This window comes from Diadema setosum, chromosome 9 (genome assembly GCF_964275005.1).
Source record: "Diadema setosum chromosome 9, eeDiaSeto1, whole genome shotgun sequence".
Lineage (NCBI taxonomy): Eukaryota > Metazoa > Echinodermata > Echinoidea > Diadematoida > Diadematidae > Diadema > Diadema setosum.
The window spans coordinates 20,536,483-20,596,762 of record NC_092693.1 but is presented as its reverse complement, the minus strand read 5'-3'; the positions used below and the strand labels follow the sequence as shown (position 1 = coordinate 20,596,762).

The following is a 60,280-nucleotide window of genomic DNA, read 5'->3' as shown; positions in this document are numbered from 1 at the left end:
CCTTCATTGGGATGTCACTGTTGTGGGGTAAAAAAAGAAAAAGAAAAAGAAAAATATATTTACTTACTGCTACATACTTTAATTTGCTGAAATTGGCAGAACGTATTGCTTGTATCACACATATATATCCACCAGACACACTGTTATGTACACTGTCAATACACTTACTTGTATTTTCCAATTGTGTGTGTGTGTGTGTGTGTGTGTGTGTGTGTGTGTGTGTGTGTGTGTGCGCGTGTGCGCGCGCGCGTGTGTGTGTGTGTGTGTGTGTGTGTGTGTTTACCTCTGCACTACAACTTCAGAACAGGTGGACATACAAATTCATGAAATTCTGTTGAGTTGTTTTCATTGCAACTGATGAACAAATTACCCTACATCGACTTTAATAAGCACTGAATTGATCAGTGTTTTTGTAGTAGCCATGACAAAAGAAATCATGGGCATACATATTCGATCCCCAGACAGACATCTTATCCACTAGACCACTGAGCTTCCGCCCGACAGCCAAGTCCTTGTAGTTTGCAGCGGGTACTGCAAAATTCAAATTCATGAAATTCTTCAGTCGAGTTGTTTTAATTGCAACTGATTATTACCCTACATTGACTTAAATAAGCACTGAATTGATCAATTGATCTTGAAAATTTTATCAAAAGCTGTGAATGTCTTTTCAGCTTATTCAGTATTCACCAGCAGACAAACAAACAGACAAATCATATTCAGGGCAAACATAATCACCTTAACAGAAGATGAGATGGTGTGGAGTGTGTACCACTTTTGAATTTGCTTAGGTGTAGTGTGGTGAAAGTTGACAAAATGTGTGTTTTTTTATGGTTTTGTTTTTTCTTCTTCTTCTTCTTCTTCTTCTTCTTTGCGCTGGTGTATGGGCAATTTTGGAAACTTCCAAAGTACATGAATATGCAAAAAAAAAAAAAATGTTTTTCATGGAATTTATCTGAAGTTATCATTCCAACTTCAAAAGTTGAAGTTTGAAAATATGAATAGACCACATCTGGTGTGTTTGTTTATCTGATATGTTTGCATGTGAGCCTTCTGGTGGGCTAGCTTTGATCCATGAAGTGTTAGTTGGGGCAACACTGGTAGGTTTTTGGGTTGTTTTTTTTTTTTTTTTGTCATTGATGTTGGAATGCACTGTATTTCTATTATCATTGTTTTATAGGGATCTTTAATATTTTCAAGTAAGTTAAATCTAAGCAAGTTTATGAAACTTATTTATCATTTAATAGGAAAGAGGGTAAATCATTGGTCGATTGTGATTCTGATATGCTTTGCCAAAACATGCAAATTTGATATGTTCACAAAGTAATGGAAGTATACTGTAATAAGTATTGATCTTCAAATGGTGCTTAAATATGTGTGGGTTTTTTTTTTTTGTGACAGTAACTCTTCCTTGTTTGCAGTTCTTGCAAACACTTTGTGGGGATGTTCATGAGGTACACAGGACTCGACATTACCAGTGGTCCGGTGACCCAGGGCCACTAAAAATTGATGTCGGGCCACCAACTTTAAAAAAAAAAAGCTATTTTATGGTGGCCTGATCGGGCACTTCAGATTCTAAATGGATTGTCATATTTCCATTTACTTTGGGTCACTTCATTTCTTTTTCTGGCCACCAAAATTTTTGGTTTAAAAAGTAGAGTGCCCCAAATGGGCCACCAGAGGAAAAAATTAGTGTTTAGCCCTGGGTACAATATCATCTTGGATACCATCTTGGATACAGACACAGTCAAACTGATGTAGATCAAATTCTTTCAGAAACCCAGTACTGTAATTGCTGTTTACGCCATATATTTAGCAAGTAGTTAAATTAGCGATTGTGGGTCTATACCGTAGTACTGCATGCCATATTCCTGTTGGGATAAAAGGAAATATCTTTACATGTCTTTTGATTTGTCAATAGCACCTGACTTGCGAAATTCGTGAAAAATAAAAAAAGTTGAATTATCCTTCGGGTTTATGCCAGGTTCAAGTGTGTGCGTGTGTGTCACACACAAACATACTGCTATAGCTTCTGACCACCCGAGCATTGAGAATTAAGGGTTTCTGGGATGAACACTGTACTAGGGCTTTCTATAGCTCAGTCGGTAGAGCACCGGTCTAGCAATCCGGAGGTCTCGGGTTCAACTCCCGATGGAATCCCATTTTCTTTGCTCACTTTTCCACTAATAAAAAATAAAAAAACTTTGCAAAATATTTGGCGCATACAGTATTCAGCTCCAGACCAAGGTTCCGTTTGCAGTTTCAGTCAGTGATTCTGCCAGCCAAATGTTGCATGAGAAAAAAAACTTTCTCTGATGGCAACGAACTTTACACAGGCGAGTTTATTCTATTTTGTGTGTGTGTGTGTGTGTGTATGTACTTCTGTCGGAAATGTAAATATTTCCAGACGTTTTGTGTTGATAAGAATATGGTCGTTGCAAGACAATGCTGTTACAAGAGAGTTTATGATATATATATATATATTTTTTTTTTTCCCTTTACAAATCTATCATTGCAGTAAAGCTGCAGTGTAAAGGAGAAAGATTTGGAAGTGTGTTCAGTAGAAGTGTGTAGTTCTGGCTGAATTACATCAGTACTGCAAGGCTGATTGGGAACTTGATGTCAATGTATCAGGGCTTGTACCTTTTGGCCAAATTGTGATGAGCTTCATTCCAATACACATGAAATATCTGATGTACTGTGTGTCCCAACAAGAATTACAACGGGACCCTCTGCAACAATAACTTTGAAAATAGTGAATCAATCCAATACAATGTCAGGGTATGAAACTATAACTTATTACCCACATCTTACAGAAAACCCCATCTGATTTGCTTCAATGGTCAAAGAGAAATTAGGATTTTTGTAGAGCATGTCAGAAATTCCATCCAAGTTCTGTCCATTGTGTTCAGTTTCCAAAGCATCCAAGTGCTAAACTTGGAAGAATCAGACCCATGACATGCTTTACAATGATCCACATATCTATGTGACCACCTAACCAAATTGAATGGGGGTTTCTGCAAGTTATAGGTAAGATGTTATATTTTCAGACCCTGAAATAGCATTCATACAGTTTAATCATATTGGAAAGTTATCAATGCGGAAATCCAATGGTAATTTTTTCTTTTAACATACTGTATGTTGTTTTGGTGATAATGAGGTCGCTATTATCGTTTCTTTCTACAGTTCATTCAACTTCACCTTAGACTATACATACATATTTGTGATGAGGGCAGATGGTTGGATTATCCAGCGTATCCCTAACTTTGATACAAACCACATTATTTCATGTTTGAAGGAAGTATGTTTCTATGTCTTCTGTGTTAATGGAAAAGGATGTTTCTTTTGAAGGCACTCAGATGGGTTGGCTCCTAACTTGCATGAACTCTACAAAGCAAAGAGTGCCTCGATCATTTGATGGTATCATCAGCTGAAAAGCTGTATTTTTTTTTCTTTTTTGTTAATATTTATGATTCTGCAATTAGTGTTTGTGTGTATATCTCAACACCTGTATTTGACTACTGGTAAATGTTGCTTGATCTTTAATTTATCATCGGGTATGTGTCACAAAATTCAACACTCCTGTTTCTATGTCAATGAAATTGATTATAGGTGAAATGATTATATACTCTCACCAATAAATTATACTTTTGATAAACTGTTAATTGAGCTGATATGTATGGAATTTTTGTTATGTGAACTCCTTGGTCATGATTGTTTGCATATTGTAGAAAATATGTGTGCCATATTTTGTCCTAATAGATGGAATATGATGACTGCTGTGTGATAATCAGGGAGATGGAAATGAGATTGCTTAGTACCCAATTTCACAGTATCTAGGTCATTTTAGCATTGCCAGAAGGGTAGAAACACCGTGATCTCTCAACCCGGCCCTGATTAAGTCACCAATAACAATACAATGTATAGCCTAGTAGTGTATTGTTCCTCTCCTTGTCATCAAGTATTCTTCCCGTCTAACTTTGAAATATGTCTGTTACACAGTTAATACCCTATAAGCCAGTTCAGGGTTCCACTTTGAGCATGAGCAGAAAAAGGTCATTTGTACCAGCAGAGCATGTTGGTTTTTAAATTCACTGAGATATAAGCATCTGTGATGCAATGATTATTCAAGTAATCCTTGTATTAAAGTGGTGCTTGCCATCATGCATCCACCTGGCAGCAAAAGCAGTATTATTTGGCGATATCAATAGAAGAAGATTGTCATTACATTCAATGCAAAATAAAGAGATGTTTTAAGTGTCAATTGATGGATCATTCTGATCACCTGGTCTAGGCGAGTACATCCTTTGTTTGAACATGACTGATGGCGGATCCCATGAATTGTTATGTCGGGCAAGCTAATGCATTCTGTTGCTTGAAGACTAGTGGAGTGCCTAATCAACTGAGAAAGAAAAAAGGTCGTTTGTACCCATCTGTACATGAGCTAACCCCGAACTGGCTTATAAGTTGTTCATAAGTGGCATAATCCCATGTCTGTCAAACTTGCCTGTAGCGGCCACCTGCTGGATACAACCACTAAAAAAAAAAAAAAAAAACCTCCAAGAGAAAAGCTATGCTGAAGACCTTATCTAATAGCTTTTTGGTTTATCTAGGATGGCCGCTATAGACTGGATGGCCTTTATGTACATGTAATTATGTAAGTGGATGTATGATATGTATAAGGTATATATAGTGCATATACATATATTCATAATTATGTATGCATGTATGTGTGTATGTATGTATGTTTAATAGGTAGATAGATACATGTAGGTAGATAGATAGATTGATAGATAGCGAGAGAGAGAGGGAGAGAGATAAATAGATAATCTACAAGCACACGCAAAGAACGAACTAACGAAAACTCAAGTTGAGTTGGATGGCATGTTACAAAGTGCTGCTTATTTCAGTTTCCAATCTGCATGCACAGAACATAACATTCACATTTTCTTCATGATGTCATGTTTTTATATTTGAATTACGGGCACCTCGAACCTTGGGCTGGCTGATTGAACAGTGGATCAATACTGGGCCTTGAATGGGCAGCTGAGTGGATGACAGCCAGGATGCGATGATAATACGATTGTATCAATATGAATTATGTGTGTGTGTGTGTGTGTGTGTGTGTGTGTGTGCACGTGGGCTAATTAGGTATATTAGTAGCATTAATTGCCTTTTTATTTTGTATTTATTTTGTATTTTTTGAAAAACAAAAAAGTGTGTGTGTGTATGTGTGTGTGTGTGTGTGCACGTGGGCTAATTAGGTATATTAGTATTAGTATATAGCATTAGGCCTTTTTATTTTGTAGTAGCTGTATATACTAAATATTCAGGTTGTTTGTAGTGTAGATTATATTTTGTGTTTGCTGTGTAACTTACAGTTCCATGGGCTAGAAACAATTTAAGAAAGAGGGAATTTTTTGTGAATTTTGAAAAGATACGCTAGATGATGGGGCATACACAGATAAGCATGCACTTGTCTTTTTTATTTTATCATTATTATTATTTTTTATTCTTTACCTACTTATTTCTTATTTTATTTTATTTATCTATTTATTTATTCATTATTTTTATTTTTATTTATTTATTTATTTTTTTTTTTTTTGGGGGGGGGGTACACCTTTTACTGGTAAATTCGCCTCGCGCGAGCAATTGTCATTGGGCAATTATATTCAGTAGTAAGAGTTCACTACAACGCGTCGTACCCGGGAACTCTACGACGGTTGGTAAAACGCGAACGATAATACGAATGTACTGGACTGGTGAGATCAGTGAACGTAACGGGCGGGACTGTGATGGCGCCATCATCGCGCTATCAACAGCCACATACTTATACTAGTACATCGTCCATGATCCATGCAGTCAAATGGTGGTCCATGATCCAGTCTCGAGCGAGCTCAATGTCTATGAGAAAAGAATCATGATTCGGCAAGGGTTTGCTTCAGGCAGGAAGTTATCATGAATAAAAATCCTAAGGTAAGTAGTTCCGTCAATTTCCACGTTTTAGACACCATAGCGTCTGAATACAAAGGGCAAAAGTGAGCTGTGGTACCGCTCCGGTCGGTACGGGGCGCTCGCTCCTTGTACACACACAGTACAATAGCTTCGCGTTCGGGTCGGAGCGGCGTCTCGTTGCCAAGGCGAGCAACCTGTCTCGTCTGACCGCGTCCGTCCCCAACCACCAAGCCATGCCAAGTTGAAACAATTTAACGCAGTGCATTTAATACAATGAGTCTATGAGCACTATCAAACGCTTGTAACAACAAATTTGACAAAAAGTTATTCTACCGGTAATTCATCGAAACTTTGTCTTTGATTTAGATTACAGTACACTGATCATGATCATGGCATGGAATGCTGATCTGGTTGTTCTCGTGTATCATGTGCATGTGTATGGTGGAAGCTCGAAGGTAACCCCGGGCCCGACTCTGCTCTGCGGGTTGGGGTCACTGGTGCGGTATAGGTGGAAGGTAGAACCCTTCTAACCATAATCCATAGATAGGGCTTACACTGCCATCCACAATTGCAATTGTCTGGACAGGCTAACGTGTTTCTGTGTGCAGTAGTAACAAGTTGGTGGTTCTGAATTCTACTTTCAATTCATGCATGCTTCCTGAATTAGTTTAATAATAATGGGCAACCGATAATATAGGGCCGTATTAAGTGCACAATTGCTTATAGAATCTAACGTTAGGCCTATATATAGACTAACGTTAGACTTCTATCTAACATTAGATATCTAACTTTGTACTGCTAAGTGCTAGGCGTATTACCGGTACTCAACTTTCTTGTAATGTGGTATTGTCATTGTATGAGCATCAGGCAGAGACTGCATGGTTAAAAAAAAAAAAAAGAAAAAGAAAAAAAAAAAAAGAAAAAAAAAAAGAATAAATACGGTACATATACATGTGATGATATAGATCTACCACGTCTAAATTATATTTGTAATGTTAAATAATTACGGGACTTCTTGCTCTCATCTATGCTCTGGTGCTAGGGCCTACTGTATACTGATTAATATGGGTATCTGCTCAGATTAATTTTGCCACTGCATGTAATGTGATTGTCACCATCTTTATCACTTTGTGCTGCATGCGCATGTAATGATGTACAGTACAGTGGAGGCCCATCCAATTGTATAAATGCAGGTGTAATGTTGACTTTAGTTTTTGTTTTATGTTTGTATTAAACGTTCTTTATTTGTGGTTGAATAAATGATGACGATGATGATGATGATGATGATGATGATGATTATAATAATAATAATAATAATAATAATAATAATAATAATAATAATAGACAATAATGATAATTTATTAATAGCTTTATAGTTTCAATCATAGCTAATTGATGCAGAATATACCCCTTGCATCAAGTTGCAATTTGGTTACACATGTATTTCCATTTTTGCAGAGCCTGCATATTTTATGTACAACATTGTACATATGTAACAGTGTACATTTTAGTCTACTAGTGCCACAGTATCATTTTTATCATTATTAGGCTCTTGCTTCAGGGAAGATGAAGAACCATATCAACATGCACATGTACATGTATACTGAATCTTATTAAAATTCTCTGCATGTACATATAGGCCTACAATTTATGGACCAATCAATGTGAAACAACTCTTGAGGAACTGTTCACAGGTAGCTATGGAGATATATGAGCAGACAATTTCTCATGTGATCTCTGTTTTTTTTTTTGTTTTTTTTTTTACATCTTTTGCACATTGCACAGCTGTGTGTATACATATTTCAATTAATAGTCACCTTATTAAAAGTGGTATGATTACTTTGATTTGTTCCATGTAGCTAAAAGAATAAACATGCGCTGTTATCTAAGATTTTTTTTTTCTTTTCTAGACCACACAGCAGTACCGGTTTTCAAGCCAGCGGCCTAGGGGCATTGGGTAAGAATATGTTTTATACATAGAATGAAATCTACAGTGTGCATTTGTACTTTTTCCACTAGGACCCTATGTACTGAACTTTTTACTGTAGCTCAAAATATTTGAATACAGTATCCTCCTGTATGAGCTTATATGTGATGAATTTAGAAAGTATGTAGACTGTACATTTGTACAAGTAAATGACATGAAATCAGCAAACAGTAAAAGATGGCATTTTGTTGCAATTTTTTTGTTTGTTTGTTTGTTTTTTTGTCAGTGCAGTTTTATCAGTTTTCCATCCAAATATAAGATATGTTCAGAGTTTGGGAGTTTTTTTTTTTTTTTTTTTTTTTTAAGTAAGGCTGTTCTCATGCAGATTTTATTTTAAAATATGATGTAATTATGTAAAAGTACACATTTTAAAATGGGCTTTGAGAATCAGAAGTTACGCTCTTGCATACGCTCTTACATTTGGTATTATTTATATTCCCATTATTGAGATTCAGAATCTCATTGAGGGATTCTGAAGCAGTAATGCCGTACCTCCTAGCTATTCTCTTTGTACTTCTGTAATGAATTATAGAAGAAAAAAAAAGACAACACAATTAGATCTTCCTAACAGTGACATGTGGTTTGTAATATTGCTATTGAGGCGTCATGGTCCTTTTCTTGTCTTGTTTTTCCTTTCAGTGACAGGGCCATTCGTTTCAAGTGCTCCCTCCAGAACACCATTCTAGATGTCTTGAGATCCAAGGGCTGGGTTGAAGTCAGAGAGTAGGTTCCTTTCCAAAATTGTTCCTAGTTAGGACCTGGGCCCCATTTCATGAAATATGTTAGGATGGCAACTCTTGCTGGAATGGCAACTTCCAATAGCAACAGCCAATCAGGAAGCTGGATTCTTGTCGTTACCATGGCAATTGCCATTCCAGCAAGAGTTGCTATCATATCAACTTTTTATGAAATGAGGCCCAGGACTCTGTTTAAAATTTTGGTACCAGATTTTGTTCTTTTTCTTCTTCTTCAGTTTCAGGAGTACAGTGCTATGTAAGTGATATTGTAAGAACAGCTTACACTTTGCAGTCATAGCATGCTCCTTGCCAAAGAATATTTTTATGTCAAATTTTGTTGTCAAATTTACATGCAAAACAACTTAATTTTAACAGAAAAAGGTATTCCCATCAAAAAAATAAATAGCAACAATTAAAGCTGTTTCACTTGACTGTGGGACTGGTGGAAGACTTATTGTTTTGAAATGCAGACAAGAAGTTTCCTTTAATTGTTCCTTTCATGGTTTTGTTCCAAGTATCAGGAACAATCAGTATGTCTGTTTACATATTCAAGATAACAATTAGGCAATGAAATTTGCATCCACAAACTAATATGAAATTGTTCTGTTTAGTGCAAAATAAGTACAACATCATAGTGCTGTTTTTGTTACTGCTGTTTAATCTTTTGTTATGTGATCTGAAGATGCTTATGTTTGCTATCGTTTCATTTTGTTGAGAACATGGGAGGATTGTGAGGATTTCAGGTTGTAAAGGGTAACATAATCTTGCAGTTTGGTTTCTCATGCGAATTAATTCATTCTTCAGGGGGAAAGGACTGAATGTTTAGCAAAGGTTGCATTTTGAGCTTATGCTTTTTAATTGGCAAAAAAAAAAAAAATGCAGATGCATGCATCACAGTAATTAAAACAGGTACATTGTAAATGTAAATGGGTTGTATGAAAGCTGCTGCATTTCCCCTTTTCATGCTTATCAAGAGCAGAAAGCCATCATTACCCATATTGATGTTTTTTGTTCTGCTTCTACTCTATTCATTCCATTTTCTTCTCTCGATCTTCACAAAGAGTGTGTAGGGTAGATTTTTTTCCCTCCTTTCCTTGCCTAATTCATTTCGTCTTTGCCTTCTGTTTTGTCTGCCATTTTTTCCCTGGTGAATTCCCTACCTTTTCTGGCCACTAATACACAATTCTTTCTCTTTGGGTATTTTTTTGTTTTGTTTTTTGGTCATCTCTGTATCAGAATCATATTGGAGGCATGGAAATGTGCAAATGACATTACAATAATGGTGAATATGTTCTATTCTCTACCAACACAATTACCTGAAGAGCAATCTTGACTATGTTTAAGCATAGTGATGTCACACATTTTCCCCGAACTCCAAACTGTGCCCTTGTGCCTTGTTGGATGGCATCCTCTTGTTAACAGCCTTTGCCTCGATCCTCTCTCTGTCTTTGCAGTGAGGGTGAGGTTGATTTCAATTGGGTTGATGTGGGCTGGATGAAGGAGCACTTTGACCGCAGCTACTTCAAGGAGCACATCCGGATAAACCACTTTAGAAATCACTTTGAGGTTAGCCCACTTCTCAAGCATTTTAGACCTAACACACAAAAAAAGAAAGAACGGGAATATGTTTTGGGAGTCATAAACATTAGCAAATAAAGGAGCAGAAATATGAATCTCGCCAGAATAACACCGATTTTTATGAAATGCTTCGTTTAAAACCCTGCCACGTTTTTATGGAAATTTTTAAGGTAGGGAAACAAAGTTGATGAAAGCTCTTTGCAGATGATTATGTCCTGTGAATCAAGAGAAAAAGAAATCAACCCCACCCTCACATTATACACACTAATATTATATATCAGCTGCACACAATGAACTTTTACTAGGCCCTGTGTGATGTATGGCGAGTAGGAGAAAGTTTCTTGTTTGTGTCCTTATATAGGCTTATGATTGCCTCACACCTGGACACTGGCATTGTTCACTGTCAAATCAATGAAATTGATCAAAATTGGTTTGATTGTTTATAGTGTGGGATAATTTATCATACATTCCCTATACTATCACATATTGATGTTGTAGCAAGATACTGCAATATTTATTAAGCTCTCCCTTTCTAATGTGTGCAGACATATAATCCGTAATTATAGGTCTAAGCATTTTTTTCAATATCTGAAATATCTCTGGTAAAGTTACTTTTTTTTTGGGGGGGGGGATGGGAGTTACTATTGAATTTAATATCAACATGTGAAGATATAATCTATAGTGTCCAGATAATAATTTGTGGAAAGTCCATCACAGTAAGCATACAAAGTGATGTATATGGAATGCTCATGTAGGCTTCAATACTTCTTCCTCAAGCTTGGTCAGATTTAGGAAACTAACCTCCTCTTTCTCTCCCATGCCGCACACACTGCCACATCTATTATGCAGCTAGTTGATTTTTTTTTTCTGCTTTTTAAATTGGCAATGACTATATTCACTCGATCAGTATAGGTTTAATGCTTTCCATTGTTTTTTACTAATGCAGACATTAGATAAAGAATTGCATTTGTTCCCTTGTACAATAAACCAACATATGGAATACAACTGAAATCACTCATGATATACTACCTTCATATATCAAAGATAATCAGCTGCATCAAGGGTTCCCTAGCCTCGATGTTCAGCAGATTCAGGAAATCATTGTGCTATTGGGAAGGAATGGCCTTTTCGCGGAACTAGGCTGTGTAAATGAACCTTGCCACAAAAGTTGCAAGCCTCGAGTACTTCCGTGCAGTGTTCTCAACAATGAATTCCAAACCTCCCTCAATAGGCCTACTTGTATCACAAACATATTGTTTCATTCATACAGGAGAGGTGGTGTTAGCTCAACTTTTTGCTATATTTGTTCTTTTGGGAAATGACTGCCATTTTTGCTGACATACTGACCTTTTTAAATAAATTTGTGCAGTGCATCATATGCAAGGGCTGCAGAGGGGCTTGTGGCTGTAGCTCCCTCACTTTTGAGGGGTCTTTAAAAATAAAAAAATCTGGAAAAAAATCTGAAAGAGAAAAAACAACAACCATGATTTCCTGAAGGGTCCGTACGTGGATTTTCCTGTCTAAGCTTTAATCATTGATCCTTTATCCCCAGCAGCCCACACCCCCCCCCCCAAAAAAAAAAAAAAATAATAATAGATAAATAAATAAATAAAATAAAATAAAATAAATAAAGTTGGTCCCAGGTATGGGAGACATTTGTGTTGCTTTTTTTTTCTTATGTGCAATATACTTGAAGTATAAGGAGTTTGAATGGGAGGACAAGAGACCTTAAGAGGAAGAGTACTATGATGAGTAGAAACTGACAGTCCTGAGTCAGAATCATTGTTAATTACTATGAAAATGAATTGATGATTCTTTGTTTTTCAATTTTATCAACATATCTTTTTCTTTCTGTGTGTTGTAATTGATCACTAAAAGAAAACTTGAGGGATATAATGTTCTAAAATGAAATAATACACTTGAAGCCAATACCAGTATTAAGGACTTGTGAAGTTCCATCTCATAAGGTTTCTTTTCTATTTAACAGACAATCATGTTTCTGTTTGGCTATGTGTGCACTGACAGCATAGGGTGGGTGCTTAAAACAGATTCTGCAAAGATTTTTCATCTGATTCAAATTTCTATTGTTATGCTTTTTTTTTGTTGGTCTTAAACAATGGGAAAAATAACTCGGTGACATCTGTGTGATATTTCTGCTCCTTGAATTTGTATGACCATGGACCTACAACAAGGTCCATGGTATGACAGAGGCAGTCATGCTTTGTCCACTCCAAGCAATATCAGCATCATGCATTCTAGAAACTTCCAGTGGGCAGTATTTGATGCAATGTGATACTTCCGTTGCCCAAGGCTAATTTCCTTCACCCAAAGTTTTCACTGCAAAAACTGCCATTTGATGTGATATGTTATTCTCACAAAATGTGGATGGCAAAATCTATTTTTTTTTAAACAATTTGGGTTGCTACTTCCATCAATTTACCATTATTACCAGTGTTGTCAACATTTTCAGGGTTGCCACTTCACAATCATAGCATATGTATCAAGAACACACACATGTACAATGTAATAAGCCAAATGTGGCATTCATCAGTTTATGTAAGAAAGTGTATTCTTTTTGTGACTTTATCATCAGTCAGTCATGTTTCAGTGCATCCACTAAGACAGAGGATTTTTTTTTTTCAATTTGACCAAAGCATAAATATCTGTAAAGATTATTTTTCCTTCAATGCAAACACAGATATGTATGGAAAGTTATCACATCATCATAATCAACTTCAGTATCATCTCTGCCATTTCCATCACCACCAAAATAATTTACACCACCCATCATTGTAAATATCACCTGAAATCAGACTAAATTGGCACCCTGTAGGCAATTACCAAAATACCGCACCCTTCACTAGCTCATCCCTCCTGTGTGCAGAAACAATTATGCTCCCAACTGCATTTTTCTTTTTTTTAGATAACTTAAAGTGTGCAATGCTGAGATATTGCTTGGAGTTCAAATGAAGCAAACACTGTCTTTTATGATATCCATAACACTACAGTAAGTGCATGGGGTATTTTATTTCAATGATGTATGTTTGTTGTAGAGATGACAATGAGTTTGATTTGTTCTGGGCGGACCGGGGCTGGATGAGGGAGTACTTTGACCAGTGTTTCATGGAGGACCATGTCCGCATCAACCACTTCCGCAATCACTATGAGGTGAGACTTGGTGTGCAGGGGCCATACTGTATGGAAAAGGATGGTGATTTGATATGTGTACATGTACACTTGTAACACAGGAATAAGACCTGAAATTCTTTTACTCTGATGAGAGCAATGAGTTGAAGCAATTTGCATATTAGCCAGACTTGAAAATTAGGTAAAATGATAGTAAGCAGAAGAAGAATTTCAATACACCTAAAGGCATTTGAAGGTTATGTTACAGTGCACTTCTGTTGTAACAAACACAGTTATAACAAAATTCTTCTTTTTTTTATACGATTAGATACAAACTCAGGTCCAAAAATTATCATCTACATACATATTATTTATCTTCATATAATTTACTGTTGACTTTAGATGAAATTTGATATAATGAAAGAAAACTGCCTGTCCCGAGGAATTTGTTATAATAGGAGTCACCTATATGTGATAGATTTACAAAAGAGAGGAATAAAAAGAGTAAAATGTCGGGAGAAGCAGTATAGTGACATTATGATTCTTTACTACCTCTATGTTATGTCTGGAGGACAGTAGGCCTACTCTATCACAAATACAAACTTGCTGATCACTTGAGTTTTGCCTTGTATTGTACGTCACTGAATCACCTGCAGGTGAGAGTTATTAAGCTGCTGTTTGATATCTGTGAGATCAACATTGAAAAACAGAATTGGACCCTAGTTGTATTGTTGCTAGAGATGATTTAAATAAAAAATTGCTAGGAATGATACATCATGTGACATCAGAGTCAATCTGAAATTATGAGTTAATTTGCTGTTGAACTAAGTCGTATGCTTTGATCCTGGTACATCATATCCACTGTTATGGTTACACTGGATAATGTACAAAGACTAACTGGAATATGATTGTGTTGGTCTTGACTGCAGCATATTGGCAAAATTCGCCATTTAGGCATTTAGGCACACTTTCACAGCCTTATGCACAAAACAAATGCCTCTATTTTCAGACCTCTATAGAAATAAATATCATGTATACATCAAAGAGCTCTTGGGCCATTCAAATTATCAAGACTTTTTTTTAATCTCCAGATGTCATACACTGTGTAATTGTATAGGATTTTTTTTTTTCTTCATGTCTTTGTGCAGCTGACAAGAAAGAACCTGATGGTCAAGAACCTCAAGCGACATCGCAAGATGCTTGAGCGGGAGAGTGGAAAAATTGAGGCCTCCAAATGTGACTTCTTCCCCACCACCTTTGAACTTCCGGTAAACTTGACCATTGTGTCCATTATTACAAGGTGTAGCTCCTCCCAAGCGTCATAATATTTGATGCCAGACATTGGATGTTTAATGACATTCCGTCATAATGTTAGCCTTTTACAATTCTGGAGGTGTTACATTGTACCCAAAGAAATAAAGACTCCCTTTGCAGAGTTGTTTCATTAATTGCCAAATGCATAGAAACACATACCAGTGTCAATTGACACTCATTGATGTATTAAATGTTTCAGAGATTAGTGTGATTCAAAAAGCAAAGAACTACCTGGTACATGACAGGCCTTGCTGAAGTCTGAAAGAAAAATTTTCTGCGTCATTCTGCTCTTAATTGCTTCACAGAAATGCCGACTGCTGAAACCCATCCAATTTTTGTTTTCTCACACCTATATTACATACTTATCTCCTTCCCTTTCTTTCATGATATAATCCTACAGTCTGAGTACCACATGTTTGTTGATGAGTTCAAGAAGAACCCTGGGTCGGTCTGGATCATGAAACCGGTTGCCAAGTCTCAAGGGAAGGGCATCTTTCTCTTCAGGAAGCTCAAAGACATCACAGACTGGAAGAAGGTGAGAACAAACTCCACCCTGTCTTTGATTACCAAGAGTGCATTGCCTGTAAAAGGGTCAACAATCATGATATAAATATAAAGAATAAACAAACAAACAAAACAGAAAGAAAATTCTGCACTCCGAACAGCTGCCATAAGCTGATCTTGAAGATGTGTCCATAAATAGATAATAATGATATAGAAAGTAATAGCAGAGACTGGAAATCACCAAGTGAACTAGTGCTGCGCTGAAGAAAGAATGGAATATTGGACATTCTGAATTATATAAGCATTGTCCTGTTGACTGAATGGATGCTGATAAAAAATGTAATGTTTATTTGCAGTTTGCAATATGTTTAGACTCTGTTTTTATTTAAACTGTATGGTTCAAGTTTTACCATTTGTAAGGCAATAGATAGAAGTGACACATTTTGTCGGAAAGGGTCATAATGAGATGCATGTACATGCCAATTAAGAGAGCAAGGCTGGGGCTTTTTGGTAACACAGTGGAGATAACAAAAATTTGATATAACAAAATTCCTGATGTAACAAACTAATTTTTCCAGTTCCTTTTAAATTTATTTCCTTCATTTTGTATCGTTTATTGACTACTGATATAACAAAATATCTGATATAAAGAACAAATTGTCTTGGTCCCAAGGATCTTGTTATACTGAGTTTCCACTGTATAATCAGATTATGTGTTCTAATCTCTTACTAAAAATATGCGATACTCTCTCTGCAGAGCGACATTTACCGACCTCGAGATGAGAAAGCAGATGACAAGGAGCCAGTGGAAACCTACATCGTCTCCAAGTACATCGAGCGACCCTACCTGATTGGAGGGAGGAAATTTGACCTCAGGGTCTACGTGCTGGTCACTTCGGTAGGTTACAAATGTGGTTTGTGGTTGAAATACTGTGTGCATGGCTTCGTGTAATTTATTTTCATCTTGCTCTTTGAAAAAAACTATTACTGTCATGTGCTGTCCCAGACAATCTTTCATTGACTGAACTAGTGCATCTTCTTAACAGGATGCCTAGAAACTGAATTGTGTGTACTTTCAAATATTAATTTCATGACCTCAGCTAAAAGGGAATTAACTTTTGTTTTTGCCTTGCAATTCTTTTATGTATGCATTATGACTGTAATTTACAGTGATGTTGAAAATGCTTGAAAATAAGGATTAATTCACTTTATTGTACTTAAATCATAATGGTTGTTGATGTGTGTTTTCATTTTTGTTTTGTTTGCCTTGTTTTTTTTATATTCTTATCACAGTACATTCCTCTGAAAGCCTGGTTGTATCGCAGTGGATTTGCCAGATTCTCAAATACGAGGTTTTCTCTGGATTCCATCGATGATGCATGTATCCTTCTGAAACGACTCACTTAACTAATTTTGTTGTAGTTGCTTCTGTCCTTGTCATCAGAGTAATACTAGTCAATTTTCTGCATGAAATGGTAGTACATTGGCTTCACTCTGGTAGCCTCGCAGGCTTAATTATAGTGTGTTCCCTAATTGTGTCTTGTCATTTGCTGAAAGGAGGAAAATAGATGAAAAGAAAAATATGTGCAGTGATGCGGTAAAGGAAGATTGTGCTAGGATAAGTGTGATGTGTATACCTCTGCAGACTATATTTTTACAGTGTGACATTCACACACGTTTGTACAAGGTGAGTACATTTTATACTTGAAAACTTGTATCAGAGTATTTCCCCTTAACTCCCAGTTGTGTTCAGATGTCCATCTGACCAATGTGGCCATACAAAAGACTGCTCCTGACTACGACCCAGAGAAGGGATGCAAGTGGTCCATGCCACAGATGAAGACGTACCTGACAGCGAAGCATGGCATTGAACTGGTGAGCAGTGGGGTATTTCACTTGCATTTTGTTCATGCGGACTGGTTCAACAGTCTAGAGAAAGGAAATTGTAGACGGTTTCACAGATAATCGTAGTTCTGTATTCTAAATTTGAGCACATGTCCAGTTTTGGTCAGGTCAAAAATCTCCATGTGCTGTTTTCCTAAGTTCATGTGTGCGTAAAGGACATAAGTGAATACAAATCTTTGTGTGTATGATACCCAAAGTATCCATTTCAGCTTTCTCTAAACAGATAATCTACACATGTGTATTTTCCATAGTTAACTTTTCCTTTGTTTTGTTTTGTTTTTTTCTTCAGGATATACATCTGTACTCCTAATTCTTACAACCATAATCAATATCATTATTCTATGAATGAAGAAATAACTAATTTGAAAGCTACACGTAATAGATGTAAACTATCATGTTAGACTTGCAAATCGAAAACACTCTCGAACACTAACGGAACATTTTGTGTCTCTCGACTTGTATTGCCAAGGTGGAGAATCTCTTCAGGGACATGAACGAAATCTTCATCAAGAGCCTCCAGAGTGTGCAGAAGATCATGATCAACGACAAGCATTGTTTCGAGCTCTATGGCTACGACATCCTCATGGACCAGGACCTCAAGCCGTAAGCCTCACCTACTTTAATTTATAGCCCACGACCTGTTACCATCAACCCTCACAGTGGTCAAAGCTCACTTTAGAATTAAGAAGTCAAGAAAATAAAATCTGAAAATTCTATGAAGAAGCAGCAGTTTAATTACAGAGGAAGAAATGTGACTCTCATGAAGAAGAGAAAATGTATCTTTCTTTCTTAGTATGATACCTTCTTTCCTTATGCATTGACTTTTACATTTATTGAATCAATTAATTATATATTCTCCTAATTTCCTCATATTTCAATGAAAATGTATCAGGTTGTGTTTACCTCTACTGTACCTCAGATCTAGGGGTATCAGTAAACAGAAATAGATGTCACAAATTATTTGTCAATAGATCAGTGATTGTCATTAATGACATTAAAAAGATTATGAATTCATGAATACTTTACGAAGAGAGCAGGTTCTGCAAAGATGCCTCCCATCATCTCAGTATCATGGCCCTTCTCTTTCTTCACTTCTTTGTATCTCCTCCAATCTATCATCTTTTCCATTCTATTTGGCTTGACATGACACATATCTCTCATAGATATCGCCCTTACAGGTGTCTTTGTTTCCGTTGACCTGTAATTGTCCTTATCTTCCATTCAGTTGGCTGATAGAAGTGAATGCATCCCCTTCACTGACGGCCAGCAGTCAGGAGGATTACGTCCTCAAATTTGGCCTCCTGGAAGATGTTCTCCACATTGTCGACATGGAAGCCAGGTACAGTGTGTGTCAAGATTCTATCAGACCAGGGGCATGTTTCATAATGCTGTTCATTAAGTTAGTAACGACTTAAGAACAACTGGTGATCACTTCTGATGTGCTATACTTATCAGAATTTCAGTAACTCAGCACAAGAACTGATTACCAGTCGTTCGAAGTTGTTTGTAACTTTATATGAACAGCTTTTTGAAACACCCCCCTTAACCCAAATGTCTACAAGTATCTACACCAATTTAGATACTTATTTTGTGTTTGTGTGTGTACCTTGAATGACAAAACTGAAAAGTAGGACCACTCTTTGAGGAATCACTTTTGAATGACATTTCTATGTACCGTAAAACTTAATGAAGGAAATGCGTGAGGGCAAAAAATGATAGATATAGATAACATGCATTGAATATATTATTTTCATCCATACACTTGTTTGTGTACAGGGATTGTCAGGGCGGAGGAAGAATTTTCAGTAGGCCTACCAGTATTGCAACCTTTTACTCATTCTTGTTTGTTTCAAGAAAGGAGAAGTATCAATTAATAGACTATCACAACTGCAAAATTGACAGCATGCAAAAATGTCTAACAAGTAGCAATTTGCAAATTATATCTGTATGCAAAAATGTGCAGCTTGTACAATGAAAGTTAACTAATGTCGTGGACTCACTCCCCCCCCCCCCCCACCCCCCTCATAAAACTTTCTCACCCTTGTTTGCCCCCAGGATGACAGGCAAGGAGAAGAGGATAGGAGGCTTTGACCTGATGTGGGATGATGGGCCAGTCATGGCAGAGGAGGGTGGTGTAGACTGCATCAGTCCCCCCTCGTACTCCACCAACACCTTCCTCGGTGAGTCTCTACTGAATGGGTTGTGTGCTTCTAATAGCATAATGCCGAGTGTGGTTTCAATGCATTGTTTTGCACGCAATCATGATTTCCATGATGCTTCTTCTGCAAAGGGTACATGGCCACAGCTAGAGTCTGTTTCCTTCCTTTACAATCAATATCCCTCCTTTGTTTAATAGTGATGCAAAAGGGAAGCCTGTTGTGTTGTATGTACGTCACTGGTACAGGTGACTCGCATTATAACAAAGTCCTCATGGCTTGCAGTTTTCTTTTGATATTTGGAAATTTCTTCATAGCCAAACAGTAAAGTACATAAAGATGTGTAAATGCTGATTTTTAGGACCTGAAATTGTACTTCATTGTAACAAGAATTCCGTTCTGTGTTCCTCATTATGAAGGCATTTCCAAATAACCTGTTAGAAGATTTGCTAAATGTCGATGCCTGCGTTGCAGTGTTACTAGTTTGTGTATATGCTATTATTTCTGGCACACACAATGCTAAGGAACAACACGTGATACACATTGCATGACATCTGTACACACTAACACCTCAGTTTGGAAGACTCCAGGGCTTGTGCCTCTGAAATCCATGAAAATCTGTGGAAAATATTGCCCATTTTCTTGCTCAAGTACAGACATATTTGCCACTTACAACCAAAGGTAACACATAAAGATGTTCCTATTTCTTCACTAGGTGAGCCTCCTGTTTGTAGGAACCATACCACTCCAGTATGTTGGCTTGACAAACAAATGCCATAATTTTTGCTCCAACCTCTACACATTCAATCTGGAAAAACAGGTGATTTTGCTGGTCCCATTCTTTTTATATGCTTTGTTTTATGCTGGATACAATATACCCAAAATGATAAAATTTCAGTAGTCCCAAGTGGCTTGTCAAACTCCCATAATGTTTTATGCATCTTCATCAGGTGTGCAGCTCCTCAGTAAACTCACTTTGTTTTTCATTTTCCTTTTATTCCTCCATCCAAACAGGGTGCCACAATGACAGAAAGAGGCAACTCAGGCATCTCTTCAAGCAGTTGGCTGCCCAGAGAAAGACATGAGGACATCAGCAGGTGCCTCCCTGCACTTCTCCACCTTAAACATTGGTGGAACTCGGACGCAGTGGTCCCCACCCACGCCTACTCCCATGCCTCAGGGACTGAAGGAGATTTGACAAGCAGTGCCTTCATTACAGTGTATAAAGAACTGTGAAGTCCACGAGCTATGCTTGATGTCATCAAAAAGTGCACTTTCCTCTTTCTCAGGCCCACGCACTAGTCTTTAGTGTTTTACGAGGACGTTGATTGCTGGAAGCAATAGCTGAATAGCATGGTGGGAAAGCACTGATGCATTGTGAATTTCAGATGGTCCAGCAGGCTGGACCCTTTAGTTGTTGTTGCTGTTTCTTTCAAAAGAAACATTCTTTGTTTTAATTTTTTCTATTAATGGCCTAAAGGATGTCAGACGACGCTGGGGCTTAATTTTTGTCACACAGTGCCATCTTGCTGTTATGTGCTGGTGTCTTTTTATAAGTTTTTAGTTTGTTAATCATGAAAGCAAACAAAATGTTGGATTGATTCAAGAATTTCAAATTGCCTGTCTATGATTACATTTCACAGTTTGATATTCTTGCTAATTTCCTAGAAATGTCCTTTGCTTTGTAATACATGCAGTGCAAAGTTCTGGGTCGAGTTTCATTACAGATGACTTTAAATGGCTAATTACAGTTGTGATCTGTTCACCCGAGAAGAGCTTAGTTTGGTTTCAGTAATATCAATCACCTATCTGTCTGGTAGCTACATATGTACATGGCAGACACATGCAAAAATCTTGGCCCCTTTTTAACATGATTATATTTTTTATGCTTACCTCATTGTGTCCTCTACAGCATAGGTATGGACTCACTTTTTGTAGATGTGAATTAATTTAGGTTATTCAAATTATTGATTCTTGCATCAAGTAGGTTTTCTTCCAACTGATTGACAAATTGCCCTTCATTGACGTAAATAAACGATGATTATTCAGTGTCAGAGATCATATGTTTTATCATGGCTATTACTCAAGACTGAACAATGAGTGGTTATTTACGTCAAAGGGCTTTTTGTCAATCTGTTGCAATAATTTGAAGATGTGGTCAATTTCTTGAAGCTATGTAAATGGTATCTCTGAAAGTGACGGTGATAGAATCTGTAGTACACTGCACAGTCCAACCTCTCCTATCCAGACATATCAGGACTGATGCTCATCTGGATAAGAGATTTAGCCGGATATGGGAGACTCAATGTTTAATACATGCAACTGCCTACCCAATGGTAGCTGAAATGTACGTGTACACATGTATGCTTGTATCAAGTTTGCATGAACATGTCACATCCTTGTCAGCTGGTCTGCGTTCAGAATTCTCTGATAATTTTCTCAGTGAACGATCTCACCTGTACTGTGCCCAGATTTAATGAAAAGTTTCCGTCCATGTTCCTATGGTGATTTAGGGGTAGGCTACTGAATGTCTGAATGCATTATTTAAATGAAAATTAGATGTGAATGTATGTTAATTATGTTGAGAATATGTAAGTCATTCAAGTTTGTGTAGGAATTTTGTTTGAGTGTGAAATCCCCCTTTTCCCTGTAATTATTAGATTGAAAAAAAAAAAAAAAAACTATGCCGATGTCACATCCAGACAATAGAGACATCAGGATAAAGGGAGGCCAAATAGGAGAGGTCGAACTGTATTTTGATTGCTACAACCAAGTGCCTGTTGGCAAGTGCCTCCAGAGCTTTGATTTGTGAATTTAGGAAAATGTAGGTCCCATCTCATATCCAAATTCAACATCATGGCATTTTTCTCACTCATCTATTTATTAAATCTGTTGGTACATAATCTGCAGGTTCTTTTCTCATTTTTTGGTTACCAAACACCCATCTTCAGACTGCAAAGCATCTAGTTTATAATCATTTAAAGTTCAGTTGTCAAGTCATTGGATTCGGCCAGAAGAGAGGGGAGAGAGGTCTGGGTTTGCAGTTGTCTGGACGTGATGTTCAATGGTTTTCATTTGAATGATAGAGTAACAGGCTTGACATTAACTTTGGCCCAGGGCCACTAGAAATTGATGTCGGGCCACCAAATTGCCCCGTCAGGCAACTAAGATTGAAAAATTGATGATGTTTCTCTGTATTTTTGTATTTATTTATTTTTTCTTTTGGCCACCAAACTTTCAAATTCAAATGAATCGATGGCCCAAACGGGCCATTGGAGAAAAGTTTGTGTCTAGCCCTGCAGTAAGTATACAGTATCATACATGATGAAATGTAGGCTAGTGCACACAGTACATATACTTCAGTTAGTGTCAGTAATGTGGAGTCTTTTTTTTTTTTCTTTTGCCTCATGATGACCGCCTCAAATGAATACCTTTGGTACTTGTTTCTAGTTCCAATAAATGGTTGCAATGGTTACACTTTCAAAAGGAATGTACATGTATTTAGTGCTTGAGTGTATCTGCCAATGTGTGTTGAAGCTCAAATGCCCTGATTCAGGTTACGTGTATAAAGAAGTCAATAATCAAAGTATGGCCACCTTTGCAAACTTGCATTTATTTCACAGCAATTTTTATGTCTCTGAATTTACATTTTATGCATTACAACTGTACACATTTACATGTCACTTGCTCGTGTGTTCCATTTACAAATGAGTGTGGAAAGGTATTTGATACATACAGTAAATATATACACATGCATGGTTTAGAGTGCTTTACACCCTCTACACACGAGCATTGCATGATTCATTCAAAACTCTTTACAAAAGCATGCTGTACTCCTCTTTTGTACACATTATAGAGAATTCTAGACATTCTCTCAGAGGGGGGAAGCTTTACACCCAGCTGGGCCTACATGGCATGAAACTCACCCAGTAGCAGCTAGGAAAACAATCACAGGCAACCACGTTACAAAAAAGTCACATCAATCATGCATTAGGAAGCATGTCTTTGATATTCAAGTGCCAAGTTTTCCTCAGATCACCAGCTCACTAAAGAAACCACACCTTCTCAAAAAATGTGAAATCAACAGGTGCAATGTACTGAGAAACCCGTTATAGGGATGTTGCTGGGACTGCCAATTTTATCTTGTTATAACCAGTACCTCCTCACAAACATACAAATGTAAAAAAAAAAGAAAACAAAAAAAGACCAGCTAAATACAGTACTGCCTAATTCACCTCGTTAAATCGGGTATACTACTGGTGTCTCAATGTAAGTAAGCTCACCATAACAGGGTTTCTCTGTATATAAAATACAATTGCAGGTTGTACATAACATCACGTTCATGGAAAGCGAAACAAGAAAAAATTGTGACACATTATCTAGGGCATACCACTATGCCAGTTTCACAATGTTTGTGAGCATTGTTTATCCACTGTCATGTACGCATGCTTCAAAAATGACACACTACACAGACTGTACATAAAACTAGCATCAATTTGCCTTTCTCACATAACATTAACCCTAACTAGGCCGGGGGGGGGGGGCCTCGACGTTCCGCGCGATATATCGCTATCGTGAAAAGCTATCACTGCGACGTTTCATGACTTTTTTCTTTCGAGTTTCCCGCATCTTTTGACACCAAATTTGCGATGCCCGGGCACGCGGTTCCGAAGTTGCGCATAAATATGTATGTGCATGTCAGACCAAAAATTGCTCAAAAATGTGAATTCGTGTACAATTTCAATGCAAACTGTACAATTTGTATTTACAGGCAAATTTCATAAAAGCATGATTATTTGGGGTTTTTATTGATTAAAATCAATGAATAACACATTTTCTTGTTCGAAACAATGTCCCAGACAAATTTCATCAAAAAATCAATGAAAAACATAAAAGTAAATAAAACAAGGAAATACATAAATTCAAAAAACAATAAAATACTGTTTTGAGCTTTATTTAGTGATTTATACCAAAATGTCTGATTTCATGCATCATTATGCATAAATTAACATAATTTGGCATAAATGATAATTAAAAAAAAAAAAAAATTAAGTTCATGGTACTTTAGATTACATCTTTCGCAATATGTGTGCCAATTTTCGTCGCGATCGACGACCGAGATCTGGAGGGGGGGCCTGGGAGCCCCCCCGGCTCTATCATCTACCAAAATAGCCCGGCCTAGTTAGGATTAACATGCACTAAGGCAGTTGTATGGATTCAACACATGGACAAAAATTTCAGTGAAACAAGACTATTGGGGGGAAGACATGACAATTCAAACATAATGTATCAATAAATATTATAAAATGGGTTCAAGAATGTAGCCAATTGGAAGCGCTGAAATGAGTCACGTGTGCGTGCATTAATTTCTTAGAAAATGCACGGCCTGACCAGGGAGGTGGAAGAGTCTCTCTTCCACCTCCCTGGCCTGATGTACGTCACAATGTTTACACTAGCAGTGCGCACTCAATCAGTTGTTACAAGTGCGTCACGCGCTACTATACGCGCTGTCAATCCTGTAAACAACTTCTAGTTCGGGCCGCGGGCTGCCACAACAGCCGGCGGCCTTTCTTGTGCATAACACGTGGCATACGTATACTCTACGTACAGTACTTATGTGCGGGATTTCCGAGTGCGACGTGCGTATGTTTGGGACGAACATCTTCGGACATCTTGACTTTTGAGAGAGTGCTACATGTAGCTGACTGGTATTGACCCACAAAGGTACGTGAATAATGCTGTTAGTTTTCGACCCATTTTATAAAACAAATGATGCACAGGATTATTTCGTGGCATTAGTGAAGGTGCGGCGCACTCTCGAGTATTGACAACGGTTGCAAACATGCACTCGGCTCCGCCTCGTGCATGTCGCACCATTGTCAATACTCTCGAGCGCGCCGCACCTTCACTAACACACTCTATCCTGTGCATCATTTGTATACTCTATCAATAGAGGCACTCTTGAAACAAATACAAAGTACATTTGTACAGTAGCAGTTAGGATCGATTCAGACTATTAACATTACCATGCGTACATTCTTCAGCAGTTTTGCACACAAAACTACGCAAGAAAATCAAACACTTTCTGTGGATTTTTAGCAAGGAATTAACTTCATGTGGATAATGAGTGAGAACACATCTTTGATATGTATGTCTGGTCAGGAGTAGACGCATGGGGCATAAAGGTGAAGAGTGCAAATCTTCCTACTAAGAAAGTGTGGAGTATTTCTAGATAGACAATAATCAGGTTATGGAGATGGATCTTCGATGGGTCACATTAGACATGCCGTCATCACATATTCTTATGACCTAAACATCCAAATATTGGTCAAACACAGTAAATATGATTCTAGATAGTCATTTGTTTTTGTTTGTAACTTACGGCAAGAGAAAAAGAAAAAGGGCTACACACTTTCTCTTTGAAATTAGTCCTTAGATTGCAACATGTGCAGACAATCGCTAGCGATGCTCCTCCAATAGTGTGAATCTTCAAAACAGTGATTTATTCAAACATGACATCTAAAGTGCCATTAGTTCTAGGGCCCATCAAAGTCTAGATGAAACTTAGTCAAGCTGTTTGTAGCCTATGACTCATTCCCCACCTGTGTTCAAGGCAACCAAACACACCATCCTCCATCTACAATGTATGTTCATGTCTTTCCATACATAACTATGGCTTTTTATTTTCTCTTTCCCTGGCAGCACATCCCAATGGACAGTACCATCTCTCCCCCAGTTCCTCATTAGAATCACAAACATACTGTCTGTCTGTCTATCTGTCTATCCCAGGGAGCTTGCGGAATCCGATGATCCTATCTTCCATTGGTAATGACACCAGAGGCCCTTGGCTGCCCTTTACCCTCAACTTTGAATATCTTTACCCAGTCCATCTTTTCCCTATCTCCCCTCCGCCCCTCCACCACTGCCACCAGCGGCTCCCGCGGGCTCCCCCTCCCCCTCGGGATGGTCGTGCCCCGCCCGACTGCGGGTGGCGGCCAGCTGCTCCAGGCGCAGGGTGTAGAAGCCGTTGAAGTCCAGCCGGTGGATGATGTTCATCATGTTGTGCTCGCAGTTGGCCGTGCTGAAGAGGCTCAGCTTGTCTAGGAGCTCGATGAGCAGGGAGGAGAAGTTGGTGTCAAAGTTGTGCATGGTGTTGGAGAAGTCCTGGCTGGTGTTAAGCTGAGCCACATGCTCGCTGACCACCTTGGTTGGCATGACAACAATAACAGTAACAAGATGATAGAAAAAGAGCTACAAATTCAGCACAGGAAGTCAAAAAAATGTTGTGATAAAATTATATGGGAAGAAAAAAATCTGAAGGCCATTAACATATCCTCTTCAGAAAGTGAGGGAACTGCGCATTTTATATCATTTAATAGTACATACTTAATGCTCCAAAGAATTAATTTTGGAATATAGTCAAACCTGTCGATAGCAGTCACCCAAAGGAGATGAAGAAGTGGCAGTTAGAGACAGGTTCTTTAACATGCCTTTTCTCTCAGAGGGAATTGTTTTCAGTGTTGTATATACGGCAGTGGCCACTGAAGACAGGTGGCGGCTAAGACAGGTTTGACTACAGTGAAAGATTGCTGACACAAAAATAGGCAATGAAAGACAATTTCATGGACAGCAATCCAAGCTGCACATACTAGTACCATTTGACAACGTGGATCAAGAATTTTTGGTGTGTTTTTGTTTTAAGCGAGATTATGCACATTCCTGTTGCATTTCCTGTTCACCAACACTGCGTCTTACTTTTTGTGTATGCCTATCAAAGCAAGAACACGTTCATTTGTTGTGCATTTGTTGGTGTGCTCCATGCGTACGGCTGTGACAAGGTACATTAGCTGGACCCGTCAACCTCAATGTAACAAGATTCCCCTGTTGTACAAACTGAACAGTGTCTTCTCAGTGAAGGAGGAGAGAAAATAGAGACACACGTGGAGATAGCAACAAAGTACCTTGGTTGTTGTTCTCCGCCTTTCAGAGTCCAGCTGGTCTCGCTCCTGGTCACTCTTTGGAGACATGGATGTGTCCATCAGCAGGCTGACCTCTGAGTCTACATTCATGGTTTGTGTGACCCTCTGTGGGAGGTCAATAAAACAAGGAGACAACAATTGCACAAATAATAAATTGTGATTGTACAATACTGTCATTAAAAAAAAAATTCTAGAAATTTCACATTTCTTTTTTTTTTTGTGGGGGGGGGGGGAGGCGTAAATTGATTGTTCATTTTTTTGTCCGTGTCCAAATGAAAAGTACTTCTTTCAATACTTCCTTTGCACATAACTTAAAATGTTTGTTGCTGCAGGTATTTCGTGAAAAGCTTCACCACAGTGAAGAAGGAGGAGGAGAAAGAGTGGAGGAAGAGAAGGAGGAGGAGGAGGAAGAAGAACAGATGACATCCTTTGCAACACAACAGACTTCACATACAGAAGTCAAGCCATGTAATGATGTTAACACCGTTTCAACTTTATGCTTACCTGGATGCAGTTGGCAAACGTGACGCACACCAACATGAGCTTGCTAACATTCTTGAGGATGTCTGGGTTGGTCAGCATGCAGTCCTTGAGGCACTTGTCCAGGAAGTCCATGTGGTGTTCCAAGACTTCATCAATGTTGGACACCTGCATGGAGGAGGGTGTCATATCCACAATTTAGATACAGTAAAAAATGTCATATTCGCGGCATGAAATTTTCGCGAATTGGAGCTGACGGCCTTTTTCGTGGCATGAAATTTTCGCGCATTGCCACTGGCGTTCAATGCATATAGTGTAAACAACTTTCACATTCATTTCAATTTCGTGAATCTTGGCGCTCGCGAAATTAAAATACACATGAACATTCCTCATTTTACAGTAATACGTTGACCTCAATCACTACAGTCATCTCATTACACAAGGAATTATGAATTTTGAGCAGAGCATGTCTAAAAGGTGAGACTTGGCATGGGAATAGCATATGCTGAATTCAGGTTTCAGCTTTTAAGAATCTCAAAACATTTTGCAATCCAAATTTTTGAATTAAGTTATCAATTTGCAAATACCTTGCTATTTCATCAGCCTGTGATGATTGCTGCAAATTACTTCATAGCTGAAATATGAATAATCCATATTAAATTGGACACAAACGCACCATTTTTTTTTCCCGCATAGACTGATCCAACTTGGCAGAAAACCAGCCATCCTTTTAATGCACAGTATTGGTGGAGATGAGAATTGGGCTCTTAACTTTTTGCGAGATACCAAGAAAACACTTATGAAACAGTACAGAGTATACCATTTTAAGAGGAATTCAAAGTTTATTACATGCAAATCGGTTTTGGAATGGCTGAGACATCCAAAAATAAAGTAAAACAAAGCGATCGTAATAAAAGGTGGGTCCCACACTTTATTAGAATCCCTCTGTTTGGATATCTCAGCCATTTTAAAACCAATTTTCATCTAATAAACGTTGAATTCCTCATAGAATTACATGCTCTTTCATATTTCATAAGAGGTTTCTCATTATCTCACCAAAAATTGTTAGAAACCTGAAATTATTTCTCAACCAAAACTATACAATCCCTTTAACTGCAGTGTCTTAGATGCGCACAGGCATGCCGAATGCACGATTTATATTGGTTGGCATACATACCATGCATTTGTCATACCCCATGTGCACATGAGACAGTGCAGTAATGGTAAATTTTGCTATCAGGTCAGACTGGTCTACAATCTCATGGACCGTAGAAAAACAACACCAGAATCAGAACAAACAGTGTTTTGAAATAGGAATAACCCTACTACACACTGGCCCAAACAATACTTGCTGTGGAACCAGCTGACCGAGGGTATAATCTGAGAATACTGCCACCACAGAGGGCACTCTCTAGCCAGGCGGAGCCGGGCTGGGCCGGGCTGCGTCACCAGTGCACACTCACCTGCCGAAGATTGTCCTGCAGGATGTGCCAGTGGGGCTCCACCACTTCAAACATCATGTAGTACTGCAGGTTCTGCACCAGGTGCAGCATGCGCTGGCGAAGGGCGAAAGCCGCCGCGTACCACCGGGACGAGTAAAGCGTGAAGCGCTTCGCCTCCTTGTTAAGCAGCCAGATACTGGACAGAGGGCAAAAACGTGTAAAATATTACTGCAGCTACATACTGCACCAGTGGCAGAACTGAAAGAACTGAAATGAGGGTTACAGTTTGTTATTCCGAAGGTTCTTTAGTCCGAAGGTTTGTTATTCCGAAGATTCGTTATTCCGAAGGTTTGTTAATCCGAAAATGTGATAAGGTTTGTTATTCCGAAGGTTCATTAATCCGAAAATGAAATAAGGTTCCTTATTCCGAAGGTTCATTAATCCAAAAATGAAACAAAGCTTGTTATTTCGAAGGTTCGTTACGGACCCTATTTCATTGTCGGATCAACGAACCTTCGGAATAACGAACCCTATTTCATTTTCGGATAAACGAGCCTTCGGAATAGCGAACCCTATTTCATTTTCGGATTAATGAACCCTTGGAATAACGAACCTTCGGAATAACGCCACAAATGTTCAGATAACGAACCCTTTTTTCATTTTCAGATTAACGAACCTCTAGGTACAGGGAATTTGTGCGTTTCGGATTAACAAACTTTCAGAATAATGAACCTTCCGAATAACGAACCTTTGGAATAACAAACAGCCCCCAGAATGAGTATACAATGTTCTTGTACATTGTGACTGTCATGAGTGAAATCGAAAGAACAAGAATGTTGTGACATGTGAAAGTCCAAGACTAATCTTTGGTAATCTCTGGTAAGCTATAACCCCTCAAAGTGAGCTGCTTGGTCTTGTTGCCAGGGCATCACTTATGTGAGATTTCATATAAAATATGTCTAAGATAAGTCACATTTGTGACTTGTTCCCGAGTATGGCCATATCTATATTTGTAGCTATACATAATACATTCTGTAATTTGTGTCACCGACTTGAATACCCCATCAAACAATCACTGGTCATCCTGGCCATAGACAAGCTTCATCAGTATTTATTTGCTGTAATGGCAAACAATCTATAAGCTGGTTGTTCTGCCGCTGCAAACCTCCAGGCAGCAGCTGGCAGTCACTGTGCATGGTTGTTGGTCTTTCAGTGGAAACCAAATCAGTGCTCGTTGGTGACACATTAGGTACTTGCCGCTGTTGGCAGGTTCTTAACTGAATGTTTTCTTTGCAGGTAATTCCCATGTGGTCGCTATGGGCATGTGATTGTTATTGACAGGTCATCACTAGAGCAAGTTTGACAGTAGTGTGGTATTATAAGTTTAACAACTAAAAGCACAGGTACATATGGGGCTAAGAGGAAAACTACAATCAAAATGTCTCACACGAAGATGGACTCATGCACATAAAAATTGCTACAGCAGACAGGAAAACAACAAAAAGGAAATGAGACCAAGCAGAAACTTACTTGCAAAGTGTTCTCTCGACATGCTTGCAGTAGAATAGATGCCTGAACAGCATTTGGTACTTTGTCAAGGCCTGGGAGAAGACAGATGAAGTATGAATACTTAAAAGTGACTATCGATCTCATCATTTGCTAGCAGGTATGCACAATCAAACTATGAAGTGTGCCAGAAAGGGGGGGGGGGGGGGGAAGAGACATGAGGCTTGGCTTTGCATGCCAGTAAACCACATCATGTGTTTTTACAACAATCAAGGAAGGGACACTGTTGAATATTATATCTTCACACGAGTTGCCTCCATAGCTGGTAAAAGTTGTATTTTTTTTTTTTTAAATCATACCCACAATTCTTGATGAACTTACATAATATTTCCATTTTGAATGAATACTCAATGTAAAGATGTGTCCTGTTTTACTCAATACTTTGTGCCTTTTATGGGGCAGAAAACATGTCTTAAAAAAGCTGCTGTGATATTGTTCTATTCAAGCAGTGTTCCTATTTTTCCATGTTTGCAACAAAACAGCAGCAGCTAGCAATTCATTTTTTTTTCTTTCTAAAATCTAAAAAAAAAAAAAAAAAAAAAAACTTAACACAGACTTATAACCATGTCGATGTACTCTATACCCCCTATATTTAGCGAGTCTAATAAATTTTCGTGAATCGGGACTTCTGACGATTTCGCGAGTGGTTAAATTCGCGATCGTGGAGTAGATGGATCTACTGTACTGAACAGAGAAATGTATATGTGTATCTCACATTCATATCGGGATCAGAATCATTATTTTCTAGTGTCTTTAATTTCGCAAATAGCACCAGACTCGCGAAATTCGCGAAATATAAATGCCTCACAAAATATTAGGTGTATACAGTTGTTGAATATGAACTAGTACCTTTCTGCTCAAGATGAGGGACTCTGGCCATCGTACGACGTAGTCAAAGGAGAAAGCCTCCAGCCCAGAGATGTTCAGCTCTGTTGGATCCATCTCAGACAGCATAGCTGGATAGAATGGAGGCATTCTTAAAGTGATCAAGAGATCTTGTAAGATTGTCAAACTGCTGTTAGCTTTTCAGAGTTCTGAGGATCCTCAAGCAGTGTGATAACAAGGTATCAGCATCAAGATAAAGATAAACTTTTTGTTGATATTTTTTTTATAAGCTGATTCATGGGGAAATATAGAAATGACGTCATGATCAAATTGGACCCTTTAACTTGTTCTGATATTCAAGTCACTGCCTTCAAATTGCTTGTGAAGGCATATCTGGAAGAAAGAAGTTATACTCAGGGGGGAATTTTCCTGCACAAGTAACTCACTTCGACTACACTATATGAATGGATGATTGGAAACTCAAACTTTCAAAGATTATGCTTTCACTGCATTATGATATTGGAAAATATATTTTCCATTGGGATACAATCTTCATTAATCAACATGTACATGTTCCTTTGTACCAGATATTCAAATGCTATTGTTATGTATTCTCTTCTTGACTCAAAGGTGATAAATCTGCTTTTCATTCCCTAGTCTTTGTCAAAATGAGTTTTTACTTCTACAAAGACAGTCATTTGGTCTTTTAGATTGATGTTACTACATACACAATTCATGCAATCATGAAATAATAATAAGAATGCTAATAAAGCCAAAGTATCACAAAGAAATCTGCCAATAATGATGCAAGATTAAAAAAACACAAACACAAAGAGCCTAGAGTGTTATCATGCTTGTGTGTTTCACTTTGTGTCAGGGTTTCAGTGATCATTCTTGACTGCATACCTGACTGAAAGCAACTCTTTTGCAAAGTAAAATGTATCATACCTTTTTCCTGCTTGGACTCGATAGAAAGAATTCTGAGCAGCTGTGTGATGAGGTCATAAGGTAACAGGTCCACCCTGTAGCAGGAAGGTAAAGGGAGTATCACAAAACATGAATGAGATAATACTGTTACACCAGAAACATTCACAGTACAGATCTTTTGCACGTTGGAGCCGACAGCCCTTTTCAAGGCATGAAACTTTTGCGAATGGCTGATCATGAAAGAAATTACGAGCATACTGGATTATGTAGACGAAAACTATAGCATCCATTGTACTTTCGCAAATTGTGGCTCCTCATGAAATTCAGGAAAGTTTCATGCACGCGAAATGTCTGGTTTTACGTTGTTTAAGAGGGACTCTAACTTTGAATTATAGGAAAGATTGGTTTGCTGTATATTTATGTTCCTTGGATATAAAATACAGTGGAAATAGTGCTAGGTCTTGCTAACTGGTTTCAAAGAAGTGCCACTGACTACTATTGGGAGACTTCATAAAATTCATAATCAGGGCAAGGAATCACAAGATCTCTATTTTCATGACGGGTTATCTCTTCATCCTTTTTAACAACATTATAAAGCTGAATACATGTTTCGGTCGATTCAGGCATAACTGCTATAATACAGACATAGGTAACGTTTGTTTAATAGAATGCTGCTGATGAATATCATGCTGCATTTCAAACATTTCAAACATTTTATCATCTTCGAAGTTCACGGGATCAAACATGATTGAAATATCCATCGGGGAAATCAAAAGTTACTCTTGGTGACAGGGCATTTTTGTACGATGCACCAAAATTATGGAATAATCTCCCTTTGTTTGTAAGAAAAGCAGTTACAATTAATGAGTTTAAGGTCAGGTTAAAAAGTCATCTCTTGAAGTAGTGTATTTTCTGTTTGAATTTCTTGTATGCATGTCATTTTGTAATGCGCAGTAGAGTATATCATTATAGTAGCTGTGCAATATAAATGTCCTTTTATTATTATTATTATTATGACATAAAGTTACCACTCTACTGTATGACATTACAGGCCTCATAGCTTGCATATGACAAGTTTGCTATTTTTGCACAGTCTTTTGGTGAGGGAAATTTCAGAATTATAAAAGCATCAGAAAACGCTTCCATATAAACACAGATCCCATCAAACTACAGCGATTACACCAGACAGTGACTGATGATACATAATGCAAGACTGCACAGTGGAGTGGTCCGACGGTCCCTGACCAGTAAAAATTACTGTCAGACCAGTAACTTTTGCAGGAATGGACCAGTAAAACAAGGGAAAACTGGGTACCAACTGGTCTGACAGACAGGTTTTGTGGGTTTATGGATTTGTGTGCAGCCCTGCATAATGAACACATCCACACATGAAAGGCTAAATGAAATGAGTTTCTGAACTTGACGCCGAAATGGAAAGGGAGACAAATTCCGACACTGACCTGAGGTCATCCTTGAAGGGGTCTGAATTAGCCTGGCTGGTCCGGACGGCCAGCTCCAAGAGTGACTCCAGCCGGCTGGGGATGATGTCATCCACCTTCTTCCTCATCTCCTCCTCCGTGATGTCCATGAGATGCACAAAGAAATCCCCTTGCTCCAGGAGAAAGTACCTCTTTATGGATCTGGTCACAAACAATAGGGGTAGAAGATACCGCAATTTGACTTTGCATTACAAAATCTTTTAAAGGGATGGTATAGTATAGGCGGAGACGAGAATTGGGCTTTTAACTCTTGGTGAGATACAAAGAAACTACTTATAACAAAATACAGAGCATACCATTCTAAGAGGCATTCAAAGTTTATTACATGCAAATCGGTTTTGGAATGGCTGAGACATCCAAACATAAATTAAAACAAAGCGATCTTAATAAAAGGCGAGTTCCACCTTTATTAGAATTATTCTCTTTTTGATATCTCAGCCATTTCAAAACCAATTTTCATCAAATAAACATTGAATTCCTCTTGGAATTACATGCTCTTTCATATTTCATAGGAGGTTTCACATTATCTCACCAAAAAATGTTAGAATCTGAAGTGAGGTCTCAACCAAAACTATATGACCCCTTTAAGGTTTCTGTGGAGGTAGAATGTTGGGTGGCAGAAGGCTCAACGGTGCACTACATATTCTTTCTGTGGTATGTTTCTAGTGCTGAAAAGGGCCTACCCACTCCCAAGCATGTTCTTGCCATTTTCAAAAGAATGGCAAGAACATGCTTGCTGAAATATCAGGAGTGGGTAGGCCCTTTTCATGGCCACATACATAGCCAAGAAAGAATATGTAGTGCACTATTGAGCCTTCTACCACCTAACTTTGTACTAACCACACATTTTTCTTTCCCCCGCTAACACAAGTTAAAATTCTGGGTGCTTGAAGACAACATTCACTAAATGTGTGTACTACAGTAGTGGTACATAATCTACCCATCTCAGTTGGTCTGTGAATGGTGAGGATATTTGAATGTTTTAGATAAAGATGCAGATAAAGATATTACATTATTCACAACTTGACGGCACATCACTGTCTAAATTCATAATGCCACAGAATATTGTCGTAAGCAATAGCAGCTGGAGTATCAATGAGAAGTCATTTTCCCCATACAGAAGGGACACAGGACGGGGCTGATGCCCTTTCGTACTCTCTGGGGCCTAGGTACCCCAAATTTAAAACTAATATTCAAGCAAACATTCAAACAAGCCTTCAGAACTGCAAAAAAAAAAAAAAAAAAGCTTCAAACTAATAACATTCATCTACAACTGACCGGCTCTACAACGAGTTCAGAGCATTAAATACACTGGAGGATAGATATGACAAATGCGAGTGGGACATAGGGAGGAACAGAACAAAAAGGAGTGAATTGAGGATCTTCTGCTCTTAATGACCCAGAGTATCAACACAAACACAACCCTTTACAGCACTGAGTTACATATCACCCACCACAAAAAAAAAAAACAACAAACAAACAAATATCTGGACCTGGGTTTATGTATAAGAGCTAAATAAAGCAGCAGGCCACATTTTTCTCATGCTGTGTTTGTGCTTCCCTGTTTCCTGTGATGATGCTTTATAATTACCTCAGTCTTTGCACAAGTTCCCTCTCCTCCATGATGAGCTCCAGCAATATTTTGCTGGCATATTGGTAGGCCTTGTCGATCTGTTCGACATACTGCCGCTCCTTGAGAGTGTACAGGATCTCCTCAGCGTTGGGGCAGCGAGGGTCCTGACCTGCAGGGAGTGATTGACAAAGGAAAATGAAATCCAAATAATATATATGGATTGAGTGAATGCAAAAATATAAGTAGAACATATCAGTAAACTGAGGCAGATCCAGGAATTCCGTAAAGGGGGAGCACAAAACGAGGGAGTGTAGCGACTGAGCCCCTTCCAATCGACTGGAGTGAGTTTGGGGGGGGGGGGGGGGGAGGGTAGTGTCCCCCTCTCACAGTAGGGAGATTTAAAGTTTTAGTGTCTCTATTTTTGACAGATTTTCACCTTCTCTCAGCCTTGAACTTACCACACTGTCTGACCACGTTGAGGTATTTGCCGGTGCGCAGGATCTTGTCAGCTATCGTCTCCAGGAAGATGGGGCTACGCTCCCGGCAGATGGTGTAGCGCTGCTCCCAGTAAGCATCGTTGTACTCCTGCTGCAGCTTCTCCTTTTGGAGCCCTTCATGCTCCTCTATCATGAACTACCAATGGAAGATTAAAGAACTGAAGTCACTGCTGTTACCAAGGGTAATTACTCCTAGAGCCCTTATACCCCTCTATCATGTACACTGTACTGCCAATTGAGGAGTGCACAGATATGCACTGCTGTTGCCATGCTTACCTCTAAGAGCCTTTACACCCATCTATCATGAACTACCAATGCAGGAACACAGAAACAAGTCACTGCTATTACCAAGGGTAAGTACTTCTAGAGCCCTTACATCCCTCTATCATGAACTACCAATGAAGGAGTACAGAGCTCAGTCACCCCTGCTACCAAGGGTACCAAATATCTAGAGCCCTTACACTCCTCTACTGTGTGCTAACAATGGAGGAGCATAGAGACAGCTCCATTGTCACAGTCGCCACCAAGGATGTCTTCTCCCTTAGAGACCTTCATACTTTTCAACAGAATCAATTGACAAAGGCTAAGACAGTTTTGTTGTGACTTATGTAGTACAGGTACCTATTTCTAGAGATCTAGTTGTGGCATGGGTATACTCCCTTTTATCTTTTCTACGGCTGGTTTGTAAGTTTGCTGTGGTCAGTCACTTTTGTACATAATACAACTTTTGTAGCGTGCAAGAGAAAAAATGTTTCTGATCGCTGAAGTTTTGAATGTCTGACACTCTGCTCTATCATTGAGAACAAAAACATATGATGGTTTATCTATGCTGCTGTTAATATCCAGAACTGAGTCAGGGTATTATTTACAGAATAAAAGTGAAATACACTATATATGTAAACATACACACACAACCATTTCCATTGCACGACTACAAAGATGAATTTTTGGTACCCCTGTCTCACCTCACAGTAGGGATCCTTGATGACTCCCTTGTAGATCCATTTCTCCAGGATTTCAAAGTAAGGCGCACAGGCAGACTGGGTGAGGAAGAGACACAGCTCCTGGGCCCTCATATCACTGGGAGTGACATTCACACAAAACCATACATACACATTACAAAAACAGGAGAAGAGATAGACTCAGATACTCTGAATCAGAAGCTGCAGTAAAAATGTAGCACATGGTATACGTGTCTTTACCTAAACTCAGGTCATGTGAGTAACCATGCAGTATGTCTGCCATGCACCAAGCATCTAATGTGGTAGTCATGCAGCACATTCAAATTCCAATGTCAATATTCCATCTTTAATAGCACTCAAACAATTTTAAAGATAGTACTGTAAAAGCAGACATTTTTGTGTGAGTAATTTTTACTTTGCCAGGTTCAAAATGACATTCATGTGTTTTTAAATTTACGGAATTGAAATATCAAAAAAAAAAAAAAGAGTGTTACACATTACAAGTAAAATAATTTACATGCTCTTATTTTTATACTACATTCTTGTCGCACAAAATGTGCATAATGTTCCAGTTTCACATTTCAGGTCATACGCCAGTGCATCACTTTCATGCGAAATGCACCTTAGCGCATTGGTACGCATGACCATTGCATGTATGTCAGGATCAGAGCTGATACTTTTGCATGTTGTTACATTCACGAATACCACCCGACTCCAAAAATTCACAAAAATTAAAAACTCCTTGGAATATAATGCGTATACAATGACTATATGAATGATGAAGAAGGCACAAACAAATGACCTTCTCTGAAGGTACATGTATATCGTGGTGCCTACCCGATCATTGTGATGGTTTTTTCGTGGAGCAGGCTGAGGACGGAGCCGCCGGTGCACGCACCGCGGTTCACGGAGGAGGCGATGGCGGCCAGGATCTCCATGGTCTGCATGCAGGGCTGGACGTAAAACCAGAACCGCTGGAGGGGCAGCTGGCCCTGTTTGGCCTGGTGCTCCAGCTGGGCAATCAGGATGTTGTACTCCTGTCATTGGACGACATGTATCAGTGGACCCAAAGGTATGAGGTGAAGTTTGGTATCAAGCGACCAAGGATACTCGGCTCAGAAATGATCACATGGCAGAATATCAAATGGATATGGTTACTGTAAAGCCAGAAATTTTTGTGTGTATAAAACTTTCAAAAGTTTCGCAAGGAGACAAGATTCGCAACAATGTGTGTCAACACAATGCATCAAATACTAGTGGCAATACGCGAAAGTTTCATGCCGTCAGCTCCAGTTCACGAAAGTTTCATGTCGTGAATGTTCCTAGTTTTACAGCATCCATACATACCTGTACCCAAAATTTTTGTCTTTTTCTGAGGGTTGTAGTTCTAGCGAAAGAGTTGTTGCAGTATCAACTCCTAGTACCCATCATTGACACAAAATGAAGTTCATATGGTAAACTGTAGAAGTGAACATTAGAAAATTATATTTGTTTTAACATAGGCATTCCATTTCCACACTCGCAGCATAGTTTAAAAATGTTTCCTAATTCCACAATTCTATAATGAAGAGATTTGTGATTTCTCTAAAAAACGTTCGGGACTTTTCCTTGTACCTTGACCAATGTCCTCATGGCGCCGCATAGCGCGTGATTGACGACACCGAACTCGAAGGAGGACTTGTCTTCAATGAAGTGCATGACAGTGGAGTAGTTGCTGCAGATGGGCAAGATTCTTCTGACGAGCTCCTGTAGTGAGCCATCCAGAGACTTGTCCACCTGAAACGTGCATGGCTCCAGACGGTCGGCTGTCGCCTGTATGAGGATGTACTTCCCCTCGGTTCCCTGCAGAAATGGGAGGGTTAAAGTTGGGGGGGGGGGGGAGAAAGAAGACTGAATATCAAGCAGCAAACTGGTGATTTTGAAAACAACAACAAAACCTTGAGGTACATTAATATGTTATTAAACACACCACTGCTCTCAATGCCAAGACTGAGAATACGGTGGAGGGGTAGACTGCCAAGAATCACATTAGTCAAGAGCTATTTTCAAGGGAGGGGAAACAATTGTATGCTTTACTGAAAAGAGCAGACTGAGAGAGAAACAGACAGAGAGACAGACAGTCAGAATAATCTGGATTGCATGCATTGTGCTCATTGTGACTTTTGTGTCTGCAATTCCTCCCCCCCCCTCCTTCCCCCCCCCCCCCCCCCCCCCCCCGATAATGACAAAGGAGTACCAGTGGCTACAAGTCCTATCTTTTTTCCAGTTCTAGCTCAAGAGAGTATGAAAAGAATTGTGGTCAATCAATGTTTCTTGACAAATAACTTACATGAGAAACATTAAACATTAAATACCCTAAAAATGACAATAAGCTGTATAGCTTTCACTGTTGCCTGCTTTCTCACATTAAGTGACTTTCTAGCAGGGTGTGCTCAAAAGGCCATGCTGGTTCTATAAATCAATAATGCCAGAAATATTCTGCCATAGCCAACTTGGTCTCATTCATACGAAAAATTGACTGTCTTTTCAATTGAGCCTATAGTGCAATCCATATTTTCCAGGGGGATATCACTAGTCCTTTAGCTACGGTAAATCGGGGAATGTTCGTGTGCATTTTTAATTTCGTGAATTTTGCGAGCATCAAGATTAGCAAAAGTAAAATGCACGCAAAAGTTCTTGTCTACACTACAACACTATATGCATTGAATGCCAGTAACAATTCGTGAAAATTTCATGCCACGAAAAAGGCCGTCAGCTCCAATTCGTGAAAATTTCATGCCGCGAACATATGTTTTACAGTACCTGGAGCATTTCTTTTAACTCACTGTCATAACTGTAAGCAGGTCCTGCACAATGGCAATCTCCTGCATGCCAAGAGGGAGTGTGCCCAGAGGAACTGCCGGCTCCATTTTGGCATCTGCATCCCGGATGAAATCCCCGGTCAGAAATTTCCGCTCAAACACCCATGGAGATAGGTTCGGAAGATTGATGGAGGCTGAATATCAAAGTGAAAGGAACTCTGACAGTAATCACATAGTAATCCAAATTGCAATATATTGCAGTTGAACATAAAAATTCAATTCAGCCAGCAATAACATCTTTACTGCTTCTGTTGTTCTTCTACAACTAAAATCATTTGATTAATCCTAACTAGCTAGACTCACAAAAAAAAAAAAATCGAGAACAGCTCCTACAGCAGTTGTTTTGTTTTGTTTTTTGTATTGTTGAGCAACATTCCTTTACTCTTCTTAATGTTTATCAACCGTACAAGTCAAAAAAAGTTACTGTCAAAAATAGTCAAACTCAAATAGTAGTAGTGTATGATGTGAAACAGCACAACAGGCATGGTAGCAAAACAGATTTTTTGTTGACAATATTATGAGAAGGAGAAAACGGACTTACAGTTCTTCTTGGCCTGTTTTTCTCTCATCATTTTCCTGAAGACCTCCGATGCCTGGCCAGACGCAGCCCTGGAACTGGTCAGACTCAGCAGTTGGTTTCGCAGCTGGGACAGAAAAGGGAAAAAAAAACAGAAGTGAGTATTTACAGTGAAATATGCAAAAAAAGAAAAAAGGGAGACATTTCTACATGGACCTTGCACACAAGATGAAATGAAATGAATATCATCCAACGAGTACAGATATTAGCAAAAAGATGGTGTGTCATTCATCTAAAGGCATTTACTATCATTGGATGATGAAAATAATACTACTGCTACCACTATTTCTATTACTACTACTGCTATTAATAACAATGATGATGATGATGTTGATGATGATGATGATGATAATGATTATGATTACACTGATACATTTTTTTTTCAAAGTTAGGATCAATTTAAGGAAATCAGAAAACAAAAAATAACACAGGAGGGAGAGAAAAAGAGACCAAAATGGAACAATACAAACTTGGATCCAGCCTGTTGACTTACCTCCGACACTTCTTCCTGCGACATCTTGGTGCCCGAGGGCGGCAGACTGATTTTGTCCATCGGCATAAGGAGCTTCTTTGCGTTCTCGTCGAGCGTGGCAATCACCTCCTTGTCCTCCGTCAGCTTGGAGAGGAGGTAGACCAGCGCATCCAGGTCACGCACACTGACAGGAGTTGGCAGCAAAGGAAACTGCATTACATCTCACACTTATTGCAACTGACTGACAAATTGCCCTACATCGACGTAAATAAGTACTGAATTGATCAGTGTAGTACAGTGCTTATTTACATCGATGTGGGGCAATTTGTCAATCAGTTGCAATGAAAACATCTCGACGGAAGAATTACATGAATTTAAATCTCACACTTATTTGGTTTCTGCAAAGTTAGTCACTGATTTCTTTGCCGTCCTCTTCTTGGAAATAGGACTGACTAGCCACTTCAGAGACTTTCTGAGAAATCATTGATGTAAATATTCCAGACAAATATTCAATAGGTATAAATTTATCTGACAAAAATTGGAAACAACCACAACATCACTTTCACTAGATGTTCAATTGATGTGCAATAACAATACACGCAAATGCATCTTTCCACTCAGGTAAGTAAGTGGGTACCTAGGAGGAAAATGTTACACATTAATGAAGTAACACTAGTTGTAACTTGTATGCAGCATGGCTAGTGTTCCAAAAAGTGGTTATCTGCCAGGAATGTTCATATAGGGATGTGTTGTTAGTGCACTGCAAGAGCTCATTTTAGTAAAATAGCTAATGCAGGAATGTGTTATGGAGCACTTTGAGCTGCAATATGTGGCAAAATGGTGCTCTCTTGAAATGGAGCAAAAACTACCACTACCAGATTTGTCTGCATACTCGACTCGTTCCAACCTCATTTCCTCTCACATATTTGGGTTTCTTCTCTCTCCAGAATCCAGTCTACATATCTACTTGACTCTACCACTGCCAGTGCTTACGCCTTTTCTTTCAAAAATGAAAAACAAAATCGAATTTACTTGAAATTGACAGGATTCACGTTTGATATGATTGTGCAATTCACCACATAGCTGGGTCAACACAGGTAAGACTGGGTAAGCCAGCATTGGTGTTGGTTTGCATAATCTTGGTGTCATGGGGGAGTTTACACTCAGATGTAATTGCAATGAACTGTACATGATGTGATTGTATGTAATGAACTGTATTTGCAGAAAAGATTGCCACAATATGGTCCTATGTGAAGATTATTGTTCATACCTGTCTTTTAATCATTCTTCATGAAGCAAAGTCCTGCCCATTTTATCACCAGTCTTTGATTGACAATTCTGTACTATATGAATCTGAGCAGCTCAGAACAGGAAATAATCACTGCTGGAGAGGGGTTATGAGGCTTTGGACCAGTGCCTGAAATCGGAAATCAGCTCCACTTTGATTTCACTATTTTACGAGAACAGAGCTCATTTACATAGTCCTTCATGACAGCTTCCAAGATTTGGGATACACTAGGTGATTTCTTCTTCTAGAGGTGAAACACACAAAAGATTTCAGGAATCATGGTACAAGTGAGCCTTACTTCTTTGACTTGAGCTCGTCATATTTGTTGAGGAACTCTTGCGGGTGCTTGGTGTAGGAGGCAATCTTTCTCTTCGCCGTGTGGGAAGAGACCTGGGTGGTGACATATGGAGTCACATTTTTCAGCAGCAGCTCGGTGTACACCTCTGGGCCTTCCTTGCCTTGGCTCCTTTTGGAAGAAAAAAAAAAGCATAAAAATAATAATGACGATAAACCATATTTATATAGAGCATATCACACACACACACACACACACACACACACACACACACACACACACACACACACACACAAGAATATTGCATATTGAAGGAGGGAATATAGTGAATAATATGCATATTGAAGGAGGGAAAATAGTGAAATTATGTATTAAAAGGAAAACAGAAATGAGAGACAGAAGGGGAAACAAGGCAAGATGAAATGTGGAAAAACTTTTGCATACAGCATAAAGCATAATCTACAGTTGAACCTCTCGTATCTGGACAAGTCGGGACCGGGGCTCATCCGGATAAGGGATTTGGCCGGATACGGGAGACTCAATGCTTTATACATGTACATATACATACACATGTACTGAGGTAGCCCATTGTAGTACCACATGTAGTAATGTGTATACTGCAACCTTTTCATTGTTACATTTGGGGATGTTTCGGGATGCTGAAATGTCTGAAGGTAAGCAATTTGGAAGGAAATTTGATGCAATGTATGTTAATCATATTGGAAGTAATATGTAATTCATGTGTGTTTGGGTAGGAGTTCTCAAGGAGTTGGGAATCCCCCTTTCTTCCCGTAATTATTAAAAAAAAAAATCACGGCGAGATTGCGTCCGGATAATAGAGAGATCCGGATAAAGGGAGGCCGGATAATAGAGGTTCAACTGTATTGACAAGTTTAAAAAAAAAAATGCTTTGAAAGGCTCTTGGATTTAAAATGATCTACTGTATTGGCTTGCTTGAGATGCATAGATAATTTGTTTCAGATTTGTTCTACAACTCTGCAGCTGCAAAGTAACCCATTTTCTGTCCGATACAAAACTGCACTTGAATAAGGACAGACTCGTACTCAGAGGTGGAGAAAAAGATACGTGTAGGCAAATAAACTGATTGATTGACAGGGCATGACATTAACTAATTATCTCATTTGTCTGCATAAGCATGCCCAGCAAAGGCAACATCCAACTTTATTTTTAGCAGGAATGTAGCCATTCATTTGTGAGTTTTAGTAGCCCATGGCAAAAGGGCACATGAGTCTGTAGAACCCTCCTGGTTGTCCGTGACAAATATAACAGAGGTGTCATGAAATATAAAATTGTGTTCACATTATTTTTTATTTTGCTCCTATCAGAATGCATGGCACAGAGTACTTTATAATGCAAACCACTACGCTGATACACCACAAGGTGGCCCATACTTTATTGAAAGAAGGAATGATCACTTACCCTAAGACTTTCATCAGCTCACTGACGAGGTGGTGTATTCTGAACTCATTCATGATGAATCATGAACACAGAAAAATTTCAGGCAGTCCAAGTAAAACTGCAGATATGGACATAAGTAAAACTAGTGACTCATATGTGTGATGCAGTTAGCATTCACTAGAAGGATTAATATTATCAGATACATTATCAAGTCATTTTTGAGCTTTTCATACCCACTTCATTTGTCTGCTAACAACTAGAGTCTATCAATCTGTTAATTTATAGCTGTAAAATATTAAGCCATTCAATATTTGACCACAGACGTGCTTTGGACTACTTGCACCCATTACCACCATTTTTGTGTGTGGTTGAACCTTGGTATGGTAACTGGTACTCTCTTTTCTCTGAATCTGAATCTGAATGGTTTGGTTAGCACACAGTGTCCTCTGCTCTGCAGATACACGGTACATCCATGCTAACTCATGAAGTTGGTGATACACTGTATATGGAAAGTGACGGCATGTAAAAACTAGATATATCGCTACGGCTACTGATATGCCTCCGCCATAATGCATGGTTCTCCTAATAGGTCTATAGTACAATGTCTTGACAATGTGTGATGACAGTTTCACACAAGTGGCAAAATATTAAAATGACAGATTTGACACAAATGTGCTGACCTTGTTCACTTTTCTAGAACTAGGTTCAATTGGATGAATGATTAAAATGTCAGAGTGCAGGTATTTGGGGAACTGATGATTTTTACTTGACTTTTGACCCTTTTATAAGTTTATGCATTGAGTACTTTTCAAGGTATTGAGAAAAAGCATAATTTCAGTATCAAATGGGAAAATAGCATTATCTAAACCTGGTCTTTGACCTTTGACCTCACAGTTCCAAAGAGAATCACTGTTAGGTTGAACATGCATAAATATGTAAGTTTCATGATGATACCTTGAGTTTATATCCTTTCGAGATATGGAGGAAAAAGTGCAATTTAGCACTTTCACTTGACCTTTTACCTTTTGACCTTTGACCTTTCGGCAAGAAACTTCCCCAAAAATATATATTGGGTAATACATGCCATACATCAAGTTTAAAAAAAAAACCTTCAGGCATATTGTATTTTAAGGAAAGTACTGATATTTTGAGGAGTTGACCTTGACCTTTGACCCCCTGACCTTTGACCCATGACCCCCAACTTCCCTAGATAATCACTGCCCATCGGTACAAGCATATATACTAAGTTCCATGAAGATACCTTGAACCACTTGCGAGATATGGAGAAAAACATGAAATTTCAAAATTTTTTCCACAAAATAACCTGTGACCTTGGACCCAGTGACCCTAAAATCCACACAAAGTATTATCCCCCAAGGATATACCCTCATACCAAGTTTGATGTAAAACCACCACACAGTTCTTGAGATATCGACAAAAACAAAACGGGACGGACGGACGTACAGACGGACGTACGGACGGACGGACGGACGGACGGACGGACAGACGACCCGAAAAACAACTCTTTGAATATCAACTACGGGTAAATAGGGCTAAATCGTGATATCGTATTATCGGTCCCCTCTCATTCTCGTCTACACTACACTACAATACATTTATGTGCAAAGTCTATGGAGGTTGAAAGAAGTCCCCCGCCCCAGCTATCTGTAAACATGATAAACTCGGAGTAACTGGTTAGACGAAATGAATGGCGGTGAATGGAGTGGTGCACTGGTGGACTATTTCGCGATAATGCCGTAAACGGACCTGTAGCTAGTCCCCCATTTCTCATCTTGTAAATACATTAATTATACAATCATAAGTGATAGTTTGCTAGCTAGTGAGTAGATAGTACCGCACCGCCTTGACATGAATGAGAAGAGCGTATAATTATGTAGTCCCATACACTAAATGTTTTGTAGGCTCACTAGGTTTTTCTACTCTCTGTAAACACAGGTAGAATTCTAGACGTCTATGTACCAAAATAATGTTCATATTTACCATTTGCCATTAAGATATGAATACATGATTTAGTAATCAATATACACACACATCAATCTCTTGGGGAAACGTAATGAATATTAAAACAATACCGTGTAATTATGTGAAAACTTAAAAAACATAGACATTCTAGTAATTTTACTCACTCAATTCACCATTTCGCGGTAAACACTGTACCCTCGTTCATACAATTTCTGCGTCAAATGCAAGTCTTGTTTAGAAACTAAAAATTTAGCTGCAACTTTATAAGGATAATTTAAAATACTTTTAACACAGATCTAGATTTTTATATGGCTGAAATGCCTTTCATGAATTATTTGAGCACCAATAAACTCAAAAGTAACAGCTGCGATATTTTACCTTTACTTTAGCGTTGTGCACAAAAAAGGTAGTAAGCCATGGAGCCCAACAGCGGCCATTTTAGGAAGCAAACCGCGAGCATACTACGTGATCTGTAGTGGTGAATTCTGCCTCCCTTTAATTTTCTCCATTTTTTTTTCAACTTTATCAACAGTTTTCTATGAAATTCTCTCTTTCAATTCAATTTTCTTGCTTAGGCTTGCAATTCTATGAAGTTTCTCGTACTACTTTCATACATAGTCATGTATTTGGATAATTTGGTTGTGTATTTCTCGTGACATGGTGAAATTTTTGGACAATTTTCGATCTTCTATTTGGTTGTGTATTACAGTTTATTCCTCATGACATGGTGAAATATTTGGACAATTTTCTATCAAAAAGAAAGAAAGAAAGAAAGAAAATCTTTATATCTCCCAAATTATGAGGAGGCAGGGATTTTTTTAATAGCTTTATCAACAGTTTTCTATTCAATTCTCTTTTTCAATTCAGTTTTCTTGTTTAGGCTTGTATGAAGTTACTCGTATATTTATTTTCATATTTTGATAAGTTTGGTTGTGTAGTAGTTTATTCATCATGACATTAATTTGTATGATTTTGTATGAGTGGTACCTTTTTATGTTTTTCAATATGATTTGTTAAGAGCATATTTATTTCCATTCTTACTGTGAATATCAAGTTTGTTGTATTTTTCAATGGGATTTGTAAAAGAGTATAGCAACACGAGGGAAGTAGTTTTAAATAATGGTGATCATGGTTGTTGCTTTAAAAGGTTAATGTTAAAGACTTGTTAGCTTTATTTTATCACTATTTGATCTGATTTCATCATGTAGAAATTTGTTTCTTGTTGTTTCAAACAGTGATGTCACATGTAACTTTCATATACATACACATGTAACTTTCATTTCACAGTCTGTACGGCCCAACATGGTGCATATTGTATCAGATTTCATCTTTCTGACTGAATCATTTCCTATTCTGTTATGTGTATATATATGATTTGTATACATGTAGTTTATAACAAACGAAAACAGAAAAACCTACCAGAAATGAATATTATTTACCAGTTGAAAATTGAGCAAATATCTCCATTTAGGAGAGCTTTTAGGGTCACGTAAAAACAAGGAGGTACTAGGCTCGCCTAGTACCTCCTTGGTAAAAATACGCCCGCTATCACATCGCTCGCTTTGCTTCCCAAAATGGCGCAGAACCTGCCCATGAGCGTCCTACGCAAAACCGAGAGAGTAGGCTAGTATTCTTTGATCCTGACAGATTCTCGACTGTGTGAGATGTGGGCGAGCTTGATAGGCATACAAATTACAAGCTCTGGAAACGGATGCTCCATCTGATGGGAATACCGTAACTTGGCCCTGTTGCTGTGTTTCTCACTTACGTCTCTCATTAAAAGTAAGAATAAGGCATACTATACATTTTGATTTCATTGTTCATAGAATGATCTGCGGTTACACGGTTCACTCTCCAGGCCAGGGTATTTAGGGCCTACATTGCCTCATACACAAATTTGGTGTGGTCCCGTGCATAGAAATCGGTGTAGACACTATCAATGACTATGAGCAGCATTTATGCTTACAATTTACACTACAGGCTAGATGTATTCTATAAAGATCCGAAGTGATGAATGCATGCCATACTGTCACTATTACTGTATTAGACATATGCACTGTGACTGTGAGTGCTTGGTGGGTGGGCAGGCGCCGCCGTATGTATCGCCAAGTTTTGGCTGTTCACTTCAGTTCGGCTATTCACTTCAGTTCGCGGGGCTGCAAGATTGAAGGGGGGGGGGTGGGGGTGGGGTGGGGAGGATATATACAGGTACAGCTCATCATCAGTATTGGCATCGACAACAAGAAAAGATCCAAAAACGAGCTGCAAGATTTGCATAAATTTACAGCAATTATTTATGACAGAACCGCTGTGCCTGTGGCGCTAGTGTGACAAATATGTATCATGACATTATGATGAAGCGTTTGGAATGGGAAAGGCAGGGAAAGTCTCGAAAGAAGGAGATTCAAATCTCACCTTCTCATTATTTACAAAGAGACAGGACTTGATACTCTAGGGGTTCCTAATCCCTGTTAGTAGTACTCTAGTCTAGTAACATCAAACATCTACAAAGCACCAATTTGACTCGGGGGGGGGGGGGAACCAACCACAAGGCACTCCTCCAAGAAATGTGTGTATAAGGGCAAATAAAGAGTTGCTTCCGGCTACCGGCAGTCTCTCTACCCAAGGACAATTTCCCAGTGGAACGACCTCCCAGATTGCAGATAATGTATAAAGGGAAGCCCCGACAATTCAAAAATGTAAAGATCTTCTTGAAAATATCGAGTTTGAATAACGTATGCCTCCGACTCGTGCTTTGCTGCCTAAATGTATGGGATATCCACACTAGGTGTTTGTACATCAATGACATCAAGATCAGTATGATCGGATCGTCGGTGGAGAATGATAAGGGCGTTAAGTTGTCGCTAAACCCATAGTGTTCAAGACAACTGAACGCCCTTCTCTTTCTCAACAGACGAGAAGTAGACATCGAAATTTAAATTTAATCTGCGTGTGTGTTCACTTTGGAATGCTTGATGAAACAAGGCCTTTATTTGCAGGGAATTTTCATTGTGAATATTGAAATACATGTAATGCAAGCTTCCCATAAATATCATTAGCTACCCCCTGCTTGTTCACAAAATACGGGCAAATATCTGCGGTCTGGTGCCATATTCCATGAGGCCGGAGGCCGAATGGAATATGGCACCAGACAGTAGATATTTCCCGTATTTCGTAAGAACAAGCAGGGGGTAGCGATTTTATCTTTTAGTGTAAGTGCTAACCTTCTTCTCGCTGATTTCCCCTCGTGAATGATGTTGAAATCGCCGGCTGTCAGCCATGACAATGTTGACAACGACTTAGGCCTATACGTCACGCGAGCTGATTAGTGTATGCGCGCATACAAATACGTACATGCCATAAGATACTGCAGTAGCCAGAAGTTGCCGTTGTCGTTTATCAAGCGTCTAGTGGTCTCAGGTTATGTGCGTAATACGCTTGAGGACCGCGCGCTGTCCATGTGTTTTGTACAGGATTAGCGCGCACTTTCCTATAAACGTCTTTGGTACACGCGCAGCTGGCTGTGTAATATCATGACGTCATCACGGAATATGGAATAATTCAGTGGGGGATTTAGCGCATGCGCACAATATGACCTTATCACGGAATACAGGATATATTCAGTGGTTGATTGACCAATGAGATTACAGAATTCACAATCACTAAAAGATAAACGACCATACTCTCCAGCAGGGGCGGATCCAGGAATTCCGTAAAGAGGGGGCGTGTTTACAAAATTTTGTAGTTTGAGAAAAATTGGATGATTCATTCATTATGAAAGTTGGGAATTTTTGAAGTGTCGGTGCCGCCATCGCTGGATGAGAAGACTACTACAGGTTCTGAGGTCACATTTGTAGCTAATGATGTAAAGAAAATATAACATATTTTCACTTTTTTTTGACGTATGATAAAAGAGCACTTGCCTCATTCAGAATGCTGGGAAATTTTAGCATGCGTCAGTGGCAAGTCAAGGGAATGTGTACTTTTTTTTTTTCAAGAAAGAACTTTTGTGAAATTCTCTTTTTGTTTTTCTTATTTTGTTTGACACGTACATTTGTGATATCATAAGCTGTAATAGTCTTCTCATCCAGCGGTGGTGGAACCAAACCTTCAAAAATTCATAACTTTTGAATGGATTGTCTAATTTTCCACACAAAAATTAATTTTCACTGATGTGTTGTACTAATATTGCTGCACTCACTCAATTCAAGAGTATGTTAAGGTGAACTTGTCCTGTAATCAAATTATTTTGTTACAGGTACAGTGCATGCTTTCCAGTAAAATGCTGATCCATTATATACAGACTGTAGCCAACACTGCATACTGGCCCTGGTCTGACAGTCCCTGACCTGTAAAAATATCTGTCGGACCAGTGACATTTTCAGGAATGGACCAGTAAAAGAATTGAAAAATTGGGTACCTACTTCTCGTACTGGTTTGACATAAAGGTTGGACCAGTAGAAAAAATGGGTTAGTGTGCAGCCCTGCTGTTACTGTATGTACAGTACAATCTCTCATTGATATTTGGTCTGTTCTTTGAGAGCTAGAGTACCACCAGTGTAGACTGTTTACAGAAACAATTTTTTTCATATATAAATTGTAAATTGAGTGTAAAAAAAAAAACAAATAAAATCTAAAAATTACCATACTTAGAAAGTTCTACTCTGATGATACTTGGTACAGTATGTGCTCACTCTCACTGTCTTGTTTGTTTTTGTTTTTTTCTGATCTATTCTCCAAGGGTATGGCAAGTGCCAACTTGAAAGCATTTGTCTCTGAAAGTGAGCTGCAGGCACAGAGACAGCGTCGCCAAGAAGAATGGGAGAAGGTGCGCACAGCAGATCAACCAGAAGGTAACAAAACCCATTCTTTAGATCATGGTCACATCGCATGGTAGAAAACAAGATTAATGACAGGAAACCAAAACTCCAATTTTCAGATCTTCTGGTAATCTTGCAAATAGTTTGAATCAGTAAAAAAAACAAAACATAATTAGACAAGAAGAAATGAAGTAGCCTCTTGAAGAAATTTAGCAGTTGCAGATGAAATAAATTGATAAATTGATTTAACTGAATGAATCAGTAAAACAGTAGTCGGACAAGGGGTAATGAAGTTACAAATTTACAAATGAATATAAAAAAATAACATGACCAGTATATGGTGAAAACAGTGATTGTCATCAGGGTTCGAAATTGGCGATGGTCCGCTGGCCATTGGCCACCCAAAATCACATCGGACTAGCTAAAAATCATAAAATTCTGAAGTTACTAGTCCGTCTGGCTAGCCAAAATATTGCTTCAGTGTCAAAATTGATTCTAAGTAGTCCGCCTGGCTAGTTTAAAAAAAAGTTAAGTGCGACCCCTGGTCATATTAGAGACAAACTATGGACATCTCTCCATCCTGTTTGTAAACTACCGGTACCAAATAAATATTGATTAAGTTCACACTACTCTCCCTGTTTAATTTCCTTTCATGGCCCATCTTGATCAGGTGACAAGGAGAATATGCCATATCTTGAAGAGAGAGAGAGAGAGAGAGAGAGAGAGAGAGAGAGATTAATAACACACACACACACACACACACACACACACACATGTGAAAATGTTCAGATATCATAGATGTTGAGATATGTCAACTCCTCACAAATATGACTGCCACCCTCTAGTTACTGCAAAATGTCTGAAAAGCTGATTATCACGATTTGATAAATTTTCATTGAGATCTCTGGAAATTGACTTCATGATGTTAGTACTTATTTGTATTAAGAGTGTCAGTTTCCTGGCCATATTTTAAGACAGAGCAACAAGGCTTTGCTGTTTATGCCGATGGAGGGCAATTTGTCAATCAGTTGCAAGGTTTTGTTATTTTGAATGTATCGAGTCTAGGATGTTAGTGCTGCTGTCATTTGCAACTTGATTTTGTGTACATTGGACTTCAAGTTATTGTTTTGTTTTTGTTGGTGTTTGTTTGTTTCTTTTGAAGGTTCAAGTTACAATTACATTTGAAGGTTCAAGTTACAATGTAGATTCAAGTTACAATTTGACCATATGCATGATCTGATCGTCTCACAAGCCTAATTTATATGTCCTTACCCTAAAGGGGCCTACGTTTGATCTTTGGTATGCAATCCTGATAAAAGGTGGGACCCACCTTTTAATAGGGTTGCTTTTTTACATGAACTTTGAATTTCTCTTAGAATTGTTTACTCTTTCATATTTCGTAAGAGGTTTCTCATTATCTCACCAAAAAGTTGGAAACATGATGCCCAGTCTCAACAAGAACTACATTGTAAATCATTCCTTTAATGTAGGGAGTACTTACTCTTTATTTTGTGATTGCCTCCGCAACAGAATGTCCGGAAGAAGAATATGATCCTCGATCTCTGTTTGAGAAATTACAGGAACAGAAAGACAAGAAACAATCAGACTATGATGAGCAATTCAAATTTAGTAAGTATCCATACTTTAGGCAGGGCTCAACACTAACAGTTTTTCTTTGGTGTCCCTTTTGGGCCACTAATATCTTTAAATTTTAAATTTTGCTGCCCTGAAAAAGAATATGTAGTTGCCCGAATTTCAAGAAAATATAAAAAAAAAAAATCATTTTTTAAGTTAAGCTGCCAGGTCAAGCCACCAAAAGATAACTTTTTTGGAAGTCTGATGGCTCAACATAAAGCACTGGTCCAGTGCTGATGTCAAGCCCTATTATATAGGTAGTAAAGTTTGCAAATTCCTGAGGAAATATGAACTGTCCAGCATAACAGTTGAAATGGTGCAGTTACATGAATTGAATTTAATTGAATTGAATAGAACAGAATAGAATAGAATAGAATTGAATTGAATTGAATTGAATAGAATAGAATTGAATTGAATTGAATTGAATTGAATAGAATTGAACTGAATGCTGTATTGTCCACAAGTGCAACTATGGAAATGTGCCTTCCACCAACATTACATAAAAGAAATATACACAAATAATAATATAGAACAGCAATACAGAGCATATATATGCAAAAAAAATGTACACTACAAAGAACATCTTCCAAACAAAGATCTTTTACTATAATTGTTACAGAAAATAATAAATAATGATTACATTGTAATATCCATACTACATTTTTCACATATCTAACTTAATTGGGTACTTTGATTAAATTCTAAAGTCATAATGAATTCATCATTACAAATTCAATATTTAAGAAAGAAAATCATCCTCTTCTTATCAGCATCATCTTCTGCCTTAACTCATCTATCTTCATAAGACAGCATTGTTTGACTTGCCTTGCTGTGGAATAGAAGAAGCTTTCAAAGACTGAGGCAAAATCCCTGATTTTTGTTTCCGTAAAGCATATTTTGTAAGTACATTGTATTTCAGTAATTGTGAGAGAGCAATGAGATACCGAGTATTATTCAATTTTATTTATGTTTATTATGTGTCATATCATATCTTCTTGCTGCAGAATTGATGGTTTGTGCATATTTGGCTCAGCTTTTCTATTGTCAGTTCTAGGGCTACATAAAAAAAAGACAAATAAATAATGTAAGTAGAAGAAATGTTTGCATACAAGTAGGTGATGGGATGATGATAATAGTAATATCCATTTTGTTTATTTTATTGTTTCTTTTCTACTTTTTTTAAACCAGAATAAATGGAAAAAAATCACAAAGGTTTATATGGTGATGTATTCTACACAACTGTATGACACTAATTATAGTTTTAGACAGGAGTAGGGTAATTTCATGTCACTTGATAAAGTGCCATGAAGTTAGGCTATAAATGCTAATTCTCTTCTTCATGTTGCAGTAGTGGACATAGTCAACTTTGCAAAATTTACAGTCTAAGTCTTGTGCATATCTTGTGTTGATTGCCTGTATCTATGAATTTGGAGAAAATGATAATCCATGAAATTCAGTGAAATGTTGCATGATCATACTGGTTTGCTCTAGGAACTGATAGTATACAGTTTACAGTACATAGTGAAAAAAACAAACAAACACATGTTGAGGTATAATGGTGATTGTATAAATTGATAACTGAAGAAAAGTTATTTTTCTGTACCATCTCCCTGTGCAAACTCTGTCAGAGAAGTCTTGTAAGAGTATCTTGGAGTCATGTTTGCGACATCAAAGGTCATTCTCTGAGTTTGCTTTATGTTTGTGTCAATTCCTTGAACAACAACAACAAACAGATAAATAAGATTAACATGGGTTAATTCTCGAACATGGGAAGAAGTTTGATATGCCTAAGTACATACATACAAGGAAAGGAGATGACAAATATTGACTGATAGATATTAGGTTGTTGTCTCAAAGACTTAGATTATAATGTGTCTGGCAAGCAGAGAATAATTGCCTGTATGTATGAGAAGCCCGGATAACAGTGTTCATTGAACACACTTACCCCTTAGTGTCAAGTTAATCAGCAGTTTATTCATTACTTGTTTGCATGCATTCATATATGTTTGTCTTTATCATGTATTCCACATTTTGCAGAAAACATGATTCGTGGCATCGACGAGGATGAGTCAAATTTCCTGAACGACGTTGCTGAAAAACAGATGAAGATTGAAAGCCAACGACTTGATGAAGAGAAGCAGCTCATAAACGAATGCAAGATATCCTTTTGTAATTCATGGATTAACAAGAAAGTTCAATAAAAGGCTATATGGTTAGTTTCGAATACATTTAACCCCAACTAGGCGGGCTATTTAGGTAGATCATAGAGCCGGCCGTCAACTGCGCAATCGCGACGAAAATTGGCACACACATTGCCTATGATGTAATCTAAAGTACCACGCAGTTAAATTTTTAAAAAAATTATCATTTATGCTAAATTATGCTAATTTATGCATAATGATGCATGAAATCAGACAATTTGGTATAAATCACTAAATAAAGCTCAAAATGGGCACATTTTTTGTGTAAATATTCTTTTTAGTGTCTTGAGCAACTATAAGAGAAAAAAATAGTGCCATTAGAAAAAATTCTTAGGTATTTTATTGTTTTTTTGAATTTCTTATGTATTTCTTTGTTTTTTCGACTTTATGTTTTTCATTGTTTTTTTCGATGAAACTTGTCCACGACATTGTTCCAAACAAGAAAATATGTTATTAATTGATTTTAATCAATAAACCCCCCAAATAATCATGCTTTTATGAAATTTGCCTGTAAGCACAGTTTGCATTGAAATTGTACACGAATTCACATTTTTGAGCAATTTTTGGTCTGACATGCACGTACATATTTATGCGCAACTTCGGAACCGCGTGCTCGGGCATCGCAAATTTAGTGTCAAAAGATGCGGGAGACTCGAAAGAAAAAAGTCATGAAACAGTCGCGGCGATAGCTTTTCGTGTTAGCGATACATTGCGTGAAACGTCGAGGGGGCCCCCCCCCCCCCCCCCCGGCCTAGTTAGGGTTAAAGCTACTGTACTTGTATATGATGTATGTGGAAATATGCAAATGATATGCAGTTATGTCATATGTGACTCTATTGTACACAAATCTTTGCTGAGTTTCCTTTCTTGAATTTTCCTGAATGACAAAAACATCATTTATTGTTTACATCATATGGTTTTAGAGTTGTGTAACAGTTTAGCCATTATGACTTTTGAAATGGTTCTATTATTTTAATTGTAAGTTGTTGACCCCAAAATGTGACTGAATATATGCTTCTGTGTTCCAATCTTTGGAAGAATTATGAGGCAATGGCATTATCAAACAAGGATCTGCATTATCTAGTAATCTTTGATTTAATTAATTTTTGTTGTGATCATTCTTTTTCTTGGATCGATGTGCAATAAATTGTAACCCCATTGACAAAAAAAAAAAAAAAAAAGAGGAAGAAGAAGAATGGGGAATGAAACGAATTTGTATATTATGAATTCTTTAATTACACTGTACCATTTAGCAAATTATTTCGAAACAAATTTGTGTCGTCCTTGACTCCGCCTAATACGAAACCATCATGAGCAGGACGGTATCTGCACCCAGTCAGTCTACAAAGCCAGCCAGTCAGTCTGCCGAGAGGAGACCTCGATCCAGCAGCAAGCGCAGCCAGGCGGCCCTGCTGGCTGGTGCCGTCAAGAGGAAGAAGTAGGTGCTTCAGCAGACACAGGAATTCATCAGTTTAATATTTGTAGATATAGAGATGTTTTATAAAGGCAAAGTGGACTAGTCTGTAGTGACACATCTATTAAGTTTCAAAAGGTGTGTATACCACCTGTAACAGTAAACATTTAATGAACTTGTCTTCTCTTGAACATAGATGCTGAAGTGTTTCTGGAATGGGCAGAAATGTGTGTATTTACTTAAACCTCGACATTGAAGAGGGGTCATTCCAAGTAATTATGTGTATACGACAATGCCTGTGTCCAGTTGCCAGGTGTTGGCATTGATCAAAGTTTATAATAATTCTGTGTTATTTTGTCATCCTGGTCGTCAAGGTCGGAGCCCGTGGATGACCCCCCGCAGTCTGAGAATCCCTTGCCCACGGACAGCGCTGCGGTCAGTTCATCAGGAGTGCCCCCAACGCATCCCTCCTCGACAGGTAACGGTCATCTCACCAGAGAGGGAGATGATTGTTCTGCTGTCAAAGAGGACTCATCAGACGAAGGCCAGGTTCGGTGCATTGCGGTGCTGCCGGGAATAGGGACATACTCCAACAGCAGCGAGGACTCGGATTCGGACAGCAGTGACTCGGAAGGCGTGGACCTCGTCAAGGCGGTCTTCCACAAAACGAGTAGGCGGAAGAAGTCTGCCGAAAAGTGAGAGGATCTCGCAGAAGAGTGCGGGCGTGCCTCAAAGCACTCTTTCTAGATCTCCTAGTACTGTTCTCCAGAAACTGCAAAACCAGAATGTAATGTCTGTCGACCCTTGGAATGACCGATCAACACATGATTTTCTTCAATTTATGATTTTGTGATTTTTCTGTATGAAAGGAAGTAATGCTGGGTTGATAATCATCAGTAGATATGTCGCAGTATTATTTTGTTTTAGTTTGAAGACCTGGTCGTATGGGGATACCATGGAGTGGGAGGCTGGCGCAGCTCTGATATATTTTAAAATCCCCGTAACAAATTATGTACAGCTTTATCACTGATCTCTATGTGAGTACACACACAGTCAAAGAATTTCGACTCGAGCAACGGTTACCAATGAGTTTGCACCTAGATGCACATATTCATTGAGCATGCTGGCGGATGCTGTTCATTGTTTTCGGAGTGTACCCTGGAAAGCAACAAATGAAGATGGATTTAATCGGACCACCCATTGAATTGAATTGCATTGAATTGATGCCACCATAGGCACCCATGTTTCCCCACACTACCAGGTCTTTAACATTACTCTTAGTTTCTTTGGAGCTCTGTCCTCCATACGTGTCAGACCCAGGTAGTGTGATTACCAGTATCAGAAAACGAGGAAGCAAAATATTCATACAATGTACCTAACATTACTTGAACGAAGTGGTCATTGCCATTACCAGGTGCACCAGCTCACAATAGCAAGACGGGTTTTATATGCGTAACTCTACACCTTCTCCTGCCATGGACACAGTTCGAGAACTTTGTTCCATGGTGCAGTGACTGTCATAATTGAAAAGTTCCAAGATGATAATAAATAATTATGACCTTCCCTGCTATTGTCAGGGTGAGGTGCATGACATTAGGTCTTGGAATGCTTGTTTCAGCACTTCAGGGGCCCGTTTCATAAAACTTGTTATTAGTGACAACTGCCACATTTCTATGACAAATTTGCTCTCAGGCAATCAGATGCAAGGATTTCAGTAGCTTGTCACATCGACGACAACTTGTCAACTTATGACAAGCTTTATGAAACGGGCCCCAGACCTTACTGTTCATGACATCAGGAAGGGCAAGAAAGTTGTTTTGAAGGTAGGGAGCAGGGAGGTTTTATGGAGCAAGAAGAAACCAGAATCTCTCCTTTGTACCCATGCTCTGAGCCACGGAGAAGTTATGCGCTCTATCACTCGTCAAAAAAATTGCTTTGACAGAAGAGAGCACTTCTGTGTAAGTATGCATCAATCCCATATCACAACAAATCCAGCAAGCAGCAGATTGATGTCCCTTCCAATATTTTCAGCAGCAATTATATAGTTTTCAAAGAACATGATACATGTATGCAAATAGGAATACGTCAAAAATTGTGCTTCTTTAATGCTGTAGTGTGCAGAAATATCCATCAGCCCATAAATTAATCCTAAGGATGTACCATTCAAGTCCTACACCTGGTAAAACAAATTATGCACAAAATGTGTGCGAGATGGTTAAGTGTGACGTTATGTATGCTACGAAGCAACCTCTGCAGATCGGCACACGAAAAAACAAGTCCTCAGTCCATAGTTTGAAACGGTGGTTAATGTGCTGTGGTGTGCACGTGTTATTCTCTGTCCTTGCTTGTACAGTTACATCTCAGAATGTACACCTTGCAAATCTTCACTGTGTCGGTACCCTTTAGCTACACCTTGGTTACATTGTACTCGAACAGTTGCACCTTACAGTTGCACTTTGCACTTGCACCTTACACGTTCAATCTGCAAAATCAAATTAGATATAACAAAAAAATAATAATAAGCATTTGCACTCCGTCACATATATCATGGATTTGCATGAATGTATGAACAAGTGCTACAGCTGTATAGCACTGTACACCTACCCTGACACTTTGGGTTCATAATCACATCTTACTCCTTACTCTTTGCTTTATAATGATCTCAAATCATTATCAAATTCACCTGACTTTACAACTCTTTCCCTATTTCAGACCTAAATCAACTTCACACTGCCCTGAATTAAAACAATATAAACTATTATCTGACCTATCCTATGCTGTATCAGCATCACAACCAATTAATGCCCTGGGCTTACATCGTGCCTTTCAACTGCACTCAATAGTGTTCTTACACCATATAACCCTGTTAACTTTACAGCCTCACGGTAACGATTCTATACACCAAACTTGTTTAATCAATCAATTTCACTTATTATAATTCCGATACACCCTGTTGTATCTTACATACACTACAATACTAACATTATTCTTCCCTTTACTTTCATTTGCCATATAACAAAACCTTCATTTTCATACTTTGTACGCAATGAACGCAACCTATTCACACGCTACGTATTGACTGGCACGTAACTAACATACATGCTATAACGTACATATACATGTAAATCGTTCACACTTTTCTACCCAAATTTTCACATTATGCAATTATACTTTTTATCATCTTTACATTCATACATCATTTCAACATTCCTCAATGGAAATCTTGACTTTGTAATACTCACAACATTGGACTTAAGCCGATTAGCGTGAATTTACTTGCAGAAATCACTGTCCACAATCACCCTGGTCTGTGATTTTTGAGGCTGGCAACCAACGCCCCCTATCGACCGAATAAGTCAATCCAGGCAAATCACCGCTTCTGACGTCACTAAAACCAACACATACTTAGAACTTACAGTTAAGTGCTAGCTTTTAAAAAGATATGTACTCATATTTCTGTTTTTTCAGTCTTTGGGGGCATTGATAGCAATGAGTTTTGCAAAAAAAACTTGAAGGATTTGTTCCATACAATATTACCACCAAGTTTTGTATGAGATTTCAAAATTGTATTTGACATACAGCTTAAAATTGTTGAAATTAAGAATCACTTTTTGGTCTCCTTATCCAAGCTCTATTGAAGAGTGGCTGGGAGCATGGAACATCAAAACTAGTGGAATGCTAAGGATACAATTATCATGCTATAGAATTTATTCAAAAATTTTCACAAATTGTGAAGAGATTACACTCCTTTTATGACATCTCTCTTGGTGGAGCTTAGGTGCAGAAGAAGTAAAATGTAAAGTGATTACAAATCTTAGATATATATTTTGGCCTAGCAGTTCTAGAATTTGTGGGAAATTGTTTCTTCTTTTTTTTTTTCATGTCAGTCAGGGGCGGATCCAGAAATTCTGCAAAGGGTGGGGGGGGGGGGGGTTGGGGAGCGCAGAAAATATTTCTGGTGCCACTTCCATGTTTCATTTCATTTTTTCTTTTTCCTTCTCTTGTTTTTAACAAAGAAATAAAGGGGGCATGCACCCGGTTCGCCCCCCCTCTGGATCCGCCACTGTCAGTGAAAGTCAACAGGTATTGGATGTCCTACAGTAAGACCATTAAAATGGAATGCTCGTATGCAGTGGCAGATCCAGAGGGGGGCGCAACTGGCGCACGCCCCCTTTATTTTTCATTAAAAACAAAAGAAAAAGAAAAAAATGAAATGAAACCCGGAAGTGGCTCCAAAACTATTTGTTGCGCCCCCCCCTTTTACATAATTCCTGGATCCGCCCCTGCGTATGCACTGTTGATTTTA

The 60,280-nt window shown here is 38.4% G+C and overlaps 3 protein-coding genes across 4 annotated transcripts; 2 read left to right on the top strand and 1 right to left on the bottom strand.

The window, feature by feature from the left end:
• Positions 1-5,853: 5,853 nt before the first annotated feature.
• Positions 5,854-22,848, top strand: LOC140233557 (probable tubulin polyglutamylase TTLL9). Of its 2 annotated transcripts, none has more exons than XM_072313681.1 (13): positions 5,854-5,973; positions 7,863-7,909; positions 8,579-8,662; positions 13,308-13,422; positions 14,529-14,648; positions 15,095-15,229; positions 15,956-16,096; positions 16,492-16,579; positions 16,952-17,073; positions 17,573-17,706; positions 18,329-18,442; positions 19,159-19,283; positions 20,274-22,848. In XM_072313681.1, the coding sequence occupies exons 1-13, from the start codon at positions 5,956-5,958 to the stop codon at positions 20,342-20,344; spliced, it is 1,314 nt and encodes a 437-aa protein (XP_072169782.1). In that variant the 5' UTR covers positions 5,854-5,955; the 3' UTR covers positions 20,345-22,848. The 2 variants fall into 2 exon arrangements, with proteins under 2 accessions (XP_072169782.1, XP_072169783.1); XM_072313682.1 differs by lacking the exon at positions 13,308-13,422 and adding an exon at positions 10,131-10,242.
• Positions 22,849-26,156: 3,308 nt separating this feature from the next.
• LOC140233218 (gamma-tubulin complex component 2-like) lies at positions 26,157-46,087 on the bottom strand. The gene is made up of 19 exons (XM_072313332.1): positions 46,069-46,087; positions 43,943-44,039; positions 42,506-42,673; positions 40,941-41,103; positions 40,412-40,514; positions 39,835-40,004; positions 38,624-38,851; positions 37,847-38,046; positions 37,013-37,127; positions 36,009-36,183; positions 35,569-35,719; positions 33,939-34,118; positions 32,500-32,573; positions 31,576-31,682; positions 30,691-30,761; positions 29,182-29,356; positions 27,743-27,886; positions 27,221-27,343; positions 26,157-26,462 (listed from the first exon to the last, which is right to left on the bottom strand). Exons 2-19 carry the CDS (start codon positions 43,993-43,995, stop codon positions 26,157-26,159), a joined length of 2,706 nt encoding a protein of 901 aa, XP_072169433.1. The 5' UTR covers positions 43,996-44,039; positions 46,069-46,087.
• Positions 46,088-47,588: 1,501 nt separating this feature from the next.
• Positions 47,589-56,841, top strand: LOC140233083 (PSME3-interacting protein-like). The gene is made up of 6 exons (XM_072313197.1): positions 47,589-47,686; positions 50,646-50,757; positions 52,255-52,353; positions 54,397-54,518; positions 55,862-55,998; positions 56,349-56,841. Exons 2-6 carry the CDS (start codon positions 50,649-50,651, stop codon positions 56,671-56,673), a joined length of 792 nt encoding a protein of 263 aa, XP_072169298.1. The 5' UTR covers positions 47,589-47,686; positions 50,646-50,648; the 3' UTR covers positions 56,674-56,841.
• The last annotated feature ends 3,439 nt before the right edge of the window (positions 56,842-60,280 follow it).

Bases quoted from the DNA above. Each gene is read 5' to 3' on its own strand.
- LOC140233557 (XM_072313681.1), top strand. The intron at 8,663-13,307 runs GTAGGTTCCTTT...TGTTTGTTGTAG, and splicing joins GGCTGGGTTGAAGTCAGAGA to AGATGACAATGAGTTTGATT. The intron at 16,097-16,491 runs GTAGGTTACAAA...TTCTTATCACAG, and splicing joins TCTACGTGCTGGTCACTTCG to TACATTCCTCTGAAAGCCTG.
- LOC140233218 (XM_072313332.1), bottom strand. From the start codon at position 43,995: ATGAATGAGTTCAGAATACACCACCTCGTCAGTGAGCTGATGAAAGTC. The intron at 29,357-30,690 runs GTAAGTTTCTGC...CCCTCTGTCCAG, and splicing joins GTCGAGAGAACACTTTGCAA to TATCTGGCTGCTTAACAAGG. The intron at 27,887-29,181 runs GTGAGTGTGCAC...TCCTCCATGCAG, and splicing joins TGCAGGACAATCTTCGGCAG to GTGTCCAACATTGATGAAGT.
- LOC140233083 (XM_072313197.1), top strand. From the start codon at position 50,649: ATGGCAAGTGCCAACTTGAAAGCATTTGTCTCTGAAAGTGAGCTGCAG. The intron at 54,519-55,861 runs ATATCCTTTTGT...TCCGCCTAATAC, and splicing joins AGCTCATAAACGAATGCAAG to GAAACCATCATGAGCAGGAC. The intron at 55,999-56,348 runs GTAGGTGCTTCA...CTGGTCGTCAAG, and splicing joins GGTGCCGTCAAGAGGAAGAA to GTCGGAGCCCGTGGATGACC.